Source organism: Littorina saxatilis, linkage group LG5, assembly GCF_037325665.1.
Source record: "Littorina saxatilis isolate snail1 linkage group LG5, US_GU_Lsax_2.0, whole genome shotgun sequence".
In the NCBI taxonomy this organism is placed as follows: domain Eukaryota; kingdom Metazoa; phylum Mollusca; class Gastropoda; order Littorinimorpha; family Littorinidae; genus Littorina; species Littorina saxatilis.
The window spans coordinates 12183083-12255171 of NC_090249.1; the positions used below are offsets into that span (position 1 = coordinate 12183083).

At 44.3% G+C, this 72089-nt stretch overlaps 2 protein-coding genes across 2 annotated transcripts; both read right to left on the reverse strand.

Annotated features, from left to right (window-relative positions):
- Positions 1-2443: 2443 nt before the first annotated feature.
- On the reverse strand, positions 2444-12407 carry LOC138966314 (uncharacterized). The gene is made up of 3 exons (XM_070338499.1): positions 11995-12407; positions 7744-9894; positions 2444-5613 (listed from the first exon to the last, which is right to left on the reverse strand). Exons 2-3 carry the CDS (start codon positions 9256-9258, stop codon positions 5368-5370), a joined length of 1761 nt encoding a protein of 586 aa, XP_070194600.1. The 5' UTR covers positions 9259-9894; positions 11995-12407; the 3' UTR covers positions 2444-5367.
- Positions 12408-18112: 5705 nt separating this feature from the next.
- Positions 18113-59871, reverse strand: LOC138966315 (nuclear pore complex protein Nup153-like). Its single transcript, XM_070338500.1, has 23 exons — positions 59686-59871; positions 58057-58194; positions 54897-55149; positions 53213-53452; positions 52303-52466; positions 51953-52054; positions 51470-51580; positions 51080-51136; positions 50759-50821; positions 49185-49373; positions 48634-48789; positions 47910-48218; positions 47212-47377; positions 46129-46356; positions 45585-45764; positions 41541-41699; positions 27696-27851; positions 24855-26351; positions 21896-22039; positions 20417-20689; positions 19604-19698; positions 19143-19312; positions 18113-18594 (listed from the first exon to the last, which is right to left on the reverse strand). Exons 1-23 carry the CDS (start codon positions 59758-59760, stop codon positions 18537-18539), a joined length of 4983 nt encoding a protein of 1660 aa, XP_070194601.1. The 5' UTR covers positions 59761-59871; the 3' UTR covers positions 18113-18536.
- Positions 59872-72089: the final 12218 nt, after the last annotated feature.

Sequence of the window (72089 nt, forward strand, 5' to 3'; positions counted from 1 at the left end):
CAACATTATTTTGAAAGAGAGCAGTTAAGCGGTTTATGGTTTTAACTTTTATTTTTGTTATGTCATTGTCCATTGTATTGTTTTTTTCTTTGTGTGTTTGTTTGTCCATTGTATTTTTAGTAACTTATTATAGTGTACAGCAAATTTGTTTCATGCTTAATCATAAAGAGTACCTTGAACAAGATTGCTAAATGATTAACAGTTTGTGATATCAAGATAACGATTATTAAACAATAATGTGAACTTCGTTTCTCTTATTTAGATTTAATATCAAATGTGTTTGAAAACGTTCTCTTTTTCAATATTCAATTTGTTGAAAGTATTTTGCTTGCTCCCAGTCATATATATATATGAGTTGACAAATGCCTGGCCGTAAAAGCATTGATCACACTAAAATGCTTTTAACATGAATGGTAGTATGTTCGCACCATTTCTGATGTCACATATCTATTCCTCTCAAAAATACCTTTAAAATGAGATGCTACTTGACCATGTTTTGTGCCAGACTTGCGTCAGGGTTGGCCGCCATCTTGGATACTGAAAAGTCAGAAATGTGACATCCCCTCTGGGTGTCTTCTAAAATGTTATCTGAAGCCATAAATAAAATAAATTTGCTTCTAACAGGCAAGGTTGATCAAGTTCATTTTTTTTAAAGCTACAGTTTTGAGCTCTTACTCTAATATGCACCGCCAGTGCTATGACCTTGTATTGTAAATGACACACAGAATGCATACAATATTGTACAACTGTATAAATCACAAAAGGCCTCAGCCATTTCGTAAAGCACAAAAGTAATTGTAATTTGATACAATAAAATTATGTTTAGAATACGGATATACATGTAGTTTATCAATAATGAGATCAATGGTTACAGGAATGAGTCACCCATACACAGTTTAACAAACACTGTGCTTTTAGGATCACAATAAGGTAATGGTGTATATATATATACAAACACATTTGTCAACACACAACATGAAAGAATATTGCTTTGTTTCTATGGATAACTATTACAGTATTAGGTTAAAAAAAACACACACAATAGAATGCAAGTAGTTTGGTTGGTTTTGACTGTCAAAATCTTAAAGCAAATGAAAACCATGAAAAAATGTACAATGCATTAACTTAACTCAGCACAAGTATACAACTAGAAACACTTTTTCTTTTCTTGGAGTACATGTACATGTCGAATCAGCAGTATTATAGATTTCATTTATGTTTGCACACCCAAACACACACACACACATGCTGACACACATGCACACATACCACAAGGCAACACACCACAACACATTTACATTATAATAATAATAATAATAATAATAATAATAATAATAATACGAATATTTATAACGCGCACATATCTCACCAACAGGCGACTCAAGGCGCACATACACTCGTTCACTCACACGGAAACTTAAAATCACTAGCACACACACACCATCAACCATTAAAATATGTACAGTTATTCAGGGTGGGATGGGCATGGGGTGGGCAGTGTAGAATGCATGGATTATTTGGAAAAAACGAATGTCTTGAGTGCAGATTTGAATGATTCGAGGGACTGTTGTTGACGGAGGGGGAGAGGTAGTGTGTTCCATTGGCTAGGTGCTTGGAAAGAAAATGAGCGTTGACCTGCTGTTTTGAGTTTGGTGTGGGGGATGTTGAGCTTGAGGGAGTCGGCAAATGATCTGAGTGTTCGTTAGCTGACGTTCTACTTATAATGCCACGTCTAATTGCAATATATATAAATGTGTACATATATATATATAATGTTCATCCTCTAATTGCAATATATACATGTGTACATATATATACTAGAATGAATACCCGCTTCGCCGGGTAGCCGGCTTCGCCGGGAAGAAGTACTTAGAGCCGTACGCCGGCTTCGCCGGGTCCGAACAATGGACCCGCCAAGCTTAGGTCCCTCCCAGATTCGTGGAATGGGAACAGCACGAAAATGATTCAGTGGCCATAATGCCATTCCTGACCATATCGAGTCCCATCCTTGTCGACGAATGTAACCGTGTTAATCACCTTTGGAGGCGAACTCCACTCAAACAGGATTGAGCAATTTATAGCTTATCTGTAAGCCCTTTTGAACTGTTATGGCTTCTCAAAGGAAGGCCAGTACATACAAATACACAAAAGCCGCCAGACCACATCACAAACAGAACTGAACAATCCCCAGGTGTTGCTCACATAGAGAGACACACACACACACACACACACACACACACAAACACAGAGAAGCCGTATCTATAGAGAGATAGATGACAGTGTATTTTTCGCGTGGCTATAAATTGATTCGACCTTTGCACTTTTACAGTGAGGATAATTTACGGGTCCAATTTACGTTCTGGACACTGCGGTGACCTTCTAAAAATAGTAACAGAACGCCGGGAATATCCGAAGACGCCCCACTCATACTATAGTGCACCATACGAAGGAAGGGAGGTAAACGCTGAAAACCTGGAGAAGATGAGAAGATAAGGAAGAGTTACTTATAATGGTGAAATGAACACAAAAACCAAAATCGGTTCAGCGCTGCGCGCTGAGAGCACGTGTTGAAATATCTCATCGATGATATTGTGTCCGGGGTGTAGCTGAATACGGTGTCCAAATTTGAAAAAGATCCACCGAGAACTTTGGCTTTGGTGTGTCGGTATGGGGGCCCGGGTAGCTGAGGTGGAACCAAAATAGCTGAGGTGGAACCAAAATCGGTTCAGCGCTGCGCGCTGAGAGCACGTGTTGAAATATCGACCAGGTTGTGTCCTGTCCCGGGTCTACCTGAATATGCCCACCAAATTTGAAGCAGATCCATCGAGAACTTTGGCCGTGCATCGCGAACTCACACACAGACACACACACAGACACACACACAGACACACAGACACAAGTCGTATATGTGTATCGATTGGACATTGGATTTTTCTTCTTTGAGCCATGTGACGTCAGACGCCTACAAAACTTCATATTTTGGCGTTTCAGGTTGACCGAAACTTCAAAGGAACTACAAAACACACGTCATGTGATTGATTGCATGTGTGTGTGCTGTTCAATGTCAAAATAACAACAAAGTCAGTACTGTACATGACGTGTGTTTTGTAGTTCCTTTGAAGTTTCGGTCAACCTGAAACGCCCAAATATGAAGCTTATGTGTTTGATTGCATGTGTGTGTGTGTGCTCGTTCAATCGTCAAAACAACAACAAAGTCATAGTACCTGAAAGGAATTCGATCGATACATAAATGTTATTTGCGTTTTTGACCAAAATATGACATTTTACACAGATCTCGACAGTGACCATTGTTCACCTCGACCGCTAGCGCGGTCTCGGAGAACAATGACTGTCTCAATCTGTGTAAAATGTCATATTTTGGTCAAAAACGCAAATAACGTATAATATATATATATATATAATAATCATCCTCTAATTGCAATTATAAATTAAATTTGATTTAATATCGTTTTCCCTATGCTATCCCTTTGAAAGAATGCGAAGTCTCTCCCCGTAGTAATCTCTTCTGGCCTTTTATAAAAGACAGTGTAAAATGAAGTTCCTACACGCATTAGGACAGGCTTTAGAACAGAATAGAATGGGTTAGAATAAGGACATAGACAGAGGGCGCTAGGTTAGGGATTAGAATAGGGAGAGAGTAAAGGCAAGGTAGACTAGATCAAGATTTAGAATAGGGACAAGAAGAGGAGACTTCGCATTCTTTCAAAGGGATAGCATAGGGAAAAAACGCAGAGTAAAAGAACTTAGAGAATCTTACCACTTTCTCATAAAGTCAGGACAGAATAGGAATAGTTAGCTTCAAAGGATAACCACGCATGCTACTGGCTTGTTTACCTCAAACACCAGTAAAGGTTCAAAATATACATAGGCGAGAATTCGTAGATAGTCAGAAATAAACAACCGGACTGTTAGAACGTCAGGTGACGTTTGATTGAACGGTCCTAAAATAGCTAGCTAGGTGGGGAAATTAAACATTAGGTGACCTGCGCAAACTCAGGTAAGCTCCTTTTGGTGTCCCGCCTGTTTTGCGTATGGTACTTTTAAAAAGGGGGAAACTGGATTTAGGTTAGGGACAAAACACTTTGGTGACGAACAGAGGGATTCATCCGTCCGGTTCTCATCGAGGTTAATATAGCAAATTCTGAGGTCTTAGACCATCCTTAAATTTATCCCAATAGGGAAGAACCGTTTCTTCCATCTAGAGATCCAATAAAGTAAATAGGTTGGAGAAAATTTCCTAGTTAGTCAGTCAGTGGACAAAAGATCCTGTAGTGGATACAAATGTAGCTAGCTCGATATGCGGAGTCTCGCCTTATAATAGGATTAGCAAGATAACTTGCGCATTTTTTATGTTTGCCGTATAAAGGCGACCCGGGATTTTGTATGTGAATTTATAATATTGCGTAAATTACGCTTGTTGTATTGATCCATTTGTACACTTTTCTAGATAATAAATAAGTCTAATAAACTATTTTATGGAAAAGTGATCCCATGAAATTGGTTCTATTATTCGTCTGAATGGTTTTCATTGTCATGTAGGTCGTCATTTCTTCTCGCAATCATAGCCTTTTTAGAAAGATAAGCTAACCCGGTAATTTTAGGTGAGAGAGGATAAATTATGCGATAGACAGATTAGAGGTGCATGCACTAGGAGAACGAACACAACGCGAGGTAAAAACTAGACATAAAAGTGAGTAAATAACAATTGCATGCACGAGCCAATAGATCTGCAGAGCTAAACAAAAGACGTTGTTTGTGATCTACAACTCTCACGGTTTTCCGCCGGGTCAACAAATATACAATCTACATAATAGGAAAACTGCTACATATATAATGTTCATCTCAGATTCACTCAAAGTCACATGTAAGCAATAATGGTTTCAAGAAAATGACACTTCATGCCAGGGTTTCATTTACTAGTGGCATTGGCGCATTAAATCTGAAAATGTCCCATCACAATTCCCTTCAGTGCGTCAAAGGGCGCATTGAGATTATGTACCACTGCGCCACCAAACATACACACACACATACAAAGATAACACGATATAGCGGCTAATTCTCAGATGGCACCATATTGCATCTTTTGTCAAAAACGCGTACAGGCCTCGTTTGCGCTTCTTGCCTTTGACTATGTCCCATCAGCATTTGGTTGAGGGGGACAAGTGTCCCATAGCCTTTTTCTCCCAGGCTAAACCCTGTCATGCAATAGAATTTTTAACCAATAATTTTCAGTGGCCACACACACACACACACAAACACACCCACACACATTAACACAACAGACAGTATCAACACTTGCCACACGCATTCTCCAAACAAACATCCACCAGTTCAACAACAGCAACGCTAAACCAGCTCTTTCTCCAGCTCCTTCTCAGCCTTTCGCAGGACGTACTTTCCAATGGCAGCAAACATGGTGATGGAGTCTTCCAGGCTCTCCTCACTGGCGAACTCCACGGGGTCAGGATGTGTCCAGTGCATGGCTAGCGTGTCTGTCCGCCAGTCAAAGGGAGAGTTGGCCAAGGTGGGGCTCCTCGGTTTCTTAAAGTCAGGATTCCACACCGGATGGCAGAGGCCCATCGCACAGATGACCTGGTGAAACAAAACAACGACAAGTTAGACTCTGCTCAAACCAACTGTTCGTTTAAAGATAAGGGGGGAAAAACCTGGTACACACAATACAGTGGAACCCCCCTTTTAAGACTCCCTCCCTTTTAAGAGCCTGTTTTCTCAGATTTTCTGTTCATAACCTGTGTAATGTACTCCCATTTTAAGACTCCCTCCTATTTAAGACCTGATTTTCTCAGGTTTTAGGTCTTAAAAGGGGGGTTCCACTGTATATATATATGTAAAATAACTGAGAAATAAAGAAATGTATCATGAATTGAATCACTTTTTCTTAGAGTGCTAGTGCTAAGGCAAAAATTTTTTTTACAAATCTGTTTACGGTATCCCGACCGACCCTATTTTTTCGCGGGACCCTAGACTTTTTTTTGGCATTTGGGGAAGAAAGAAAAAAATAAATAAATAAATTTAAAAAAATAAAAAATAAAAAAATTAAAAGTTTTTGTTTTTTGGCAAAATAACTTAAAAATATGTTTTTTTTGGGGGAAAAAAAATCACGACCTACCAACCCTATTTTTTTTGCCTATGTTACAGTAAACAGGAATCTGACTTGTTTTCTACTGAACACATTTTTGACAGCGCACATGGTTGGATTTCAAGGTAGAAGAGGTTGTAGGGAACCTATACATGTACAGGGATGTTGCTAGGATTTATTTTCTTGGACAAAATGCCCATGAAAGAGTTGGCTATTTTTGCAAGTTGAAGACCATTCTTAGCATCATGCACCTTTCCCCAACCATGAAAAAGTCTGTCAGTTCGGACAAAATGACAGCCACGTGTTCGTCAATTTGAAAGAATTTCCAGCATCTCTGATGTCAAACAACACTTCTGCATAATATCCATGACATTTTTTTTTTTTGTGCAACAAAGGAAGGTGAAAGAGATACAGTCTTTCCCCTCAAAACAGTTGGGCTCACCATCTCGGATCTGGCTAGACTTTTACTTGGGATATGAACATACCTTTCAGGGTTCGACACTAGCGGGGGCGGGGGGCGGAACGCCCCAGAGTTTTGTGTTCCGCCCCAAACATTGCCGAAGCTTGGGGCCCACTCCGCCCCAGGATAAATTCCAACAATGACAAACCGAAAATTCTAATGCCAGCAGAGCCAATCACTAAAAATCGCCAGTCAAAGTCGTCACTGAAATTTGCGTTACGATCAATGCCGCAGTCAAGAAAAAACACATTCAAATCGTCGAAGGACAATGTCGTAAGGGAAATAACTCCCAGATTGCGCTCTTTAGCGTGAGAGATAAGTATCGCCTTCAAATGCCAAACGCAAAATGTGGCGACACATCCCTGGTGTAAAAAGACATGGAAATGAAGATGAAGAACAGGGTGGAGAGAAACGAAAAAAGGAGACCGATGCAGCCAAAAGCGCGAAGCGCTGTCGTAATTTCAATGTCAAATGGTTGAAAGAATTTCCCTGGCTTCAGTACGATGAAGAAAAACAGACAATGCATTGCCGCACGTGAATACTGAGAGTGGACCCCAGATTTTTTTTTTCCGCCCCAGCAATTTCCATCTCTGGGGCCAGTGTGGCCCCAGGCCAAATAAGTTAGTGTCGACCCCTGCCTTTCCTTGGGCACATGTATACAATCTACCAAAAATCAACAACCTAACTGCTTCCTGCTCAGAGTGAGAACTTGTTGATGAAATAATTTGAAAGATTGCCAGTAGTGTCTGTTAAAAAATAATTCATAACAAAAACTACTCTAAATGAGCGCTTCTGGGGTGATAACGCGAAACAACTCCTGTGATCTTGCCGCGAGGTGGCGCCAGTTACCAGCCGAAAGAAAGAAGGGGCATAACCTCACCAGAACCGACCATTGTCTGTTTACCGTATAAAATGCATGACTTACACACCAACTGTTACCAAACCGATATGCTATTTGGGACCAATGCAAGGTTTTTTTCCTTTCTCATGTGATCTTGCCGCGAGATGGTGCCAGTTACCAGCCGAAAGAAAGAGGGGGCATAACCTCACCAGAACCGCCCATTACTCACGGTCTAGAAAGCACCTAGGCTTTTGATTTTCGGTATACCCCCCACACACGTATTCACAGACAAACACCATTCGTTCGGTCAAAGAAACATACCTGCAAGTGCCTGTCGACATGGAGCAGGTCGGGGTGCTTTTCATACACCTTGTAGGGCATGTGAATAGCGTTGTAGGACCAGTGGTTGTCCAGGTAATGATGGTACGACTCCAGGAAGTATCGCAGGAACTGCGACCCTTGCGCCGCCAGCAACACTCCCATGTTGAACACATCAGGGAACGCACCGGTTGGTACAAAATCTGCACATGCCACGGTGTCATAGCGACGCATCTCTGTGGGAATGGGGTTGACCCAAATCACGTCCCAGTCCATGTAAATGCCTCCGTAACGGATGAGCAGGTCCCCTCTCCAGTAGTCGCTGGCGTGGGAAGCGAACTTGACGATGGGTTCAGCGAAGATGGCTCCTGGGAAATCGCGCAGCACAAAGGTGACCCTTTTGTGGCGTTTCATCTTGTCCCAGTAGACGCCGTGAGGCTGAACGTCACCGTGGATGTACACCATGTCCGCATTGAGAACGTAGAGAGCGGAGAGCAGACTGAGGTAGGAGAAGTACTTGAAGTTGTTGCTGCCCAGCCACACATAATGCACAATGTTGGGAATCACGGTGTGGTTGGCCTGCTGCGGTTTCAGAATCTCCATGCTCCCGCGAGCCAGCCAGCGTGCCAGCTTGCCGAAGTCTGAATACAGCTCCCAGGTGTCGGATGGGAAGATCTGTTGAAACACAAACACGCACGGGAACTCTGGAGACTTCTCGTAGCTGACGTGCCTCAGGCAGAAGAAACGGGCAGCTTCCTGCTCTTTCAAAAACTGTGAAAAATCCAAAGCGGGCTTCACCGAATCCATGAACCCCTTCTCCATCATGACAACGTCTAAGGAGCTGGCTGTGGATGCTATGGAGAACTTTTTCTTTCTGTAGTTGAGCAGCGACTCTCCGAGAACCACATTCTCTCTGATGAACATTCCTCCGTCTTTGTTGAGGAGCTGTGTGACAAAGCTGAACTTGTCGTTCACCATGTCGCTGCAGGCACTGGAAGAACCGACAGGTTCCAGGACCAAGTTGGGAAGGTCTCGCCTCAGGTCCATGAAGAACTGGTAATAACCGTCCGAGTCCATCTCAGGCAGGTCCGTGTAGTGGAAGTGGATGGCTGTTGGCTTCAGCATCTTATAGGCACTTAGGACACTTAGGTAGTTCTGGAACTGGAAGTGTTGCTTGTTGCACCAGATGAAGTGAACAATTGGAGCCACAGGAGCTGAAAGGAGTTCAACAGCTTTGCTGGCGGCTTCATCGCCGAACTGCGTCTTTGAGAAGAAGTGATTGGGGAGGCGTGGAGGGTTGCCGTGTCGGAAAGAATCTGGGCGATCTGGGTTGAAGAGCATGGTGGTGTGTCGACAGCCACGCGTGTAGAACATGAAGTTGAAAGGGATAAGCGCGCACAGTATGATCAAGCAAGAATATTTTATCTGGCGCTGGTTTGCTCGGCACTTGTTCAAGCACCATCGTTTTAGTTGAGCGAGCATGGCGGGAATAATTCTACCCATAGGGATAGAGTCCATTTCCCGGTGACCTTAAAAATGTGGACAAAATCTGCTTTGCGCAGAAATTGTAATGGAGCTGTAGAAACTGTTTGTTATTTTCAACACAAAGTGTAGGCTAGGGTGACGAGGTTTCGAATGTCTTGACATGTCTACCCATCAAGTGAGATACTGAGTCTTTCAGTTTGTGACTGCACTTTTAAGTTTAACACACAACTTTAACACTGCACTGGTATGATACTCAATTTATAACTGGAGTATACCTAAGCTAAAAATATTGACTACATTGTTTTTAGAAGAAACAAATCTTTGAAAGATGACATATATCACAATATTCTGTCCTCACTGTTTATAAATAAAATTGGTGTCGATCTGAGCATCAAAACTGTTGTTCTGTTCCAAGAACTCAAAAATTATACAACAGTAATGCGTAAAAGCAGTGCACGGCCCTTACAAAGTTACAAACAGTTCACAACATGGTCTATGTTCAAGGAAAAGCACACAAAAAATATGCTTGGTTTTCTATTTAGTTAGGAAGTAGTTCCGATGTCAAAAAACATCAATTCAAAATTGGTGTTGGCGGCCTTCGAGTCTATCTTCATTTCTCCTTCCAGATGTGTTATCCTTGACTGAAGGATGAACCCAGTTGCAACCATTCTGAAAAGAAAAGAAAAAAATGCCAAATAACATCATTTTGTACAAAATATTGTCAAAACAAGAATTTTTCAGACATTTAATTTATTGATTTAATATTGTAATAACTTGATTATCTGTGGCTGTGGGTGCTTATTCTTTGTGTCACGTACTAAACCATAAGATTAAATTTCTGTTAATACATGTACTATGGTAAATATGTTTGTTGATCTACGCACACATAAACACGCACACACACGCGTGCGCACAAACACATACAAACACACAACACACACACTTATGCATACATGCACTTACAGTTACACATGTACTGTACACATGTACATGCGCTTATGCCTGCACTCTAACACACTGCACTGTCTAAACTAGCACCAAATCAGTTATTCCCAGGCAATACATATGCAGCATTGGTCTTGGACTCAGAGGACAAATGAATAGGCCAGTTGGACCACAGGCGGAAGGTATCATTCACTGGACCAACACTATCATAGTAAGACTTACTATGATACATTGATAGTGTTGGTCCAGTGAACGATACCTTCCGCCTGTAGTTGGACCTGGATTGCAAATATGTATTGTCCAAATGTCCTGGCAACAAAAACAATTGTCATCATTTTCACGAGTTTTCATTCACAAACACCTGGGAAATAAATCTCATGTTCCCCATGCAATAACTCGAGGTGGTGAATGGGTTTGAGCTTTCAGGTAAAACGTGGATTGTCAAAGTAAAAGCCAATCAGGCTGATTGTTTGATGTGTGGAACCATCGCGGCTTTGGATTTGTGTTTCCGAGGACAACGATTGTAAGCATTCACTCTCAAAGACCCAATCAATGTTGATAATTACCGCGGCGACTCATGGTCAATTTGCAACTTATCTCTGTAATCGCAAAATCCACAACGAAAAGTCATAAACACTTTTAAAAAGAAAAGAAATATGCTCAACATTTACTGAACTCACAGGTATGATCGCAGCTCTGTACATTTTCAGACTGGAAGAAAAGCGTCAACAAGCTACGTTTGACGTCACATACAAGTTTGACGTGTTATCTCGTGCTACTGTGACGATGCTTTGTGGCCCGGAGTTGGATTCTAAAAATTCGTCTCCCTGTGGGTTATTGTGCATTTTGTTGCACAACCAAAATGATGACAAAAACGATGTTTGGTGGCTTGTTGTCAGACCATCATTTTGTTGTTGGTCCGCGGGGAGCATATATATCGCCTTTTGTCTCATATTTATCAACCGCGGCCTTCGGCCTAGGTCGATAAAGATGAAACAAAAGACGATATGGTCCCCTTGGACCAACAAAAAAGCTGGTCTGTCAACAAGCCACCAAACATCTTATAATATTGTTCTGTCAGAAGACTATACATGTCTAACCTATCAGACGGCCGACCGGCCAGAGGTCAGAACAATTTGTCGGATAAAAAAAAGAATGTGTCAGTGAACAAAGGCAGATCGAGGCCTGCAAATAACACTCTATTAGTACAGGCATAATAAGCATTACTAGGTCCTGTTGCTCAGTGCATGCTGCTATGAGTATGATGTCAAAGCAAAGTGTCTATCACGCCCACATAAGCATACAACTCCATCAGTTACACAATTCCAAACTCACCTATAGATCTTTAAAAAATATACCCATTGAACTTGAAGACTCCTCCCAACTTGCACCCCCTTCCCCGCCACCACCACCACTCCCCCCCCCCCCACCCCCCCACCCCTAACGCCTTGCAGACCTAGTTTTGGGTGTGTTTTTTTCTCAGATTGTCACTGTCAGTTCATTACCTCTATAAATTGATCTCCATTTTTTGACTACCCTACTTTTCAAGCTCTGATTTTTTCAAATGTTTAGAGGTCTTACTCTTAAAAAAAAGGGGGGGGGGGCACTGTAATTAACACTGACCCATGTCAATTAACGCCCAATACGTAAATCCACAATTAGTACAAAGCATCAGAACCTCTCTGAGATAGAATATTAATTATCATGCAAAATCTCTCTCACTCCAGAGTTCTCTTAAATTAATCCTGCAAACACTGATCGAGCTTCCTGAAGACGAACCAAAATTATCCAAAGAGCATGAACACAAGATCGCTGACAACTCACCAGGAACAGCCTTATCATATCTACAGTAATATGCAGAAACGGCCAGGATAGCTCGAACCAAGTTCTCGGCCAGTCCAGACTCTTGAGGATCAGGAAAGTTTGGAATACTCAGCGTGCTTCTACTTGACGCCGGAAGTTTACGTCGAGTTGCTATTGCCTCGGCAGAGTTGCCTCCCTTCAACTGTATGGCAAATGGATTATACCAGCTGGGGCTGGGTATTCAGTCGTTTCAGAAGCGCGTTGTGTGTGTATCAGTGTGTGTGTGTGTGTTAAAGCGTGCGCGCCTGATGATAATTATTATTTCAGTTCATGCCGCGTTAGGAGTTGGAACAATCCATGTTCTCTCTCTCTCTTTCACACGCTAACACACCTCAAGTGATGTTTAATCATGACACTTAGCTGAAACTAATAAAAACAAGAAATGTGTGATAATTTTTACACCTGCTGATGAACATTTAACATTAAACAAAATTAATGCAGAATACTCAGTTTTTGTCTGTGTGTGATGAAACCTGTTTCAGACTGACATTGATCTGTGCTGAGTGACGGTTTAATTACATCACACCATGCATTTCACACCTTCCCACAGCATGGAGTGTTTTTGTGTGTGATTAGTGCGAGTGCATGTCTGATTGCTTTTTGGCTTACCTGTGGCCAGAAGATATTTTTCCATTTGTTTTTGTGTGCATATTTGTTTTTACATTTTACTAGTTCACTTAATAGACAAACAAGTCCACTATCTGTGAATGTTTTGTATTGTGTTTTGGAATTAACATTTCCTTTTGGCATGCGATCTGTTTTAGATTTTTTTTTCTCCCCGCACACAGCATCAACCATTTGACCACAACTCCAAACATTCTTCTTTCAACTCAAATAAACTCCAATCATATCGACATTTGGCGATTTATTCATGACAAACGCATCAGAACCACACATCATTTACAAATGGCGAGAAAGGGAATAAAACCAGCCACAGATCCCCACACATCCAGAAAAAAAATACATGTTCCCTTCAAATCGGTCGCTTATTATCAATCAATTCTAGCTGTTACATTGTTTTTAGACATGTTCAATTTTAAAACCAAAAGCAGACAAAATATAGGAAATGAAGCTAAATCATTGTTCTCCATTTTAGAGACAAATTGCAATGCATGAGTTGAGCAGTTGGTATTTGTTCTCCACTGTACTCTTGACTGCTGAATGCACTTTCCAGTCCTCTGTCTAAAACACATTACACACAGTACCGTAAAACTGTGAGTAATACACCGAAAAGTAACATAATTAGGTGTCTGACAACACACCTCTTGCTAATTTGGTTGTTGCAACTTTACTTTTGAAACTGTCTTGAATCTTTCTTTCTTTCTTTATTTGGTGTTAAACGTCGTTTTCAACCGTTCAAGGTTATATCGCGACGGGGAAAGGGGGGAGATGGGATAGAGCCACTTGTTAATTGTTTCTTGTTCACAAAAGCACTAATCAAAAAATTGCTCCAGAGGCTTGCAACGTAGTACAATATGACCTTACTGGGAGAATGCAAGTTTCCAGTACAAAGGACTTAACATTTCTTACATACTGCTTGACTAAAATCTTTACAAACATTGACTATATTCTATACAAGAAACACTTAACAAGGGTAAAAGGAGAAACAGAATCCGTTAGTCGCCTCTTACGACATGCTGGGGAGCATCGGGTAAATTCTTCCCCCTAACCCGCAGGGGGTACTGTCTTGAATCAATTATTATTCTTTTAATCTCTTTATTCAAAGTTCCAACTTGACTCGGTCGCAAAACAATTTCTATGTCGGTAACATCCCTTTAAAAATTAAGCACACCTGTTTCTGCTCACAATAAACTAAAGCTCAATAAAAATCAGCATGTTCTACTTGAAAAAGCTAACCAGAGAAACTGCCGAGAGGCTTGTGTGAATGAAATTCTGCTCGGGTTGGGTGTACAATGACAGACTACCATATCACAGAAGTTTTCTTAGTCAATGCACACCATACAAAACAAATTATGGTTTTTTGCTCCAAAAACTAAACTGACATACATTTAACTCACATATTCACCAAAAACGCATGCACCACCATAAGTCTTTTGTTATAGTTTTACACTGTACGTTTTATTTAGACTTCACAGAAATATTGAATCCTCACAAATACACATCAGAACATCTGCAAACATTTTAAGTCTTTTTAGCTTTAAAGTAAAATCACTGTTGACATTTACACAGGTGAATTTCAGCAAGAAATTCTATTTAAATACAAATTTATACTTGCTCAATAAACAATGACACAGGGACCAAAATGCGAGACCTAAAAATTCTTATAAATCATCGACAATACGCAGGCTCGCTCCTGCCTTCATTTCATACAATCGTCGCCCCCATGCCTTAATAAAATCGATGTAAACTTTTCTCCTGTTCACCAATGAGCACAATGGCATCTACATGTTCTGTGCTGAAAAACACAGGCAGATTTCAACTGAACATAGAAACACTATTTGCTACTATTTTGTAATTAGCCGAGCAAAATTCAACATGGCAAATGATTTATACAAGACAAGAATGAGACTGAACAGGGGGGAGGGGGAGGGAAGATGAAGGTCACAGAGGGGGAGGGAAGAACAGATGAAAATAGCAGCACCAGACAAGCTTCCATTTCAACAGCGATAGAAGCACAGGGAACAACACGGCCAACACTCGCTTCCTTTTTTTTCTCTTTCTCGCCATTATTTGCACAACAGACACACTTACACCACCACACCACATAAGAAAAGAAAAATGAGAGAAAAAGAACACAACTTCTTAGGAATGCAAATGCTGACATATACTGTAAAAGTTAACTTTTAAAACTTGATCTCTGATTTTGTGAGACTGGAAAGGTGGAGAATGGGGGAGAGAGGGGGTTGGGTGTTGAGAGGCAGGTCAAATCTGATGCATATCGCACAAAAATCCTATGCACAAAACATGGATCAATCGAAAGACATTGTTCTTTTTTTTTCAACGAAGTGTTCTCATTTTCCCCTTTAACCAAATCATTGTTGACTGCAGTCACAGACATAGAACGTTTGACAGCGTATAACCATGAATGCACCAGAATAAGAAATACAACATAACAAAGAGCCTTTCATGAGCTTGACCTCACACTTTCAACAAGCCTGCGAAATTTTCCGTCCATTCTCACGCACACAATGGCTTAGGTAATTAATTAAATAACAGAACTTTACATTCGTTCTTTTTTTTTTTAACAAGATTTACTTGCGCTCGTCTCCTGGAGACACTAATTAACAGTACAAAAACAATGCAGGATTGCATGGAGATCAAACTCATGAAAGCTTTCAACAAGCTGAAGCATGCTGTACGTTCTTTATACAAACCAGTGTACACAAAATATACTTTCTTCTCCCATGAACAGGGCACTGAGAGCAATGATTGTAACCATGACACACAAAGCAAGTACCACCTTATTTACAAATTCTGACTTCTCATTGTGAATTGGAGCAGTATATACAAACACCTTTGACTATCTAACGAGTTAACCGTAAAAACAAAATCTGTGTTCTTTTGATATCAGCATATGTACACACATGTTCTGTTGTTCTACGTCTGAAACACCTTGATCACTTTAACTGTTATACTACACTACTGCACATTATGTTTGTGACAAATTCTGTCCTTTTTGACATGAATCTACGGCATGGAGCTAGTCAAAGTAACATAAGAAGAGAAATTCTGCAAAAACTTACTTCAACCTAATCTATCCGAGGCTTGCCAGTTTACATTTGAAGTAAGTGATCTCTTTGGCTGTTACTTGTTACAAATGGGCTTGAGCATATACTAAATATCTGTTGGTTGGCCAACAATTTTCTTTAACATCGATCTGGGGTAGACAGTCAACATATTGTTGTTACTCAATATTCATAACTTGGACAGACTCTTATGCCTCGTTGTGCAAGAACCACAGCTAGGCTACATTCCTGGCCAATGTTTTGAGCACTGCAAATAAATCAACTAAGACAGAGCTCTTATGGGTCTCCTTGATTTAAAGGCCCACTCTGCCTCATGAAACAAGTTTGCCTCACCGTCTGAAATCTGGTCAGGCTTTAACACGGGATAGGACCATCCCTCCGCTTGGTCATATACCAAAAATGAACAGCATGGGTGTTCTCTGTGCGCAGTTTTTTTTTTTTTAAGAATTCATTTCATTCAGCCAAAAAAATCTAACTAAATCTAATATTCAAGCAGTCAGGGTGTTGTTTTTCGGTATGTGACCGAGTGGAAGGATGGTCTTATCCCGTGTTTAAGCCCGACCTGATCTGAGACGGTGAGGCGGAGTTGGCCTTTAATGAAAGTGGATGGGGCGGGGATGTAGCTCAGTCGGTAGCGCGCTGGATTTGTATCCAGTTGGCCGCTGTCAGCGTGAGTTCGTCCCCACGTTCGGCGAGAGATTTATTTCTCAGTCAACTTTGTGTGCAGACTCTCCTCGGTGTCCGAACACCCCCGTGTGTACACGCAAGCACAAGACCAAGTGCGCACGAAAAAGATCCTGTAATCCATGTCAGAGTTCGGTGGGTTATAGAAACACGAAAATACCCAGCATGCTTCCTCCGAAAACGGCGTATGGCTGCCTAAATGGCGGGGTAAAAAAACGGTCATACGTAAAATTCCACTCGTGCAAAAAACACGAGTGTACGTGGGAGTTTCAGCCCACGAACGCAGAAGAAGAAGAAAGTGGACATTTCCATTCACAGACAATCCTTTGACATGCTTTCAATTTATTCACACCAGAATTTATTTCTTCTAATAATACTGATCAGTTCGGTATCGTCTTCTACTCGCCTTTGTATGAGTACGGTGTATGATCAAAAATGCTCCAAGTCAGAAGAGGCAGAGAGACAAGGGTTGACAACAACTACGATTCTAGAATGCAATCCCTAAGGTGATTTTCTCAATGTTTTCTGTTGCAGCTAATTTCCAAGTAGAAGCATTCCCATCTCCAAATCTGGCATGTGCAAAATGTGTTACAAGACACTGAGTCAAGGGCAGGTAACGAGCATGGGATTGGGGGGAGGGGTCTCAGGGTACGGAGGTGTAAAGTGTCAGATTACCAAAATACACCATGTGCATTCCATTCCAGTTTGCTAGACAAGGGCCCATGAGCTTACAAAACACAATTCATTCACTAACTGCCTCCAAACTTTCCATTTCAGTCAAAACTGAAAGTCTCTTCGAAGAAAAAAAATGTGATAAGGCCAAAAAGAAAAATATGTCTGCTTCCGGTAACATCGCCGAACAAAATACGGTCGGTCGGTCGTTTTTTTTCTTATGTTTTCAGAGGGATTCCCGGCGTCATTGGCCGCCATGATTTTTTTTCGCGTGACGACGGAAACGGGAGGTAAGTCTCTTTGATTGTGAAGTCTCATCGACCGATTACCTCCCCCTTTTTTTGTTTTTTTGTTGCGAAAAGCGAAAAAAACTTTAGGGTCGGCGCTTAAAAATAGGGTCGGTCGGGTTACCGGAAACAGACATATTTTTCTTTTGGGCCTAAATACATGCCTTGTTTCTGCCATGGCAAATGGTATTAGTGTTTCCAGTGAATCTCTGAGAATACATCTTTCGCTACTGTTACACAGACATAGAGCCAAATCCCATTTCTTTAATAACACAAGACAAACCAAAAACTGAATTATTCAAGCTTTTGAGAACTACTTGTACAAAATAAAAAATGTTTTCTTATTACCCAGACCCGAACCTCCCTCAAAGATATTTACATACTTAAGTTCTATTCTGCCTGATCGAGTCCTATCAAGACAAATACAAATCAATCGATTCATCTTCAATGTCTCTCTGTTCTCAGACAAACCAGCGGTGAGCAAAATACATGGCAAGCAGAATCCTTTATTTGCAGACTCCATCATTGTGATTTGAACAAACTGCATGATGACAAGACCATATCTCAGGGTGAACAGAACACAGCAATCCTGTAAAAACAATGTCTGTGCAGTCCTCACTCTGTTCCAGAACTCACGTTTCCAATATGGAAGCATGATATTGATAGTCTGTTTACCTTAGGACTGGATAAACGTCAGCTATCCAGCCAGCATAGACCCCCCCCCCCCCCCCCCACCAATGTCTTTTGCTCTAAAAGCAGGCCTGCCCATCATTCGCCGGATTTTTACACACAAATGAACCACATCAGGTCTAATCGTTCGCCTTTCCTGATATGATTTGTGACGGCCGCTGGTACAGCCAGCTCAGTTCAGTTTGACTTTTCACGCTGTAAACTGCACTCACTTGCAACAACGGCACGTTGTCCTGTTTAACTCTCTCAACCACTCATGCCTATCACTTTGAATCAAGACCTCTGTTAGTGTAAGCATCACTGTAACCTCTGATGGTATGCTGTCAGTGAAGTGTTAAATTTTGACAGTGTCACCATACACCCGTGTATAGAGTACTCATACAGCGCCACTGAAGTCAAGCGTAGAATCCAGCTGAACAGTGAGTGATGTCACTCTTGTCCTGACCACGTTGCAGCTCCATCATCATTTGCGCACAGCTCGTCGCACGGCTCGCTTGATTTTCCTCGCTTCTGAGCTAGTTCTGTAAACACACAGACATCATGTTTTGATCATTTCTGTGGAGCATTCACTAACATGACCCCAAACGTCCCCTAAATACAGCCCTCGAACACTGCCAAACATGTGCAAACACTAGCTCAACAAAGCGTATGGAAGCTTCTGTACCCTCAACTGGTCAAACTCATCATGCCATATCTCTGAACTATTGTAATCAGGCTGGAGAGCAGCCGAGGATTAAAAAAATCTCTGAAAACTGGACAAGGTCTTGAGGCCACCTATGTCCCCACCCAGTGGCAACACCACGGTGGGAGGCACAGGGCAAAATAATTGTCATTTTGCAATGTTAATTGGCAATTTGATGGCTCCTCCTGGAAGCTAGAAAGACAAAAAGTGGATGTGGAGGTGTATACGAAAAGACTGCTCCTCAAATATTTTCTTTGAGGCAAAAAAAAAAAGTGCACAAAATGTTTTTACGCTGGTAAAGACAGCTGCTTTCCTTGAAAAATTGTGGAGAGTTCTACAGTCCGTGAGAGATGATAGGAGGCAAAAGTATAAAAACAAGTCTCTCACCCAATGTTAAAGTTGGTCTGTGCGGGTGCAGCCCCAAAGCCCATGGCATTGGGAGCAGGGTTGGGGCCGGGTGCAGAGAAGGAGGAGGTGCTGTCGGCAGAGGGCGCTGTCTGACCGAATGCGAACACGCCTCCACTGGGAGCTGGCTGTGCTGGGGCTGGTTCACCTGACTGCACACACAGAAATTCATTACAACACCTGAACGTCACACAGCATTTTACGCAAGCTAAAACAACAAGACAAAACTGTTGAAACGGCTTATTACAGGGGTCCCTGTCATGCGAGGCCACTTCCCAATGAAGGACACCTTCTGTTGTCTCTTTGCCACTTCGATGAGAGAACACTTGCCAATATAAGAACAATGTTGTCCCTCTCTCAATGGTTGACTTTTTTGCTTTGTTATTAGACTACAAGATACTCAGGTGAAATTCAGGACAATGAACAAAATGGATTATACTTACAGGTACACCAAAGGCGAAGACAGGTGCGGCAGTGTTGGCGCCACCAAAGTTAAAAGATGGCTGGGTGGCTCCTGCAAAGTTGAATCCACCTGCACCTACAATATAACGACAGCATTTTACCATACAGTATTCACAGTAAAAAAAAAAAAAAAGTCTTATTTCTGGACTAGGGCAACGTTATTTTTTTTTTAAACACTAGTATCTGCACGTGTCAGCCTCACACCCTATCCTTGAATATGTGCGTACTTGGTGTCTTTCTGTTTGGAAGAAGGAAGAATGTGTTTGTGTATTTGCACAAGACGTTTTTGGGAGGGCTGACATTTTGAATTGAATATTTTGAAAACAGCTTCAAGTCATAGAGAGCCAGAGAGTGTATGTATTGCATGTGAGCATGCACCTGTGTGACATTTGAGAGATAGTCGTAATAACCATTCAACTGCAAAAAACAACTCCCATTCAGACCAGACAAGATTATTTACTTTCCATACGTGCATGGAAAATGTGGCTTGACTGCTCTTAACTCAATGTCTCCCAGGTACGGATATATCCGTACCCACTCATATGGCTCTATCTGACCAGGTACAGATATAAAATTATCCGCTTAGACTGTTAGCTTCAGTCGCTTCCTGTAACGTTGATCTAACGCCTGCATTCTAGCGTGTTACACAGTTACTGCACAGTTACTACAATTCTGAGAGACCTGCTGCAGCACAGCTGGTCTCGACTAAAAAAAAAAACATGGTCAACATTTGTGGGGTAGAAAGTGTTAAAATAGAAACCCTAGCAACCAAAACATGAATTTCAAACACCAACCTTGAGAAGAAGCCAAAGGAGCCGAGGCACCGGAACCAAAGGGCGAAGCAGCAGCAGCGTTGCTCTGTGACCCTGCGCCTACACTGAAAGAGAACTGCCCCGTGTTGGTGCTTCCTGTTCCCGCACCAAAAAGGGACGGAGCAGGGGCCCCAGTACTACTGGCGGCATTGGTCTGAGGGTTGGAGAAACTGAAGCCGCCCGGAGTTCCAGCACTGCCAAAGCCGGAGGCCTGGCCGCCAAAGGCTGTGATGTTGGGAGCTTTCTCTGCTGGCCCTGAGAAGAGAGAGGGTCAAAGGTGTAAGGTTAGACTCACTCGGATCCGCAATTTTTCAGGGAAAGCAGCTGTCTTCCCCAGAGTAAATATATTGGGCGTAAATTGTTTTTTTCCCTGAAAGCAGCAAACACTCATGTCTGATCAGTATCAAGATAACTCATCTTAATCAGCAAGACAACCAGTTAAATTAGAAAGAGAATCCTGACAATAGACAAGTCGTTAAACACCTATCTTCCAGATTCAGGCACTCAAAATCAAAGGCACTTGATCTCACTAACAAGCTAATGACAGCAGAACCTCTTTAAAAACTGCACAAATTAAATTCAAGCTCTAGCAGTATCATGAAACCATACTACTTTACGAGCTTTCATGAAACCATACTACTTTTTCAAGTTTCTGCACTGACCTTGCCAAAATTTAAGTGTGTAGGAATAATTAAAGAGAGGGTAAGGTGTTAAATTAACTTGTAATTTTTGATGTTCTACCAAAATAAAAAAACAGTTAACAGGAAGAACATTAAAACCACAATGATCAGGAAGTCAGTCACACTTCTAGGCAATGTTTCTTTAGGCCAAAAAAAATATAGTCTGTTTACGGTATCCCGACCAACGCTATTTTTTCGCGCGACCCTAGACTTTTTTTTGGCATTTGGGGGAGAAAAAAAATCAAATAAAATTCGGTTTTTTGGCAAAATAACTTAAAAAATATGTTTTTTTGGAGAGGAAAAAAAAATCTGACCTACCAACCCTATTGTTTTTGTCTATGTTACCGTAAACAGACTTTTTTGGGAGGGGGCCTTAACCAGCTTGTTGGAACTGAATGACCACATCCTGTAGATCTTGGCTTCTTTCTTGCTACTTCCCAGTATAACTGGCTTGTAAACTTTGTGCAGTAATCAAAGTCACAAAAGTCACTAAGTCAATACACTCAGTACAAGAAGTGAGGAATCTACAGAATACTAGTACAGTGGAACCCCCCTTTTAAGACCTCCACAAATCTGAAAAAAAATCAGGTCTTCAAAAGGAGCATCTTAAAATAGGGTTAAATTTACAGATTTTATGAACAGAAAGTCAGAGAAAACACTTAACAAGGTCTCAAAAGGGAGGGAGTCTTATATTGGGGGAGGGGGGGTCTTAAGACAGGGGTTCCAGTGCTTCCACTGTATTAATTGTAATCACACAGCAACAAAGTGTGGTCCAACTCACCATCTGAGGGTTGGCCAAACTTGAACATGCCACTGCCACCAGCTGCAGGAGCCGTGTTACTGAACTTGAATGGTTCGCCTTCCCCTAAAGAGGGCGCCCCGGTCATGCTGAACAAGCTTTTCTTGGCTTCTCCTGGGCCCAAATCTGCCGACACGAATGAACACTGTGCAATTTTCCTTTTACAAACAGACCACATCTCTCAAATTTCATACAGAGCACCTTCGGTGTCACTTACTTGAGCATGTATGCGGACACAATATTAATACATAGCTATCTGCATCAAGGCCAAGTTTTGGTTTACTTTTTCCCTCTAGAAGAATTATATAAAATTTAAATGGCTACGACTAACAACAAAAATCAAATAATTAAGTTCTGCTGAAAGTGTTTCCTTCCAAGTCTAAAACAAGTCGCGTAGGGCGAAATTACATTTAGTTAAGCTGTGGAACTCACAGAATAAAACTGAACGCACTGCATTTTTTCACAATGACCGTAGTCCGCCGCTCGTGCAAAAGGCAGTGAAATTAACGAGCCCGTTTAGCACGGTAGTGGTTGTGATGTGCTGCATAGCATGCTTTTCTGTACCTCTCTTCGTTTTAACTTTCTGAGCATGTTTTTAATCCAAACATATATGTTTTTGGAATGAGGAACCAACAAGGTATAACAGTATTGGCGTTAACCGGTAATTACCGGTATTTTACCTGTTGAAAGGAGAAAATACCCGACAATAATTGGCTGCCGGTATAACCTACAAAACAACAAAACCAGTACAGAGTACTCTGAGTTGTACTCTTACTGGTTCCAATGACCAGCCTACCTTTTCTTTCTGGATAGTTTTCATCATAAAAGTTTGTGTACCAGTTTGACAAAATATTAGCGCTATCACTGGGGATAAGATGAAATTGTTTTTAAATCGATTTCGAAAATTTTATTTTAATCATAATTTTTATATTTTTTATTTTCAGAGCTTGCTTTTAATCCGAATATAACACATTTATATGTTTTTAAAATCAGAAAATAATGAAGAATAAGATGAACGTAATTTTGGATCATTTAAAAAAAAGAAGTTTTAATTACAATTTTCAGATTTTTGGCTCACGTAAGTGTAGCCTATGCGATGATAAACTTTGTCTGTCTGTGCGTGCGTGCGTGCGTGTGTGTGTGTGTGTGTGTGTGTGTGTGTGTGTGTGTGATAGAAACTTTAACATTTCCGAGTCTATGGATTACGTCAGTCTCGGTCAAAAGTGTTTGACGTGTGTGATAGAAACTATTTGAAGACGTCACATTATGACGTAAGAGGGTTAGACGTCACGCAAAGGAATTACTGAAAGTCTCGGTCATTGTTATTGTGAGCGGGCCGAGACTACTTGGCAGATCCAGGGTCTCGCTTTCTTGCACAGTTTCACCTATGCTTACTGTGTGTGTGTGTGTGTGTGTGTGTGTGTGTGTGTGTGTGTGTGTGTGTGTGTGTGTGTGTGACGGAGTGATTGAGTTTGTGTTACTGTTTGTCGATTTCTTACGTGAGCCAATGACCAAAGTCATTAATTAATTTTTAAGCTGAAATGCAATACCAAAGTCCGGCCTTCGTCGAAGATTGCTTGGCCAAAATTTCAATTAATTTTATTAAAAAATTAGGGTGCGACAGTGCCGCCTCAACTTTTACAAAAAGTCCGATATGACGTCATCAAAGACATTTATCCAAAAAATGGGAAAAAAACGTCTGGAGATATCTTTCTTTCTTTATTTGGTGTTTAACGTCGTTTTCAACCGTTCAAGGTTATTTCGCGACGGGGAAAAGGGGGGGGGGGGGGGGGGGGGGGGGGGGGGGGGGGGGGGATGGGATAGAGCCACTTGTTAATTGTTTCTTGTTCACAAAAGCACTAATCAAACAAGAAGAGCAAACGCTCGATCGAGTCACTTTCGCAGTTCTGAATATTATATGAGGCATCAGATGGACAGGAAGAAATTGCTATTCACAACACAATGAGTCACGTTCACATAAAATTTGAGCCCGGTCACTTTTATAGTTTCCGAGAAAAGCCCAACGTTAAGTTGTGTGTTGCCGAACAGAAAAGGCTAGTTATCTCCCTTGTTTTTCTGATAACGTTCGTAAAAGGCTACAGATGTAAATACTTTGATGTAAAGAATAATCCTACAAAGTTTCAATCACATCCGATGAACTTTGTCAAAGATATAAAATGTCTAATTTTTCCTTTGACGCTGACCTGTGACCTTGAAAAAGGTCAAAGGTCAACGAAACCATCGTTAAAGTGTAGAGGTCATTGGAGGTCACGACTAAACAAAATATGAGCCCGATCGCTTTGATAGTTTCCGAGAAAAGTCCAACGTTAAGGTGGTGTCTACGGACGGCCGGCTGGCCGGCCGGACAGACTAACACTGACCGATTACATAGAGTCACTTTTTCTCAAGTGACTCAAAAATTGCTCCAGGGGCTTGCAACGTAGTACAATATATGACCTTACTGGGAGAATGCAAGTTTCCAGTACAAAGGACTTAACATTTCTTACATACTGCTTGACTAAAATCTTTACAAACAATGACCATATTCTATACAAGAAACACTTAACAAGGGTAAAAGGAGAAACAGAATCCGTCAGTCGCCTCTTACGACATGCTGGGGAGCATCGGGTAAATTCTTCCCCCTAACCCGCAGGGGGTGGAGATATCATACCCAGGAACTCTCATGTAAAATTTCATAAAGATCGGTCCAGTAGTTTACTCTGAATCGCTCTACATACACACACATGCACAGACACACCACGACTCTCGTCTCGATTCCCCCTCTATGTTAAAACATTTCGTCAAAACTTGACTAAATGTAATAAAAAAGATCACCCCCCCTCCCATCAACTAAAAAAACAAATTTTAAAAAGAGCAAACCTAATTGAAAACACAGTTATACAAAACAAATTTGAGGTTCAACAAAGACACAAACTCCTACCATTGTCAAGTCGACGTTTCCCCGAAGACTTGCCAGAATCCGCACCACCGAAGGCGAAGGGCAACTTGGCCGGTGCAGGTGCGTTCCCCACACCATCCTTGTTGGCAGCTGGAGTGGCAAAGGAAAAACCAGCGGTGGAGGTCGAAGTCTGCTGACCAAAGGCGAACATTCCTGGGGCGGCCACTTCTCCGTTCACTACCGGCTTGGCTGCAGAGGGGGCGGAACCAAACCCTCCTGCGCCAAGCTGAGCACCAGAGCCGAATGGACTGGCTGTTGTGGCGTTACCACCGAACGCAAACCCCGCTGAACCGGAGGAAGCAGGAGCAGCAACAGAGGAGCTGGGACCGTTTTTACTGCTCGAGTCTGGCGCTAAAGAGGAGAAGAGTCCTGGCTTGGCAGAAGTATCGTTGTTGGTCTTGGCAGCAGCTGCAAAGCTGAAACCGCCAGAAAGTGACGGTGCTTTAGCAGAACTGTCTCGACTTTCTGCCTTGGAATCGTCACTGCCAGAAAAGGTCACTTTAGATGTCAGGCCAGAGCCGAACACAGACGGGGCAGCACTGTCCCTGCTGGCGGTCGCCCCAAATGAAAATCCGCCAGTCACAGAGTTTGCTTCCCCTGTCGCCAATGAAGGGGCCGCACCCATGGAGAAGTTGTTACTAGGTTTGCCCACACCAAACACAGGAGTGAACAAACTATGGGCATTCCCCTCATTGCCTGTCTCTTGGGGTGAAGTCAATTTATCAACGCTCTTGGCACTTGAGTCTTTGCCCTGGGTTTGAGCCCCCCCTGCCTCTGATGGAGTCTTGAAGCTGAACCCCCCAGGCAGCGCAGAGGCCGAGGTGGAGCTTGCACTGTCCTGTGCCGGGGAAGTCTTGCTGGGCGCACCAAACACAAAACCACTACCACCACCACTGGGGGCCGAAGGTGCACCAAACTGAAAGCCAGAACCAGTGGCCGTTGAAGATGTCAGTTTGGAGTCTGCACCGGCCCCCAACTTCACTGCTGACCCGGCAGAGGTCAAGGGACCGTTAGTGTCTGTGGAGTCTTTGGCTCCGAACTGAAAGCCGGCGGTGGAAGAGGCACTGTTGGAGTTTGAGGTGTCCTTGCTTCCAAACTGGAAGCCTGCTGTGCCGGAAGTGTCCTTGGCACCAGTAGAACTTGTCTCAAACTTAGATTTTTCCGTTGAGGAATCTGTGGTTCCTGCGGCCCCCGTTCCAAACTTGAAGCCAGCAGTCCCCGATGAATCCTTGGATGTTGCACCGAACGCCTTAGCAGCAGAAGAACTGGATGCTCCAAACATGAAGCCCCCAGCCGCTGGGAGGGAGGAGGAAGAGGGGGGTGCTCCAAATTTGAAGCCTGTTGAGGACTCTGTGCCGGAGGTGCCGGCGGAGAGGAAGGGGGAGGCGCCTGAAGAGGATGTGGGGATGGAAGAGAGAATCAACCCCCCACTGGGTCCCACTACCCCTGGAGCTGGTGCTGCTGGTGCTGGTACTGACCCTGCACACACAAGTGGAAAGTAAGTATACACACTCTATTTCTTCTTTGTTAATGCAGGCTTCATTCCTGTTTAGGACTTATATATTCTTGTTAAATCTACACAGTGTTGAAAAGTTACGGCAGTTTTTGTACCCAGCACCTTGTCATGTCTTTTTTCTTTACCCTACAGCGAAGGAAGTGTAAAAGTGCTGGCTATGAAAACTGGTGTAATGCATCTACACAGTGCAATTTAAAGTTTAAGACAAGCCTAAAGCAGAACTTAACCCTGTACACAGGGTATGCAAGAACTGCCTTGACACACAAGGTTTTTATAAAGACAATATCTGTAACTGTCCCTTCCATAGCATACCAGAAAACTGGTTTCCCGTAACCTTTACTCACTAGTCTTTTGTTCTAGGCTCTCCCCTCTGATTATTCACTCAAGGTATAACGTCTTCTTCACAGGTAAAATGTGTAACTATGAATTTTATCACTCAAACCAAGACTGCATTAAGGGGCAACAATATACTGCCTAGAAATAGTAAACTTTGCCCTCCCTCCATCTCCTTTCCATTAACTTTGCCCTCTAATTATTTCACATTTTCACACGAGGAGAGTATCGAGAGTAAAATCTCATTTCCTTAACACATGCTTCTACATTCAACTTTTTTCTTTCTTTTTTTAACAAGAAGAGCAAACGCTCGATCGAGTCACTTTCGCAGTTCTGAATATTATATGAGGCATCAGATGGACAGGAAGAAATTGCTATTCACAACACAATACAGATGTATAAAGTTTGAATCAAATCCGATGAATAGTTTCAGAGATATGATATTTCAATTTTTTTCCTTCAAAGGAAAAGGTCAAAGGTCACCAAAGCAGACGTCAAAGTGTAGAGGTCACTGGGAGTCACGTTCACATAAAATTTGAGCCCGGTCACTTTTATAGTTTCCGAGAAAAGCCCAACGTTAAGTTGTGTGTTGCCGAACAGAAAAGGCTAGTTATCTCCCTTGTTTTTCTGATAACGTTCGTAAAAGGCTACAGATGTAAATACTTTGATGTAAAGAATAATCCTACAAAGTTTCAATCACATCCGATGAACTTTGTCAAAGATATAAAATGTCTAATTTTTCCTTTGACGCTGACCTGTGACCTTGAAAAAGGTCAAAGGTCAACGAAACCATCGTTAAAGTGTAGAGGTCATTGGAGGTCACGACTAAACAAAATATGAGCCCGATCGCTTTGATAGTTTCCGAGAAAAGTCCAACGTTAAGGTGGTGTCTACGGCCGGCCGGACGGCCGGCCGGACAGACTAACACTGACCGATTACATAGTCACTTTTTCTCAAGTGACTCAAAAACTGACCTGTGGCCTGCGTGCCAGGTCTTGGCGTTTCACAGGCAAGACACTTGGTGTCACCACCAGTGTTCTGCACCATACACACGTCACATTCCCACGACCCCTGTGGCGGCCGGAACTTGGCCATCAAGTCACTCGCTGGGGCCGACGGCTTGGCTGGAGCTGCAAAGAGGACGAGAAAATTACTGACAGGTCAAAAATTACTGTGATCTTCTTTCAGTAGAAGTGTTTTTATGCATCAGCTACAATATAAAATGTCTTAAGTAAATTTTCATTTGATTAATATACTTACCCCAATCACATATAGCATTTGACACAGTCTGAGATGCTAGGTACTGAAAACGCTTACCCGTCTAACAAATTAAAGGGAAGCAACCCCATCACCAAAAAGGCAAACGTAGCCATGGTAACGGGCCGGTACCCCGGGAGTTACCTCCCATCTAGTGGATACTACGTCACTTCCTATACCAACACGTGGTCATATTCATACGGCTTTAAAGAAATTAAAATACCATAAGCGGGGCAGGCGTGCGGGCCTACACTATGTGATTGGGGTAAGTATATTAATAATCAAATGAAAATTTACTTAAGAAATTTTATATTAAATTACATATTCTTACTCCCAATCACATATAGCAGATAACATCAACAAGGCGGTGGGAAAGAAAAATCTAACTCACTCTAAACACCTTGCCAAAAGCTGGCCCACTGCCAAAAAGTCAAGAAGGGCCGATGGGAAAGAGAAAACTAACTCACTCTAACCCCCTTGCCAGGGACTGGCCCACTGCCAACAAGACAGAAAGAGACCAGCGAACTCCTGACTGACAGCCAGAGTGACTCTTAGGCAAAACTTGCTAAAGAAAACTTCAGAGAGCAAGTAAGCTGTGCCCAACTCTTCTCCGGGCCATAAAGAAAAAACGGCCTAGGAAGAGAGACGATCCCAAGTTAAAAGAACCGGAGACGAATGGAGGGGAAAGACAGACTGACACCCCCCCCCCCCCCCCTTCTGTTGTAAGGAAATGCCAAGCTCGACAAAACCTGAGAGCTACCGGTCCGGTCCAGAGAAGACTGACCGAACTCCACACAAAAGAAGGAAAGAGAGACCCCTGAGTACGAAGTACCAGAGTCAAATCCAACCAAAAAAAACTCACAAGAAGCATAAATGTTCCTAACGTTCCAAGAACGTGAAGAAACACTCACCCACCCAAAACACACTGTACTGCTTCTCTGCGTTAGAGTTCAATCTAACCAAGGAAAGAAACGTAGTACTCCTGGGTAGTGACAAAGAAAGAACTTCAAGAAAAACCTGACTGCGATCTTTGACATCATCCCCCATAAGTATGCCAGATAAGGGTGCCGTAACCAGCAGTCTGGCTACTGTCAAAGAGATGGTACCCAGTTATCCTCTACCCTTTCACGTAAGCAGAAAGAGAAAGTACGAGGAAGAAGCTACTTACAAAAGTGCGTAAGCAACCGAAGGTGCAAAAGTCACAGAGGCGAAGCCTGGTGTGACTGGTGACCATGGACACATAAATCAAAACAGGCAACCACCATCGAAATAGTCGCCTGTGATAGAAAAGGGTGACTGAAAAGAAACCCGATCTAACAGAAAATCTTTCTGACTCACCTCATGCTCAGAATGAGAGTGAAGAAAGGAAGATTAAAATTCCACAGAAGAATGCACCGGCAAAGCTATAGTCACCCAGCGAAAAGCTGAAGACAAAAGCATAAGCCAAAGACGATCCACCCTTCAAAAATCTGCATGTAACCTCCGAGGCCAACTTAAGAGAATCTTAAGTTTGGACGAAACATCAGAACCAGTCTATTCGTGAGAGAAGGACAAAGTCGGACTCGACGAAAGACAAACCAAAACCTCACAGTCCCCCAACCATTGGCTGCATATAAATGCGAAAGCGCCCGAAAGGGGACCTCCCGCCATCACTAAAGTAAAGGGCGGAAGGTGGGGTGAGATCGGGAGTACTTCGGTGGAGATGGGGCTTACCATAGCTAAGCCCCTCCCCCTTCCCGAAGCAGAACATATCTCGAACCGCAAAAAGCAAGCTGAGCTTGCCCTTAGGCTGACAGTCTGGGTTGAGCAGAGGACTGGGCCTGCTTCTAAAGAGTAGGAGTGCTCTATTTCAACCCTTGTAGAGAGAAGTCGGAGAACTGACGTTCCTAGTTCGACTCGATCCCCTAATGACCAGCGATTAGCGCCAATTGGTCAAAAAATGAGATCCCTCTACCACCGGAAAAGCTCTCAAGGAGTTTCTTGTACCTGATCTGTGATCTGCTAGTTCGAGACAAAATCCTCCAACACCAAACCACAAGAGCATAGTGAAGAGAGGAAAGGAGCATCTGCTCTTCGTTCACCCCAAAGGCTGAACAAAGAGTGAAGACGTCATCAGAAAACTGAAGTCACTGAAAGTGAACACATCAAATTAAACGGACCTAGGCCGTAACATTTTGATGATTGTCTCCAAAGAGATGCAAGTTCCGAAAAACGAACGTCCTATCTCCTCTGAAGAAACAAGGATGTGTTCTGGAACCAACACAACCGAGTCTCTCAAAATCTGATATACCAGCAGAGGAAGCAATTCCCGCGTCACCGGAAAAGGTGACCGCAGGAGAGCAAAGGACTACTGAACGCAGAAACCTATGAAGCCGAAGCCAGCCAAGGCCGAGCCTGCTCCTTAACTTGCCTTGAGGAACAAGAAGAGGAACAGGAACATAAGGAATACCACTTCAGGCATGAGAAAAACTTCGCCAAACCTGCAAACGGTGGTATGCCACAGAAGGAGACTTCGAACCGGAAGCAGGAATCCTCCCTCTTCGCGGAACGGAAGTCCAACATCGCCGAAGCGGCAACCAACGAGGAAGCCGAAACAGCTAATGCACCTTCCGGAAATAAAGGGAAAAAACTTCCGCCACAGTTTCAAGAGCAAGCTGAACTTTGACAGCAATCCCAAATATGTTTGTTCGCTAGCCACAGACTGAACATCAGAGTGGTCAAGCGAAAGACAAGGCCGAAGGCCAAACACCAGTGGCGAAACGATGCCGGGATAACCGGAAACCCGCGTATCAGGACATCATCTTGACTTATACTCTGACAGGAGTGAGAGTAAGAAAACGCCGAGAGAACATCCGAAGCCAACGGAAATAAATGGACGGAAGCCACCCCACCCGAAGGGTGAAATGACAACTGTCCCGGCCGAGGAGAACCTGAACGCCCGAAGGCCGGCCGCTGAACCTCCATCACCGTCACCCATACGTTAAGACAAGGAAGAGGACCAGTGTATCCGGACGAAGCCAGAAATGCAACCAACGAAGCCGCACAATGCGGAAAAGAGGGCTGCTGGTAAGACCTGAGGGAGACTCTTAGAACCGGAAATAGGAAACATCCTTATTCCCGGAACGAAAGTCGGCATCGCTAAGGAAGCAACCGAAACGGAAGCCGGCGAAGCTGATGCGCCCTCAGGAAAGTAACGGGATGTAACCTCCGCCGCAGCTTCAAATACAGACTTGAGCATTGACGGAAATCCCGACCGCATGTCTTCCTTGACAACCAACTGAACGTCAGAATTGTCAACCAACACACACTGACCGAAGTCACAGTTCCTGGTAGCTGAAAGATGTACGGAATAACCGGAAACCGGAAACCCGTGAACCCTCAAATCGTCCTCACTCACTCCTTGACTGACATGAGAAACAAGAAGGGCAAAGCCCATACGACTCACATGCTTGACCTTGGCCTTTACATGACCTTGACCTTCAGGGTCAAGGTCAAATAACTAAACCTAGCAATGACATCATACACTAAGAACATGAAAATTTATATTAATTTTCTTATTTATTTATACTTACCAACACAATGTTATTTTGCATATAGCCCCTTAACTACCGAAAGAAAACGAAAGTGAAACTAGAGTTATACCCCAGAGTGACCGCCCTTTGCAGGTGGCGCCAGCAGTGCTTGGCGCCAAGCGCTGTCAGCTGGAATGCGGCACAGGCAACGCGGGCGCGCCACTTATCACTTCACCTATAAAACCGAATAGGCATGTGAAGAGGGGAGGAGGGAGGGAGCAATAAGAATAACATTGTGTTGGTAAGTATAAATAAATAAGAAAATTAATATAAATTTTCATGATTAATTTAGATTTACCAAGCACAATGTTATTTTGCATAGAATACCACCGAGGAGGTTGGGATCCCATGCCTTATCACTCCCAAACGAAGGTTGGCAGAGCAGGGGGAAGGCAGAGGTGCACGCACAGTGAACACCTAAGGACCTGGCCCCTGTCTGAATGAACCAAGGATTTGAAAATATCCACATATCTATGGTAAGAGACAACACTCACCTAGAGAGAGACCAGAGATTGTGAGAGAACAGCTTTCTTGATGCCGTAGGTCTCGTCTCCCCGTCTAGCCGAGAACGTGCGGAGGTAGAAGTCTGTGAAGGTAGACACAGACCTCCAGTAGGCTGCGTGCATGACTTGAGTCAACGGCACCCCCCGAACGAAACTGAGTGAGGAACTGATGGCCCGGATCTCATGTGCACGAACCGGAGTCGTTCGTGTCAGGTTAGCGTTTTTGTAAATTTGTTTGATCAGAAAAACTAACCAGCGAGCAATCGTCTGCTTGGAGATATCTCGTTCCATGTTAGGCAGAAGGGAGATAAACAAGGCTCGTTTAGTGGCCCTATGAGAAGCAGTACGGTCAAGATAGGCCTTTATGGCCCGAACGGGACATAAAAACCTATCCGGATCATCAGGGTCAAGGTCCCGAGTGAGAGAGGGAATGACGATGGGGGCTGAAAACACATCAGCCAGTTGGTTTTTTGCTCTGAACTCAGGCAAAAAGGAAAGAGTCATGGACGAAAGGTCAGGGGCAAACTCGACATCGTGTGGGAGACCACTAATGGCGTGGATACCACTGACTCTGCGAGCAGTTGCGAGCGAAACAAGAAAAACGGTCTTGAGAGTGAGGTCCCGAAGGGAGGCAGAGCTCAGAGGTTCGAACGGAGGAGACCTCAAGGCGTTAAGCACGAGGAAAACGTCCCATTTGGGAAAGGTGACTGTTTTGCGCACAGAACGATTCTTAATTCCGTCGATCAGATTGGTGATGAGGGAAGAATGAATGAGATGGAGAGGCCTAACCCCCGTGGCAGCCGCGATGGTACTGGTGACCGACGATTTGTACCCTAAGAGGGTACAAGCTTTGAAACCTTTCTGTAGATGAAGGGAGGAAAGGAAATTAGCCAGCTGGGTTGGAGAAGGCTGTAATGGGTCAAATTTCTTTCCGGCAGCGAAGGAAACCCAAGTGGACCAGCGTAGGGAGTAAAGGTTGTTAGTAGAGGGACGCCGAGCGTCAAGAGACAAGGAAACAGCGTGTGACGAAAGTCCTAATGTTCGCAGTTTTGACCGCACAAAAGCCAGGCGGTCAGGCGGAGGGAGTCGGGCGCGGGGTGTGGTATGCCCGATCGAGGTTGCAGGAGACTGAGCGAGTCGAGATTGAGGTCGAACGGGGGAACGTGGGAGAGCGCGACCAGTTCGGGGAACCAAGCTGCCGTGGGCCAAAAGGGCGCGACCAAAAGCAGTGTGGGCCTCTCCTGAGCGTACTTGGCTAGGACTCGGGTTACCAGAGCCGTCGGGGGATAGGCGTAGGCTTGGAGACCCGACCATGGCAGAGCGAATGCGTCCTTTCCGAAGGCCATGGGGTCGTGAAACGGACTCACGTACAGAGGGAGTCGCTTGCTGTACCGAGTGGCAAAGAGATCCACTAACGGAGTGAACCAGTGGGACCACAGAGGAAGAAGGGCCTTGTGGGAAATGGTCCACTCGGTCGGCAAGATCTGATCTCGGCGACTGAGGAGATCCGCGAGGGAGTTCAGTTTCCCCGGGATGAACTGTACTGAGAGGAGGATGTTCTGCTGGAAACACCAAAGCAAGATCTGCTCGGCCTTCAACGAGAGGGACGTTGAGTGTGTGCCCCCCTGGTTTTTCAGGTAAGCTAGGCAGACTGTGTTGTCCCCGTGAAGGAGAACAGACTTTCCCCGAAGGGTAGGAGCAAACTGAAGGAGAGAGAGGCGAACTGCCTCCATCTCGAGGAGATTGATGTGGAGTAGAGACTCCTGAGGGCTCCAGAGGCCGGAGGTCTCGAGAAGATCGAGGTGAGCGCCCCAGCCGGTCTTGGAGGCGTCCGTGAAAAGAAACACCTGAGGGGCTGGGGGCTGGATGGGTACCGGGGTCCTCAGCCACACCGGGTCTAACCACTGAGAGACAGCGGCCAGAAACCACGGGCCCAGAGTGATCACTTGCGAGTAGACAGGTGGTTTCGAGGACCGGAGAGCGACTTCTCGTTGGAGGGGACGCTTGAACACCCTCCCCAGGGGAAGGAGGGGGGAAAGAGATTCCATCGTACCCAGGAGTTGGCAAAGGTGACGAAGGGTCACGGTGCGGCGAGCACTGAGTCGCGCAATCCGTGACGTTAGGGCGTCGAGACGGGCTGAGGTGGGAGCCACCGTGTAGGCCACCGTGTCGAAAGACATGCCCAAATAGACAAAAGATTGGGACGGGTGGAGGTCGGACTTGGAGTGGTTGATCAGAAAGCCCAACTCTGAAGTCCAGTCCATGACCAGGCGCGAGTGAGTCCGACAGAGGGACTGGGTTGCCGCCAGGGTCAGCCAATCGTCCAGGTAGAGCTTCAGGCGAACTCCCTCCGCCCGGACCAAGGTAGCCAGTTCTCTGGTGACCTTGGTGAAAATGAGGGGGGCCAGAGACAGACCGAAGGGGAGGGCCCGAAACTGGTAGACCACCCCTGACCAGACGAACCGGAGGAGGTGTTGAACGTTCTCGTGGACCAGGATGTGAAAATAAGCGTCCGATAGATCGAGAGACGTGGCCCAGTCCCCCGGCCGGATGGCAAGTCTGATAGAGGGGGGAGTCTCCATCTTGAAAGGAGACTTTTGAATGTGCTCGTTTAGAGCAGAGAGGTCGAGAATCGGCCTGAACTCGCCGTTCTTTTTCGGGACCGTGAAGAGACGGGCGTAAAATCCCGGGCCGGGGTTGGACACCGGGAAGATGGCGCCTTTTGTCAACAGGTCCCGGACCTCTGCCTCCAGAGCACGAGCCCGAGAGGGATCGCTTGGTTCTGGGAACGCAATCGGGACGCCCGTGAGAGGAGGGGGGGAAACCAGAGGGAAGGAGTACCCCGTCCGTACCACTCTCAACACATACTGGTTTCGAACGTGTTTTTCCCAAGCCGGGAGAGCACGTCGAAGAGAGCCCACGGAGGACAGGAGAGGGGCGGGGTGTTGGGAGGGCGGGCGGGGCGAGTCAAAAGGGACCCGAAGAAGGCTGCCGCTTCTGGGGGCCCTTCTGCCCTGGTTTCCGGGCCTTCTGCCGCTTCTGCCCGACGGGCTGAGGGCGGCGAAAATTCTGAGATTCCGGTTGCCGAGTGGGCCGCACCGGTTGAAAAGAAGAAGTTTGAGTGGCAGGGGGGCGGAAATCCTTGGGTGGGTTGCCCTTGTGACGCTTGGGAGGAGGGGCAGAACACGTCCGCGACCCTACCAAGAAATCTGACTGACGCCGCTTGTGCGACTGTTCAACCACGGCCTTGACAGTACCGGGATTAAACAGTGCAGACGGCGTGGTCAGGGTGTTCCGCAAAGAACGCCGTTCCTCAGGTGAGAGATAGGACGACTTAAGGTGTGCGTCCCGGAACAGCGCGAGCAGCTGTGCTCTGAGACGGAGGAGAAGTTCCGTCTGAGAGGTCATAGCGGCCCTAAGGGCAGAAAAGGCGTGTCCGGCCTGGTTACCGTCCACCTGGGCTAGGGGCGTGAAACCAGACCGGAGGCCACCGTACCCGTCGAGTTGATGGCAGCGTCTGACCAATGCCATGCATTGGAGAGACATTGAAGAGAGTCGCTGACAACCCCCTCCAAATGCGAAAAAGCCAACGGGGTCAAAGCGAAGGAGGACACTGCAGGGGCAGAGCCCCGAAAAGGTTCGTTATCGGCACCCACCGCCTTACTGGTGTGTTGAAAAGGGAGGGTGCTAGCGTCGAACGCGAACTGACCCCCGCTTTTACAAGTCATCCTAGGGAAAGAAAAAGGCTCCCTAGGATTGGGGAAAGAGGGAGCAGTGTCCTGGGCCTCTGGGGGGACAGTGCTGCCAGTCTTGTCCGAATCATTAGACCGGAAAGACTGGAGCACGAGGTCCCACGCCAACCGAAGGTTAGGGTGACAGGTCAGTCGTAGGCGCGAACGCCTGTCACTCAGGGGACCCCCCTGCATGGAGTCGAAGGCCGCCCGAGCGTTAGCCTTAGAGGACTGGCCTTCGGAAAACGCCCCGTCTCCCAACTTGTCCGCCAACAGGTTGAGGAATGTGGTTGTCACCGTGGACCTGTCGGCAGACGGGTCCTCAGGGGAAATTTCCTCTGACTCAAAAAGAGCCAGCGGAGGAGAAGGAGGACACCCATGGCGTGGAGCCGGGGGAGCCGAGGGGTTCTCAGAGTGTGTGGTTGACGGTATAGAACCGGAACCTCCTCCCCGGACTGCAGAGGAGAGAGAGTCAAGCTGACCCTGGACGGAGCGCCTCAGAGAAAAGAGTTCCTCCTTGAATGAGGACATCATTGAAAGAAGACTGTTTGAAGATGTGTCAGCAACCTTAGGAGGCTGAAGATCGGGATACAGATCGTCCTCGGACGAGATGTCGTCGAACTCCCGAAAGGCGGAAGGCAGGCCTAAATCAAAGTCCTGGGGGTGGTCAAAACCAGAGCCCGCCAGAACCGAGGAGGTCACTGCCTGTGAGGTATGTCCCCCATGAGGGGGGGCCACATCAGAACCGTCCCGGGCCGCGGGCCCGTTAGGAGGAGCGGCACGGGAGCTGTCCCAAAACGTGGCCCCGTTCAGGGCAGCGGCCCGGGCCCCGGCCCCGTCGGGGCACGGGGCCCGGGCCGGGGCCCACACCGGGCCCGGGGCCCGGGCCCCGCCAGAGCACGGGGCCCGGGCCCCGACCAGGCCAGCGGCCCGGGCACCGCCCAGGCCCGCGGCCCGGGCCCCGTCCAGGCTAGCGGCCCGGGCCCCGTCCAGGCCCGCGGCCCGGGCCCCGTCCAGGCCAGCGGCCCGGGCCCCGGCCCCGTCGGAGCACCGGGCCCGGGCCCCGTCAAAGCACAGGGCCCGGGCCCCGTCCAGGCCAGCGGCCCGGGCCCCGTCCAGGCCAGCGGCCCGGGCCCCGTCCAGGCCAGCGGCCCGGGCCCCGGCCCCGTCGGAGCACCGGGCCCAGGCCCCGTCAAAGCACGGGGCCCGGGCCCCGTCCAGGCCAGCGGCCCGGGCCCCGGCCCCGGCCCCGTGAGAACATGGGGCCCGGGCCCCGGACTCGCCCAGGCCTATTGACCGGGCCTTGTCCAGGCTCGTGGTCCGGTCGGCGTCCCCGTGATTGGGAGAGGAACGGTCAACCGACATGACCAGGCCATCTAAGTCCGATATCACGCAAGGGGCTGCGAGTGACTGGACAGATGAAATCCCCAGGAAGCCAGCGTCCCGTAAAACTTGACAGGCCAGAGAGAGCTGCGGAGGACGCTGCAGGTAGCTGGGAGGCAGTGGAGACCGCTGAGACCGCCTCCAAAGCCTCCGTGACTTGACCCCGCAGTTGGTCCGGACCTTGACCCTGAAGACCAGGGGGAGGGGGGTAGTCAGTCAAAACCGGACCACCCGCCTGCCCCCCGGAACCAACTAGTAGACCAGAGGGGGTCTCACTCCGTAAAGGCGGGTGAGAGAGGGAAGGTTGAACCTCGGAGCCCCCACTCAAAGGGGAAGGGGGCTCCGGGGTCGAGCGGCCAGAAATCGGCGCACTCAACAACCTTTGTTGGAGGAGATCCAACTTTCTTTGTTTGGAACGACGTTTACGCAGAGCGTTAGGAGTAGGGGACGGGCTGGGGGCCCAACGTCCCGTGCTATCCCGGCTCTGATCAGAACCAGACATAATTATAATGTGAATGAACTAGGAAAGAAGATAAAGCTAGCAAGCAGACGATAGCTGAATCAAAAATAGAAAAAAAATGTTCACTTCCCTGAACAAGAAGACACCGGTCGCGTGTGAAGATCACAAGAAAACCAACGGTATTCACACCAGAAGCGTAGGGAAAAACACCGTGCACAGACACAAGGAGGCTTAATCTTCTTTATGTATTTTCTTCCAAGAAGAATAAGCCATAGAATCACTAACGAAAAACACAACCGGTAGAGATCCAGGAAACTAGACCGTAAGCACTGCCGATGTGTACACGTCGGCGAAAAGAGGTGAAGTGATAAGTGGCGCGCCCGCGTTGCCTGTGCCGCATTCCAGCTGACAGCGCTTGGCGCCAAGCACTGCTGGCGCCACCTGCAAAGGGCGGTCACTCTGGGGTATAACTCTAGTTTCACTTTCGTTTTCTTTCGGTAGTTAAGGGGCTATATGCAAAATAACATTGTGCTTGGTAAATCTAAATTAATCTGCTTTACACATTTTTCCTACCAAAATACATGTGACCTTGACCCAAGGTCAAGGTCATCCAAGGTCATGCAACACAAAGCTGTTAATTCAAGACATAGGAAGTACAATGGTGCTTATTGGCTCTTTCTACCATGAGATATGGTCACTTTTAGTGGTTCACTACCTTATTTTGGTCACATTTCATAAGGGTCAAAGTGACCTTGACCTTGATCATATGTGACCAAATGTGTCTCATGATGAAAGCATAACATGTGCCCCACATAATTTTTAAGTTTGAAACAGTTATCTTCCATAGTTCAGGGTCAAGGTCACATCAAAATATGTATACAATCCAACTTTGAAGAGCTCCTGTGACCTTGACCTTGAAGCAAGGTAAACCAAACTGGTATCAAAAGATGGGGCTTACTTTGCCCTATATATCATATATAGGTGAGGTATTCAATCTCAAAAACTTCAGAGAAAATGGGAAAAATGTGAAAAATAGCTGTTTTTTAGCCAACATTTATGGCCCCTGCGACCTTGACCTTGAAGCAAGGTCAAGATGCTATGTATGTTTTTTGGGGCCTTGTCATCATACACCATCTTGCCAAATTTGGTACTGATAGACTGAATAGTGTCCAAGAAATATCCAACGTTAAAGTTTTCCGGCCGGCCGGCCGGACGGACGACTCGGGTGAGTACATAGACTCACTTTTGCTTCGCATGTGAGTCAAAAAGGTTAAGTCAAGTGACCATCCGAAGCCACCGGAACTGTATGGGCAGAAAAGACCACACCCGACGGGTGAAGCAATGATTGCCCTGGCTGAGGCACAGAGTGCACGAAAGCCGTACGCTGTGGCTCCCTCTTTGACAAACGTCCGGAATAACCCAGAAGAGGGACAGCGTACCCGTCCAAGAACGGAAATACAACTGCCGAAGCCGCACAAAGCGGAAACGAGAGCTGCATAGACTGAGGCCGTAAGCCATAAAGCCCGGAGGCCAGTCTTAGGTCAACCCCAGCACAGACGTCGGAGCGTACATGTGGTGGAGGACCTATGCTTCCGGTGAGAGGCACAGAGTGCACGAAAGCCGGACGCTGTTGTTCCCTCTCTGGCATCCGTCCGGAATACCAGGAAGAAGGACAGAGTATCCGACCGAAGCCGGAAAAACAACCGCCGATGCCGCACAATGCGGAAACGAGGGCTGTGTAGACTGAGGCCAGAAGCCATGAAGCCCGGAGGCCAGTCTTAGGTCAACCCCAGCACAGACGTCGGAGCGCACATGTGGTGGAGGACCAATGCTTCCGGTGAGATGCACAGAGTGCACGAAAGCCGGACGCTGCTATTCCCTCTGTGGCATCCGTCCAGAATTACCAGGAAGAGGGACAACGTATCCGGCCGAAGCCGGAAACACAACCGCCGAAGCCGCACAACGCGGAAACGAAGGCTGTGTAGACTGAGGCCGGAAGCCATGAAGCCCGGAGGCCAGTCTTAGGTCAATCCCAGCACAGACGGCAGCGCGTACATGTGGTGGAGGACCTATGCTTCCGGTGTGACCCGGAAACACAGCAGCCGAAAAAGACTGCCGCTTCTGTTCTGCTCCAACCGATGCCACGGCCGGGAACGGAGGAGTATGAACAGGGAATGCTCCCGGTGTGACCCGGAAACACAGCAGCCGAAAACGACTGCCGCTTCTGTTCTGCTCCAACCGATGCCACGGCCGGGAACGGAGGAGTATGAACAGGGGAATGCAAGTAGTGACCTTGCCCCAAAGAACTGTCTCCCAAAAAGGGAGTGTCCGGTAGCATGACGAGTGCTGGTGGACCAGTTCGACTTACCGGTAAAGCCCCCCGCGGAAGCAGAAACCGACAAGACCGGAAAACAACTTCCTGGACCGGAATCCAAAGGTGCGGTCACGGACATTCCCCACGGACGGCGGAAGAGCGAAGCTGCTGGCCGGCGTGGAGATCTGCAACCCCTCCTTAACCATGCTCCAAATCTCTGGAACTAAGGAATACATCATTGAAGACATCAGAGCGCACTGCTCCGATACCAACCAAAAAAGGGGAGGCAAAAACAAAGTGTCCGGCTGCGCCAAGCAAAAGAGCTAGGCGCAGAAACAGGCAACATAAACAAAGTAATGCGAGCATCTTCCGAAACACCAACAAAAAAAAAGTGAATTGGAAGAAAAGGAAGCGACTTAGACTAAAACTTGTTCTAAACGTCGGCTTCTCCCCGCCTCTTAACCGAGTCAGTCATACTGACTGAAAGACAAAAAGGCGTCCAACGCAAAACATTTACTGAACACGCAAGTCCAAAAGGACAAAGAACTCAGTACAAAACAACAGTTATCGTCAGAAACGACGACATAACCAAGCTCGCCAACCACAAAAGCCGGCAAGCAAAGGCTTAACACCACTTAAAAGTAAGTCAGACAAACTGACCAACAACAAAAATGGCGACAACACAAAAAACACTGAAACAAACACGTCCGAAAGGACAGAAATTCAGCAAAGAAAAAACAGTTCTCGTCAACAAACGACGAAAATAAACCAAGCTCGCCAACCACAAAAGCTGGCAAGCAACGGCTTAAAAACATTTTGATCTACGTCAGCCAAGTTGGCAACAACAAAAATGGCGACAAGACAAAAAACAGCTACTGAAAACACAGGTCCAAAATTGGACAGAATTCAGCAACCACAAGCAAAAAATTCCAGTCAAACGAAAGACAAAGGAACGAGCTCACCAACTACAGGAGCCAGCAAGCGGGAAGACAGGTAAAGTGGCCGGCAGGTGTCAACAAACACCCGAGGAAGCCACAGGAGCGCAAAAATCAGACGTCCTACTCTCAAGGACTGAAAAAGCCGTATGAATATGACCACGTGTTGGTATAGGAAGTGACGTAGTATCCACTAGATGGGAAGTAACTCCCGGGGTACCGGCCCGTTACCATGGCTACGTTTGCCTATTTGGTGATGGGGTTGCTTCCCTTTAATTTGTTAGACGGGTAAGCGTTTTCAGTACCTAGCATCTCAGACTGTGTCAAATGCTATATGTGATTGGGAGTAAGAATATGTAATTTAATGTCACAGTTAGTATGCTATTAAGTGTCTCAATTACACTGATGAAACAGAACAAAACAAAAATCCGGTTTGATAAAGTTATGGGTTAAAGTCTAGCAAAATGTTTCTTAGAAATAACTACATTTTGATCCGGTGTAAGCTGCAAGACAAAAGGCGCCAACATCATGCTACTATGGAGTACAGCTCCAAATCCACCCTTTAAATCTACTCTAGTCCAAGCAACCAAAACAGGTTTAGGTTAACACTGATGAGAACACAGAGAACGCATTCAACTACTCAAGATGAAAAAGTGCGGCTCACCACTCCCAGGTTTGGGCGTCTCACAGGCGACACACTTTGCCGCGTCAGGTTTGTTCTGCAGCATGCAGGCGTCACAGTCCCAGGTGCCGGCCGGTGCTGTAAACTTGGCAAACAGACTGTCACCGCTTGTAGACCCTGACCCTGATGCTGTGAATGGCGCTGAAAAAGACAAAGACAGACATGTGAACACAGACCGTCACCCATACCGGACTTGATCGGTGGCAACATTTGATCAAATATACCCCTGCAGGTGAATGCCCCAACTTTCTCCTTTCTGTTATTAAGTTTATTCTAATTCACAAGCCAGAGTGGGACTTAAGTCAATGTATAAAATGAGGACATCTTTAATTAAGGGGTAAGGGTGTACAGTGACATGCCCATCACCAATTGTGTAGGTCCTTGTCATAAAGTTCGCCGCCTTGAACAGTACATTCTCTTTACACCACCCATATTGAAGTCAAATGCTTTCACAGGCACGGCTTCTGCTGATTACATGACCTAGTGCAAATCACTGTGTTCTCTGATTATACACAGTCCTTTGGAAATGGATATGTCAACATGAACAGTATGCTGCATCCATAGAGGGGACATTTTCGGATCTACCGAATACACCACATTTGTTCCAATGCGTCATATCTGACACACTAAAACCATCACATTTATGAAAACTGTCTGATTGTACCAGGGTGTTGGAAGTGTATGACTGTACCAGGGTGTTGGAAGTTATTAGCCACAAGTCAGGCCACAACCTCAAGATCCTGGTCGATGCTATAGCACTATAAAAATGATCCATGAAGGCACATGAACTGCCACAAAGACTGTTGCTAGTGCAAGCAGAGAAATGTTTACAGGCAAACTTGGGCTACTTCAATTGAAATTTCAGATCTTCTGAATACACCACATTTGTTCCAATGTGTCATTTCTGACACACTAAAACCGTCACGTATGACAACTTTGTGATTGTACCAGAGTGTTGGAAGTTTTTAGCCACATGTCAGGCCACAACCTCAAGATCCTGGTCGATGCTATAGCCAGGGCCTAGCATTGGAAAAAGTGAGTTCAGCTTACAAAGGCGGGGGTCTGGGGGCCGCAGGAGGCCCCCAGTGGGGCCCCTGGTGGGGGTTCGGGGGGCGAAAACCCCCGAATTTGAAGATTTTTTACCTAAAATGACCCCCCCCAAAGAAGATTGAGCAACTAAATTATGCCTTCACCAACAAGCAAAACACAGACAGAAAACAAGAAAACTGACAATCTTGTGTTATTTGGCCTAAAAGTGCTTACCTTCTTCAAACAAACACAATGTCCCTCAATGTCAGCAATGTCACTCTTTGTCTTAAAGTTGTTGAAAACTATACACAGTCTCAGGCATAAATCATGTCCCTCCTTTGCTTAAGTTAAAAATGTTGAAAACTATACACAGAGAACAAACTGAAGTTGTTAAAAAGTATGCTTTGCCAGAAATAGCAACCTTTCGGAGCCATAGTCCGTATCGGCACATTACTTCTTCTGACTTGCCTTCGGAACGAAATCTAGCCATTCCCACTTCCAGGAATACCTGGATTCTTTGTCACTGAATGGCTGACCACGTTCAACAATGTCGCTTCGAGACATTATTTCACGTGTAGAGCCACAAAACACCGGCACAAAGCATGCTCGCGCGATGCCAGAGGAAGTGCGTGCTCAAGCAAACTGTCAAACCGATTGAGAATTGAACCGAACGGCGCACAAAACAAAAGCTGGGACTGTTTGGGTTTACCGTTTGGGAATACAGCAGTCCCTGCAATGTACGGCCCCCGGCGTGAGCGGACACCTGACATGTACGGACACATTTGCTTGGCACGGAGTGTTTTCCTTCTATATTTGCCCCCCCTTAAACGGACACCTGCAAAACGTGGACGCGGACACTCATTTTCGGTCCCAACAGCAGGTCATACCTCCAATGTACGGACAGACCATCGCAGTCAAATTTTCACCACAACAAAATCGATAACAGAGCAGTCCGGTTCTTGGTACAAAGATCACAGCCGGAATGGCGTGATGACAGTCACTGATAACTTGAGTGCACGTGTACCCATCACTGAGGAGGCGGGGTAGTTTTGGTCAGGAGTGGAGTACATGCGAAGATGCCAACATGAAACTGCACTGAGCTTTTTATTCTTGTCTGTTGGACGTAAACAACAGAAACCACAGTCGATGAAGGTCCTGAGCGAAAGTGAGTGAAAAACCGGCCACAGTTCTCAGCATCGTGTGTCTATGTGTAGGCCTAACCTCTTTCATTGACAAGATACTCTTGTTTCCCCTCAGCCTTGACCAATGAGTCGGTTGCCTAATCTATGAACCCTTCAGTTGTCTTGCTTTGTCAAAAGTTACGACACTGTCAACTGGTTTTGCTCTGAGTGAACAGTGCAGCTGGCCTCTCTGGCCACAGCCCCCAACAGTACATGACTGGAGGGAGGGAGAGAGAGAGGAAGGGGGTGGGTGGGGGGGGGGGGGGTGGAGGGTTAGCTGGCTAAACTCTGTGGGGTGTCCGGTGTCACTGCATGTCAGCAGGAAGAGCATTGGAGAGAAATAGAGAGGTGTACTCTTCCACACAATTTCCAAGCATCAGTTGTCACGGCTTGGGGTAGGCATTAGTGAGGGAGAATGGGAGCTGTGTTATGTACAGTGTATTTCCGACTGAAGAGTGAAAAGTCACTGCCATGCCACATGATCGGCATGCAGTCAATAAAGCCAGACAAGAAAAAAATAAATTACATGATTATGACATGCAGCTCTATCTGCTGCTATTTATTCAAACTGGTTTTCAAGCTTATTCTTGCAAAGCATCTGCACACGCTCCTCTGTGCTGTGTTTGTGTGGCTGCTTTCGTATGTCAGTGCATGGTGAGTGTGTTCACTGTCTTGAGGATTTATTTTATCTCTTCTTTTCAACACTTTTCATACAAATCCTTTTTACAGAACGTTTAAAGAAGTATTAGGAGTTTATTGTTATTGTTTAGTAGCCACAAGAAGTGATTATCATAGACTCAATCCTGTTGTTTGTGTGTCTCTGTGTGAGTGTATGGGGGAGGGGGTGGTGTGGTCACCCCTCCCGTGACCGGACACCTGCAATGTACGGACAGTTTTGCTATGGCCCAAGGGTGTCCGTTCATGAGAGGGACTGCTGTAACAGGTTTTTGCATTTCGGCGTACACCAAATCGAGTTCCGCGTACTGGAGATGTTATGTCGGCGTAAAGTACGCCGAACGGCTTACAATGCTAGGCCCTGTATAGCACTATAAAAATGATCCATGAAGGCACATAAACTGGCACAAAGACTGTTGCTAGTGCAAGCAGAGAAATGTTTACAGGTAACTTGTGCTACTTCAATTGAAGAGAAATATTGGATCCACGGAATACACCACATTTGTTCCAATGTGTCATTTCTGACAAACTAAATCCATCACATGTATGAAAAATGTCTGATTGTACCAGGGTGTTGGAAGTTATTAGCCACATGTCAGGCCACAACCTCAAGATCCTGGTCGATGCTATAGCACTATAAAAATGATCCATGTAGGCACATAAACTGCCACAAAGACTGTTGCTAGTGCAAGCATAACACCAAGCAATGTTGACAGGCAAACTTTTGTAACTTGTATAACTCTGATCAAACAAACTAAAAGTGCTTTGTAAAAATTGTTTCTAGTCCTCGTATTCCCTTCACTTGCACCTATTAATATTTCTGTAATATTCTATGCTATCAGCATCAAACCAAACATTTTCTGTCCTAAGCTGTGCATCATCCACTAAAAATCAAACAAAGCCTTGTTGATCAAACTTCAAAATTCTACAAGCATTTCAAAACTCTCTGAAACAAAAACTCCTCATGGCTGATTTTCCCAAACTTGCCCAAAACTGAACAAGGCCTGGGACCCGGTTGAGTGAAGGAGGGAACTCCCTGTCAAACTTCAAGTTTCTATCAGAGATCAGTTTTGTACAAAACCAAATTCAGTAATGAAGGAGAAAAAAAATATGGTTATCACAACAAAACAGGGCCTCTTACCACTTTGTTTGGTCCCAGGTTTAGGAGTCTCACAGGCGACACACTTTGCCGCGTCAGGTTTGTTCTGCAGCATGCAGGCGTCACAGTCCCAGGTGCCGGCCGGTGCTGTAAACTTGGCAAACAGACTGTCACCGCCTGTAGACCCTGACCCCGATAATGTGGAGGCGGCTGTTGTGGTGGCTGAAAATGAAATGGCTCAGTGATTTTTGCTTGATTGAGAAGTGTCTGGTGAAAAGAGAATTCCAACAAACAGCTGCCTACATTCTTTTAAACCCTATTTTCATGTGTGTTTAGCAGTGTCTTCTACCCCTACCTTGCATACACTTCCTGAGACTTTTCACTTTGACTGAGAACTTCGTCTGATCCCCTTTCAGCAACTGAGAACGCTAAAAACTACATACAGAACTCCCAAGTACATGAGACAAAGCATATTTCTTTCTTCATAACCCATTCTCTCCCACATACTTTTAATGTCTAACCAACACACTTTTCATGTCTAACTCCTTACAGCGTAAAGATCACAACACCAGACTCTTTAACTCACATTTTCCACCCAAGATATCCATCACGCTCCCTTGCTTGAGCTGCGAGGCAGGTTGAAAGCCAGACCCAGACGGAGAATATTTCGCAGGACTTTTGTTCCCACCTCCAAGAATATCCATGACACTGCCAAACTTGAGCTCAGGAGTCGCCATGACGGGGCGGTCTGACGAAGATGAAGGTGACATGATGCCACCATAACTGCTGGTCACAGGGCTAGCCTGGGCGTTTCCTGTGAAAAGAAAAAGTCTTTGAACATATAGAACATACTGGAGTAGTGGTCGAGTATCTCAGCAAGTTGTCATTAGCTGAGTCTTGCTCCCACTAATGCTACTGATTATAGGACTGGATTATACATGTTCCGTTCAGTTTCAATAATTCAAAGAATACTTACAAACTATCTCTTCTATCTTTAAGTAACAAACTTCTAATCACAACACAACACACAAGCAGAATCAAACCCACACCAGCTCTGCCTAACCTATGATAATGAGAATGCAAGAACAAAGGTCTTCAAAACATGACAGGATATTACCTCCCCGCCTACACTGCCAACACAACAGCACATGACAGGATATTACCTCCCCTCCTACACTGCCAACACAACAGCTAACAACTTTTAGAGATGGAAACTACACCAGTAAGGATTATTTCCTTGCACCAATACCCTTCTGGAATCAAAACATTCTTCCAGAAAACACAGACAATGGTTTTATACTATTATCTGAGAGAAAAATTAGGGAAAAACGATTCAAATTCAAAAGGTACACTGAAGTAACAGCTATGATCTTTCCTGGAATGAAGTATGAAAAGGTGTTATATTATTATTATTTAACTAAACGAAAGATTCTCTGCAAAATCCTGGGGTTGTATGCACCAGAAAGTGCCCAACAAGCTGGGAACCAAGTGTTAGGTCGGATTGTTGAAATTGAGATTTGTTCAAGATTCCAACAAATCAGTGATTGAGTACTACCGTTGGACCATATTCTTTTGCACACAACCCCTGGAGGAAACATGGTGAGGGTAGATATGCCTGATGTGATTGAAAAAACACTGACATAGCTTCATTATCAGTACAGCATCTCACCTGTGAAGCTGGACTTGGGTTTGGGTGCAGTGGATCCCCAGGCGGCAGGAGTGAAGCCACTCTGTGAGCTCATTGGTGACGACCCAATAGTGGACGTCATGGCCGACTTGTAGCTACTGGCCTGTATGCTATCCGACACCTTCAGCGGGCTGCTGAACTGGAAATCCTGTCATACCCAAGACAATTTTATTCATGAATTAATTCAAATTTGACATATCTGGATGTGTGTTTAATTGCTCAAATATGTGTGAAGGTATGTGGGTGTGCAGTAGTATATCAAGCACAAAGGGACATCACCAGCCCAGACACACTTCTTCCCAGCTAAACCTGACAAGATATCTTAGCAATAATTGGGAAAACGTGAACAAATCTTCTGAGAACAGACAATAAAATTGTCGATGAGGATTTACTTCTCATAGTTAAGAATAAAGAGCAGCTTTATGGAGCCATTACGCCGACTACTTAGCAGCAAAAGAATTCCTGAGTATGTGTTCCTCAACAACAAAAATTCCCAAATCCAAAGCACCATCCTACCCTAATCCACAATAGTTCATCTCTGAAGACAGTTTCACACACACACACACACACAATGGATGGTAGTCTTTCATTACTGAAGATCTTTTCACACAAACTGGATGGTAGTCTTTCATTACTGAAAATGATTACACACACAGTCCAACCAGCAGACCAAAACTTACCTCTGTAGAAGCAGGAGAGAAACCAGACCTTCCAGGCGCAGACTTCTGGATGGGGGAGGAGAAGGTGAAATGCGCATTAACTGAAGGGGGGCTCTGAATGGACATGGATGTGCTGGTTTTTGTGGCGACCGAGTGGCCGGATGACCTAAAAGGGGTGGAGGCGTAGGTAGCAGAGAAGGTAGAGGAAGAGTAGGAGGAGGAGTAGGAGGAGGAGTAGGAGGGAGGGGGAGCGGTGGGGAGCCCCAGACTGAAGCCTGCAGCGCTGATGGGCAATGTGAAGTCGGTGCGAAGGTTGGGGATCTCAACCACCTGCAAAATACAAACAGAACTGGTCATTCAAACTTGACATGCAGCACTTTCAACAGATATAGCTGCATCAAAAAACAGCTCTTTGCACAAACCATTTATTTGAAATAGGGTGTTGGGTGAAGAGATGCTAGCCTACTTATTCGTCACATCTTTGTATATATGTGCTGAAAGCTCTCTACCTTTTGAACAGCTTTCAACAATTCATCCAGTACAAAATAATGTGATGTTTCTACCAGGAATGAACAACAGCACAAACAAATATTTTTTATCCCACCTCCATATAACATGATTCAAACTCAAAATACTGCAGCTGATAGACTTTCTGACTCATTCTGTTAACAAATGATGACTCAGGAGCAGAAAACTAAACATACTGTTTCTTTGTCTCTTTTTCTAAAAACACTTTTCCACAAACCTCATCCTCCTCTCGTGCAGCTTTGGGACGCGTGTCATAACTCTTGGGATGTTTCATCTTGCCGCTAGACCTGGAGCTTGACGGCCCCTCGCTAACAGCTGAGCTGCTCGTCGTCGTGGTCCTTGCCTGAGCTGGCTTCTCTTCTACTCTCACAACCTGTGAAGGGAACGCTTGTTGTTATTTGATAACAGGAAGACTAGAAATGGAACAAAGGACAGCAGGTGAGAGGAACTAGACCAAGATAACAAAAAATGAACCCACCAGAAAACAGCAACAAAATAAGTTATGTTTATTTGTTCTTGTTGTTGTCTTCTGGCGAGTACATTTTTATCATCATGTAACAGGAATATCGTTTAATTAACAAGAGAGACAGGCAGTGTTACTGTCTTTATAAAAACAAGGAAAATTGCCATGCCGTTGGAATCACCCACCAAACTAAGTGCACATATTTACCATCAAGCAACGTTGACCAGCCTGTAATTAAAAAAATAACCTGTCAAACAATGCACCATGTCTTTTGTGGACTATGCACGCCAAGAAACAAGACTCACTCGAACATCTTCATCGCCTTCATCCATGTGGGCGACATCCTGCCTCCTGTCGTCCTGCTTGCTACACGTAGCGCTCGCGGCAGGCGGGTTGGGGCGACGAGCAGGAAGGGAGATAATCTGTCGGTTCTTGGCAATGCTGGCAGCCACAGGGGTGTTGAGCTGGTGTGTGGGGGGACCTCGCACAGGCAGCTGTACGCAAGACACATTGCGAAACTGATAAGTGATTAGCTCTCCACTACTTCAGTTTCTTCTTCTTCTGCGTTCGTGGGCTGAAACTCCCACGTACACTCGTGTTTTTGCACGAGTGGAATTTTACGTGTATGACCGTTTTTACCCCGCCATTAAGGCAGCCATACGCCGCTTTCGGAGTGCTGGGTATTTTCGTGTTTCTCTAACCCACCGAACACTGACATGGGTTACAGGATCTTTTCCGTGCGCACTTGGTCTTGTACTTGCGTGTACACACGAAGGGGGATAAGCCACTAGCAGGTCTGCACATAAGTTGACCTGGGAGATCGGAAAAATCTCCACACTTAACCCACCAGGCGGCCGCGGCCTGGATTCGAACCCTCGACTTTCCGATTAAGAGGCCGACGTCTTACCACCACGCCACAGCGCCCGTCTCTACTTCAGTTTGAAATCAGACATTAACAAGAAAATCTGATCCACCTTCAAAACGTTAAACCCTGTCATTTAATATTGACAAACACATCATACGCACTCAACATCATACGCTTCAAGACTAATCAGATAACAAGAAGAGCAAATGCTCGATCGAGTCACTTTCGCAGTTCTGAATATTATATGAGGCATCAGATGGACAGGAAGAAATTGCTATTCACAACACAATACAGATGTAAATAATTTGATGTAAAGAATAATCCTATAAAGTTTGAATCAAATCCGATGAATAGTTTCAGAGATATGATATTTCAATTTTTTTCCTTCAAGACATACCTGTGACCTTGAAAAAGGTCAAAGGTCACCAAAGCAGACGTCAAAGTGTAGAGGTCACTGGGAGTCACGTTCACATAAAATTTGAGCCCGGTCACTTTTATAGTTTCCGAGAAAAGCCCAACGTTAAGTTGTGTGTTGCCGAACAGAAAAGGCTAGTTATCTCCCTTGTTTTTCTGATAACGTTCGTAAAAGGCTACAGATGTAAATACTTTGATGTAAAGAATAATCCTACAAAGTTTCAATCACATCCGATGAACTTTGTCAAAGATATAAAATGTCTAATTTTTCCTTTGACGCTGACCTGTGACCTTGAAAAAGGTCAAAGGTCAACGAAACCATCGTTAAAGTGTAGAGGTCATTGGAGGTCACGACTAAACAAAATATGAGCCCGATCGCTTTGATAGTTTCCGAGAAAAGTCCAACGTTAAGGTGGTGTCTACGGACGGCCGGACGGACGGCCGGCCGTCCGGCCGGCCGTCCGGCCGGACGGCCGGCCGGACAGACTAACACTGACCGATTACATAGAGTCACTTTTTCTCAAGTGACTCAAAAAATAGCCAATTATTTGTGGGCATATCACTTCATGGAACAGTCAAAGACACTAGACAAACTCCTACCTCCAGTGAGCGAGAGGGCAAACTGGTTTGCAATGGTCTGGAGGCTTTCCTGTAACTGGAAGGCTGGCAAAAGAGAAGAAAAAACCCAGTTATCTTCTGAACTACTCATCCACATCAAAAATATTTCATATACGTAAAGTCAGTGTCAAATTTCAAGTACCAAAGGAAATTATTTTTTTACCTGAATTTTGATAAACTTTTGAAAAGATTTTTTTTCTCAAAAGTTATTCTTATTCTCAGCTACTAGAGTTTGTGAAATGTGAGGTGCTATGTGTAAAGCTCCCTGTAAATTATGTGAACATGACAGTGATGACCACTTACCGTGAAAGACAACAAGGACTCTGATTCAGTGTCGTTCGCTCGAGATCTCTTTGCATCCTGAAATTGCAAGAATTAACAGTTCAGAAACAACACACTTAATTTCAAACATATCACAAGAAAATATGTGCAAGCTCACTCCAGTTGTAAACTTTAGCGTAAGCTTAGCCCACTTAATTACTCACAAATACCTAACATTTTTAAAAATTCAAAAAAAATCACTTGCTGACATACCTGAAGATGCCACAATCAGTTGTAATGTATGAATACCTCTAACAAATATGTTATGTATAAATATAATGAACGCTAATGAACCTAGTCAATTAAAACAGGGCAACAGCAAATGTGCAAGTACTATCCCAACTGTATGCAAGACGAATTCAAAGTACTCACCGACAGCCTTTCTAGCGTCTTCAAGATTTGCGTGGCAGAAGAACTGAGAACAGCATTGCCCGAGTTGTTCAATGGTTTAGCCTTCACTGACTTCCGTAACGGGAGTGAATTCTGTAAAGAGAGGTGATGCAAAGAGATCTCATTAAAATACATAAAAAGAAAACTGACAGTAAAATTTACGTAGCAAACGCAATCTCCAGAAGAACACCAGGACAACCACATAAGTGACAATTTCTTTCTTTATTTGGTGTTTAACGTCGTTTTCAGCCGTTCAAATAAGTGACAATAACAACCGACATAATCTAATGATGCACAGGAAAGAGAGAGGAGAATGCTCAAAATCAGAAGCTACCCGAGAAGCCCAAGTGACCCTAATTTTTCCAATTACATGTCAACCTCCTGGAAGGTTTACAAATGCAAAAGGGACGATCAATCCCTAGATGCAGAAGTGCAAATGAGACAAAAAAATCAAACACATCATACCTGATATGGCAGTGAGCTGTTGAAACTTTGCCTGCTGTAAGCAGAAGCACCACCGTATGTGGTTCTCCCTGAGTAGAAGGAGGACTCGTGCGATGACTCATTCTGCAAGAAATAAAAATAATGGCAGTGAAATGGTTTGAAGTTCAAAAGTGAGTCAGTTCAAAGCAACAAATCTGTCAATAAGTTTGAGGTACAAGACACAAAAGTACAAAATCAAGGATAAACAGAGTATTACATGGCTTACTGTGTGAGACCAGGGTAAGTGCATGTGTTTACTCACGCTTGCGTACAGGCAATAATCATGTTAATGCTAGACACTGAACGTTGTCAGAAACGGAATGTGAACGTACCAGACTAGGAGAACTGAAGACAGAGATTTTAAAAGCTGGTTTGTCTTTCACTGCAGGCTGTAAAAGGCTCCCTTTTCTCTCGGGACTCCACAACCTTTGCTGTGTTGCTGAAAGCGAGGTCCCTCTTCTCAACACCTCAGGACTCCACAACCGTTGTCGCTTTGCTGTAAGCAAAAGCAAAGAAGGATTTTCAAATATATGCACCTCTTGTACTAATCACTGAAATAAGACTTTTTTTTTTTTTAAATAACTCAGGATTTTCAGTAGTCTTGTAGAGGAAAAGCCCCTTCACCTGGGGCAAGCGTTTCAAAACAAGGCAAAGCATGTTCCACGCTTCTGATCAGCTTTATCCTGCAATCAGGACGAGGTAAAGGGGCTCTTACTCTACCAAATCGCTGAAAATCCTGACAGTTATTTCCGAAAACGTCTATTGTGAATCTCAAACTGTCTAAGAAACTGAACACAAAACCAGAACACTTTTCAAACTCAGCGACTGCCATTTCATGCTTTCTTTCTTTCCTGACGTTCATTACATTCAGTCAATCCACAAGCGCAAACTGACGATCACTGCACCAGCATGCCAGAAACCAAAAATTATGATAATCTTGTATAAAGCCAATTTTACACACTTACAATCACTTCAATCAGAATGTAAAAAGTCCACATGCCTGAAAGGGGCGAGTATTTTACTCGCCATGGCGAGTAGAAACATGTAACTGGCGAGTAGAAATCTTCATCTACTCGCCAAATGCTAGTAAAGCTGCTGAAAGAAATTGTTGGTTTGGCTAGTAAAGTTTGCTCTCTGGCTAGTACATTTTCAGAATCACTAGCCAAAGGCGAGTACACCATTTGTTGGGCTTTCAGGGCTGGTCCACAAGAAAAACAATGACATTCAGTTGCATCAACTCACTTGGATTATCCTCAGAGTTCAAAGAAGGAGAGGCAGAAGGGGGAAAACTGGGCCCAGCAGACGCTCTGCCCTGCCCATCATCTCGCTGTGAAGAGGACGACACGCCTGACTGAGGTACGACCAGCCTCCTGTGACCAGTGGGAGTGGAGGAGGAGGCAGAGGGGGTGATGGGGGCTGGTCCGCCCAGACCTCTTGGTGACGGCGCGATTTCTGGCATGCTGCCAGCCTGTCTGGCACCAGCTGCAAGGTAAGACCTCATAATTGTAGTTCTATGTCAGGGGTGTGCAAATCCACTAACCCGTGACCCGGGGGGAGTTAAAAATTGGCCGGGTTAGCTGAGGTCTTTGAGTAGCATTCCCGTGGGTTAGCTAAAAATTTCACAAACAAAACTCAAGATAGAGCTTCAAATGCCAACTCCTTACTAAAATGAATGGCCAAAATACATTTCCCCTTGTTTTTCATAATGAAAACAAAGCCCAAACCGAAGCCCAAACAGTAAGTACTGTTTCTAAGGCGCTTTTTCTGAAGTATTGATCGTGTTCGAAAATGTCATCTGCTTCAACGATGTGAGTTACATCCCTTAGTTTAGTTTTACATTTTAACCAATGAGAAAGCGCTCCCTAATTTGTTTCGGGCCACTGAAAAACAACCATAGTGTTCAATCCAATGTTTCTGTGTGTGAAACTTCAAAGACAAAATAAGAAAAGTTGGAGTGGGTTACCTATTTTTTTCCCGGGTGAGCTGGAAATGAGATTCTACTAACCCGTGGGTGAGTTGTTACACCCCCCGGTATAGGGGTGTGTATAGGTTTCGGTCGATGTGTTTGTTTGTTTGTTTGTGTGTTTGTGTTCGCATATAGATCTCAAGAATGAACGGACCGATCGTCACCAAACTTGGTGAACAGGTTCTATACATTCCTGAGACGGTCCTTACAAAAATTGGGACCAGTCAAACACACGGTTAGGGAGTTATTGGTGGATTAAAATTATACAAGGACTTATAGAGGGACATCTTAATGGTCAACGGGAAATAACCATTCTCACTCAGTCACTGCCACCAACTGAGAAGGTTATTTCCCTTTGACGGGGGTGTTTTTCCTACCTCGGAGGAATTTCTTGTTTATTTTTAAATTTGCACACCCCTGTATGTACCTACATCAAATCTAGAAAACTCTCATATTTACTCTTTTTTGTTTGCAAACAAAAGCCAAAGAAGACTTATCCAAATATTAGGTTATGACCTTTCAAGAATAACAAATCAAGCAAACAATTTGCAACACTACCAGGTAACTTGTAAATAACCATTATCTTTCTCCAATTACAGCCATATATCAAAGCACATGTTTGATGTATACAACAGCTGGAGACACCAATCACATAGCAAGGGCGGATCGGGGGGGGGGGGGGGGGGGGGGGGGGGGGGGGGGTTACACGGGTTACGTAACCCCCCCCCACCACCCCCCAAAAAAGAGGTAATTTATTGGCTCAGGATGCACCAGATAGCTCTATTTTGCTTCTTTGGATAAAAAAAATTTCCGGGGGGGCATGCTCCCGGACCCCCCTAGAGGCTTAGGCGCCTTTGGCGCCGTCAACTTGTATCTTCGCAGTCATTTTGTAACCCCCCCCCCCCCTCCAAAGTGAATTGATCCGCCCTTGCACTGCACTTCGATTTAACACACACTTACCCATGTGTTTCTGTCCAAAGTAGTTCGGGGTAAACTGCGACTTGTCAAAAGTGTTGGCGTTGTTGCCCCAGGTAGAAGACCTCGTGCCCTGACCTTGACCCTGCCATCCAGACGCCCCCTGTTGCCAAGCGACAGAGGCATTGCCAGGGGCGTGGGAGGAATCAGGGTGGGGCAGCTGAGGGTAAAGACGTTCTGATGGCCTCAGGCCCTGACTGTTGTGACCTAACAGCTGGGATGGTGACTGGGGTGGACTCTGAAAACATAGTTATTGAAAACATGTGAATTAAAGGTACATTTCTTCTCACGTAAGCATTCATGTCTACCACCATAGATCTGTTCAGGCTTTTACATGGAATAGGTGTATCCTTCAACCTAGACACATGTATATCAAAAATCAACAGTAATAGGCAAAATAAATTTGTCACACGCATTCTGCCTTTTTTTGTCATGACATAAATCCAAACCCAGTACTCAAAAAGAGTCCTGGACCCATGTGTACACTGATGGGTCTGCCGAAAAATGCAGTTTGGAATGGAGGGGCAGGAATCTACATCCAGTAACCAGAGAAGACAGGATCCGCTTCACTATCGGCCCGTACTTCACACACAGAGCTGAGACAGAAGCCCTGAAAACAGCAGCAGCCCACATCAAGGTCAGCCCGCACACCTCCCACAACGTTGTCTTCCTGACCAACGCCCTGTCCGTCCAGCAGGCTTAAGTAGCCACTGTGCAGTGGATTCCTTACCACTGCAACGTACTTGGCAACAAGACTGTAGACTCCTTGGCAAAGGAAGGCATAACTAAAGAGCAGGAGGATAGGTCTACCAGCTACCCTGAAGTCTAGACCATAATCAAGGCCAAGCAACAAAACAAGGAGACAACACCCACACTAAAACAGGACAGATGCCTACTCCCTACTGACCCGACGGGAGCAGGACTCAATTTTCAGGCTCAGGACAGAACACAACCGCCTAAAACAGCACAGATACTCTAAACTCTGTAACGGCCATACGGAGCAGTGCCCCCACAAAACTGGCAGCCAGACAACAGCACATCCACTGCAGTCCTGCCCGCTCTACGAGGCGATCATAATGAGAAGCTTGACAGATCCAACCTTGATGGTCCAATAACTCTACAGCAGTAGATCTGGATCTGAGGCGCACTGCCACCTTTATCGAGGAGACGGGCATTACCATTTAACGAATGAAAAGAAGATAATCCAAGGCCCCAAACTTTGTTTCTTGGCAACAAAAGTGCACGACACCTACCTTTTTGGAGATGTACAGGGATTGGCTTGGGTGTCGGTCATCGGTCTTTTGCCATGTAAAATTCGGAAAAGACCAACACACATGGGTCTCAATGCGTCAACTGACCGATAGACATGCAACAGAGTCAGTCAGTACGTCTTATTTTTGTCTGCTGTCTTGTTGTTTTTTGATCAGCAGGGCCTAGCATTGGAAAAAGTGACTTCAGCTTACAAAGGCGGGGGTCTGGCCCCTGGTGGGGAAAAAAAGAAGAAATATAAATATAAATAGTGGTGAAATAGAAAAAAAACTCTGAAAATAAAAAAATTTTAAGATTTTTTTTTTTAGATTTTTCCCCCCCCCCCCCCCCCCCCCCCCCCCCCCCCCCCAAAGAAGATTGAGCAACTGAATTATGCCTTCACCAACAAGCAAAACACAGACAGAAAACAAGAAAACTGGGAATACCTGGATTCTTTGTCACTGAATGGCTGACCACGTTCAACAATGTCGCTTCGAGACATTATTTCAAGTCTAGAGCCACAAAACACCGGCACAAAGCATGCTCGCGCGATGCCAGAGGAAGTGCGTGCTCAAGCAAACTGTCAAACCGATTGAGAATTGAACCAAACAGCGCACAAAACGAAAGCTGGGACTGTTTGGGTTTACCGTTTGGGAATAACAGGTTTTTGCATTTCGGCGTACACCAAATCGAATTCCGCGTACTGGAGATGTTATTTTGGCGTAAAGTAAACCGAACGGCTTACAATGCTAGGCCCTGGATCAGGTGTCTGAATGTTTGAATGTTTTGCCTGTGTTAGTATGCTTGCAGCTTGTACTGATGTAGTGTTTCGTTGTTCACTTGATTGCTTCTTCTTCTTCTTCTTCAGCGTTCGACGATGGTTGTGTCTAGATTCTTTGGCCCGTGATGTTGACGAAGTGGGCTGTCATTTCCAGGTCCTGAGTGCTGCCCCATAGACTTGTGTGCTGAATGCTACTGCACATGCTTTTTCGCTTTGCTTTGTATGTATGTTTTTTTCATTGTAATTTGTAAAGCGCTTAGAGAACGTAAAGTGCTCTATAAATCTCCCATATTATTATTATTGTTTCTTTTTTTCCCCCTTCCTTACTTAATTGAAATAAATATGGTTATTGTGTCCTCAGACCTTTTATTCCTCTTCATGTAAGACCATTGGATAATAAACAAGAAAATGAAGAAATGAATTGAATTTTCATCTCATTTGTACATTGTAAACAACTTTCAGAAGTTTCCCCTCACTGCCGTAAGGCCCCAAAAAAAAATAGGTGTGGTTACGGTAACATAGCCAAAAAAAATAGGGTAGGTAGGTAGGCAATCACTTTTTTTTTTTTTTTAAACTTTTTTTTCTAATGAGTACAAGTTAAACCTACTTGACAGGGAAATAAGTGTGCGACTCGGGCGCTTTCGCTTTCATTGCGTTTTTTTGCACTCGTTTTTTTTTTTTTTGTTTTTTTTTTTGACAAATGTAATAAAAAGTTATAGGATCGGCCCCTAAAAATAGGGTAGGTCGGGTTACCGTAACCACACCTATTTTTTTTTAGGCCTAATGCACATTTGCGGCAGTCCCATGGTGAAAGGACAGGTTTTTTTCTTGACTGATTGGTTTGCAAAATGACTGATTGATTCATGGCTGAGTCAGTCAATGGACCTCTAGTGGACAAAACCCAAGCCAATCCCTGGACGTAGAACACTGCAAACACATGGTTTCTTACGGGCTGATTACTGGCAAATTATGCAGTATACTAAAAAGTTATTTCAATACAACAGAGAAGAAAATCAAAATCCAACTTGCAAAATCTATAACCAGCATCCATCGTAACTTAAGTGCAATTTTAGTCGAACATGTACGATAACAATCGATTATCAAGGCATGACTTACCAAGAACTGTTCTTCCCCGTCATCGCCTGAAGACGTTCCAGGTCTGCCTGAGGTTGAGGGATCGCCATTATCGTCATTAGGCAGCCATGAAGGTCTCAGGACATCCTTGATTGAGTCGGTGATCCGACGAAACAAAGACTGAAAATGAACCCAAATAATGCATTACTTACAAAATTTATTTTTAACTTTAAACTTCTGTGAAACTAAAGATTTATTATCCCAGAGCATGCTAAAACCCCACTACCCTTTCGACAAGAGTGTGATCATATCAGACGAGTAGTTGAATGGATAGAAGTCCCAGCACCTAGAGAAATAACTACAAGTACAAGTGACAATGCTGACATTGCACTTTGCAGTCCATACAATAAGATGTTACCAATTATGACGTTTTGGTTGATAACGACCACCTCAAACTAAGGATCTCAAAATCAATCTATGATGTACACCTGTCTATAATTTTATAACTGTATTGTATATATGGACTACAGTTGACTGGTCACTCATGTGGTTGTTTTGAGACAAGTTCTACTGTATCTCAGTAAATCAAAAGATAATGTGTACACTGCATCTGCAGTTTTAGTTTTAGCTGACACCGGTCTGGTGCGATTGCATGATATTATATCTTTACTCAGCAGAAATTCCAGAATGCCTAAAAAGTAAAATGGTCTGTACAGACCTAGGAACCCCTTTTTTGCACTTGGACTTGTATTCTCAAACAAACTTTGTGTATTTTCAGAAAAATTAGCGTACTCCACACAGCATTTGAACATGGATGATTCAAACATGCTTCGCACGCATCCGTTAAGTTTACCACTAAGTTTACCAATACATTTAATCTAAAAACAAATGCTTCTTTTAATGTTTACTGAAAAAAAACATGTCAAAATACTGGATCGGCTATGGGGTTCGCTTGTGTAGACAAGTTATCTAGGAACTTTTCTCGCATTTTTTCACACTGACTGTACTGATCGTATTCTACTTCTAGACAATCAAGCATACAAATTACGGCGAAATCGTGTGGGTTCTCATGTCTGTCTGTAATTATAAATCCATGTTTTACTCTAGTTCACAACTGAAACTTTAAACTTGGTCCTGAAAACACCACTGCTCCTTTAATCTTATGTTAGTACTAAGTGAGAAGCTAACAATAGTCGATCAAAACACCGGTCTTTCAAGGAGTCCTTTTAAATGTCCAGAGGTACATGAACATCGTACAAATTACGATCACACACGTTGTGTCCACTTCCTCTAGGACGATCGTTCTCTGGTCAAGACAAAATAATAAACAATACAAATACAATGCTCAACTAATTCTAAAGAGTTCACAACAAAGAGAAGCTGGCAGCAGAGGAAAAGATTGTTTGCTGAAGGAGAAGTCACCGGATGAGACAGAGTGATGACAACCACTGTACAGCCAATGACATAAGAGCGCAATTCTTTGTGACAGTTTGCTACCGCACGTTTTGGCACCATAGCAGTCTGAACAACACATTAAACCAAGACACGGATGAGCTACATACGCCTTGTTTCAAAAATATAAAATTGGCGTAAAATCAATGATCAGAATTTTACGCGGTCATTTCATGTCGCACAGTCTCGCACTCACGTGTACAACACTTTTCGCCTTACCTTTCTCCGCTCATACGGCTTTGAGGTAGAGTTCCCGCGCTTACTTTTTATTTTACCTCCACCTTCGGATGCCATTGTACAACCTTGCTCATAAAACAAAGGTTGTTACTAAGAGGCACTAGCTATATTTTCCTTTGAACCATCAATTTTCATTTCACTCTTCCCGATGATTTCTGAGATAAAGATGGCGGCAAGAGTACTTAGGTTCGATTGGTAGAGATGTGGGTCACATGGTATGTTTCCTATGTCAAAGGTCATTTCCGCAAAGGTAACTCACTCCTTGGAACTACACAAACATCGTCTCCAAAACCATCTCATGTTCGCCACATCTCCACTCACTAGCAATGACAAATGACAGATGGTTTAGTTGAAATTATGCTCTATGTATTAATCAACTTCTTCTAGACCATACCAGTAGCAAAATATCACGAGAGCAGCAACACTGGGTGAACATTTAGAAATTATCGTCTCAAAAAACTACCACCAAAAGTGAAAGTAAGCTAGAGTAAAATGGTTACGGGAACCTGGTTCAGTATAAAGTTGCGGACCGTTCAACATTCAGCCCTTTTAGATCAAATATCAAAGACCGGCGACGTAAATATGGCCGACATTTTTTTTAATGTTTCAAGTTGCCAGCTTGTACCGACAACATGTGACCGGCTCAGTTTTAAAAGGCACCGTTCTCAGTTCCAGTGTAAACGGCGATGGCTCGGACTGATTCGACTCTGTCAGTCACTATCTCAGATCCGACCAGTCTTTTACATGTGATAGGACCGTCCTTCCACTTGCTTTTTGTGCAGACTAGGTTTGTGTGTGTGTGTGTGTGTACGGTGTGTGTGTGTATGTGTGTGTGCCCGGCCACGGCCGTGTGGGTGTGTGTGTGTGTGTGAGTGGTGGGTGCCGGTGTGTGTGTGTGTGTGTGTGTTTCCGGCTGTAAATTAATTTCTTACTCATTAGTGGCAACTCAGTTGTCAAGTTTCCGTGACTGATGATATTTTTTCAGTCTTGCTTTTGTTTTTGCCGGTATGCGTCCAAGTAGTGGAGGGATTTTCTTATCCCAGGTCAGTGCAGTTTAAAATCGTTGTCAGTTACTTAGTCAGTCAGTCAGTCAGGCAGTTACACAAATGAATTCAATCGCTGCCCCTATTTTAATCAAATATCCCACCCACCCACCCCTAACCCCGACCACCCCCTCCACCCCACCCCCCGCCCTCACCCCGACCCCGCCGCTAAAACTACCACCCACCCACCCACCCACCCTGCCATGTCACAATCCTCCTGAGGACAGTTCCTATCCTAACCGTGACCCATCTCTCTCTTTAGTAAGTAACTATTGATCAAGACACATGTTGGAGGGCAGACGGTGATCTCGCGCAATTTACTAATGGGAATATATCCTGCTGGAAGAGGGAATTGAAGCCAGGATGCCAGCAGACTATGACAGAAATTGAAAGAACTACTTCGTTTTCAGGTCTACATGGCGCTCCGTCATGTCAGGCACACCGTGACCCCCATTATTCCCACAAAAGTCATCCACTAAGACTGTTACCGCAAAGCCGTCGTGGCTTCCACGGTTCCCAGTTGCTGCCCCTGTCACAGGATTATCAGTCCGCCCCGTACACTGGCTGGTGTTGGCCGGTCAGTAGCAGGGGATTAATACTTTGCGATTAAAACAGTGACCGGCTACCATTGGCCATTGTTCGCAGTACCTTGATGCCCGTGTTAGCTATTCAAAGGCCAAATTCTCTCTCGCAGAAAACAATAGGATCCGTGCTGCCAGAGCGTATTGGTTATGGTAAGCAAATGAGGGTCCAGCCAAATTTAGCATGACCAGATATTCTTTTTACATTTAGTCAAGTTTTGACTAAATGTTTTAACATAGAGGGGGAATCGAGACGAGGGTCGTGGTGTGTGTGTGTGTGTGTGTGTGTGTGTGTGTGTGTGTGTGTGTGTGTGTGTGTGTGTGTGTGTGTGTGTGTGTGTGTGTGTGTCTGTGCGTGTGTGTGTGTAGAGCAATTCAGACTAAACTACTGGACCGATCTTTATGAAATTTTACATGAGAGTTCCTGGGTATGAAATCCCCAGACGTTTTTTCATTTTTTTTTTATAAATGTCTTTTATGACGTCATATCCGGCTTTTTGTAAAAGTTGAGGCGGCACTGTCACACCTTCATTTTTTAATCAAATTGATTGAAATTTTGGCCAAGCAATCTTCGACGAAGGCCGGACTTCGGTATTGCATTTCAGCTTGGTGGCTTAAAAATTAATTAATGACTTTAGTCATTAAAAATCTGAAAATTGTAATTAAAATGGTTTTTTTATAAAACGATCCAAATTTACGTTCATCTTATTTTTCATCATTTTCTAATTCCAAAAACATATAAATATGTTATATTTGGATTAAAAACAAGCTCTGAAAATTAAAAATATAAAAATTATGATCAAAATTAAATTTCCGAAATCGATTTAAAAACAATTTCATCTTATTCCTTGTCGGTTCCTGATTCCAAAAACATATAGATATGATATGTTTGGATTAAAAACACGCTCAGAAAGTTAAAACGAAGAGAGGTACAGAAAAGCATGCTATGCAGCACAGCGAAACCACTACCGCGCTGAACAGGCTCGTCAGTTTCACTCCGTTTTGCACAAGCGGCGGACTACGGTCATTGTGAAAAAATACAGTGCGTTCAGTTTCATTCTGTGAGTTCCACAGCTTGACTAAATGTAGTAATTTCGCCTTACGCGACTTGTTTTTTTTTTACAGAAATGTGCGTGTGTGCGCGCACGGCGTTTGGGGCTTCTAAGTGACAATTGTCAAAAGTTGTCACTAAAATAAACTGAGCAAAAAAAGTATTGCACCCATTTTCGTACCCCAAATAAAACATTCATTACTGTGTCATTTCATTCCAACTTATATGCCATTAAAGGCCTTTTACTTGGCTTACTGGCACACTTTTCGAATGAATGAAGAATTTGTGATTTTTCGATGTACTTTGGTGAATTCAGTCGCAAGGATACCTGCCGGCATTTACGCTCGCGCGCGCGTGTACACACACACACACACACACACACACACACGCTGACATACACATACACATACACACACATAAACGCACACACAGACAGATACACACACACATACACACACACCGTGCACACACAAACACACAAACTCAGTCACACGCGCCTGCTGAAGGGCCCATTAAAACCCAAAAACCAAACCAAACCAGTCACACGCACGCACGCACGCACGCACGCACGCACACACACACACACACACACACACTCATACACACGGGCAAACAGGCACAGACACAACGATGGACACACACACAGGCACACAGAAAAACACACACACACACACACTCTCTCTCTCTCCGCTCTCTCTCTCTCTCTCTCTCTCTCTCTCTCTCTCTCTCTCTATCTCTCTCTACCCTATTTCACGCGTTTGTGCCCAAGCTTAAAAGTATCACCGCCGCAGTAGTTCAGCTATTGTGGTCGTGCTCTTGAACTTCGGGTTATGCTTAAAACTGCTGATTCTTTCAAGCCTGCCTGCCTGCTACACAGCATTCAGTTCCAGGGACACAGAAGTATTTCATGCCAACCTACACCTCAATCTTTACACTGCTGGCCATCGTTGTGTGAAATCATCATCGAGTGAACATTTTCTGAGAATGAAGAATTTGGATTTGTGATTTTTCGATGCTCTTCGGTGAATTCTGTCGAGGAAAGAACGGTTTTAGTGAGTCAAGGTGGGACCTACAAAAGGTCCAACTCTGCAAGGCTTGGATTTGGTGTCTGTTCATGGAGTCAGTGTATACATGGTCCCGTCAATATGGTAAGGTAGATCTACATCGTCTCCTTTGATGAGATAGGCTAATGTAGAAAATTGAAATAGATAAATGTCAGGGTTTTTTCGCCATCAGTGATTTAGTGTCAGAGGCTAGACGGATTTTTGTTCCTGGAATTTTGAAGGTTTTAGGTTTAAGCCATTAAGGCCACAAGTCTCGTATTTCCTTATACATTTCCTGTATATATATACTTTAGGTTCCAGCCATTTTGTAAATGCAGCTACAAAATGCTAAACAATATATTCACGCAGCAGTCATAACTATTGTTTTGTGATTGAGATGATATTCTACGTACACACAGACACATCATGTGCGCACGCGCGCGCACACACACACACACACACACACACGCACGTACGCACGCACGCACGCACGCACGCACGCACGCACGCACACACACAGTAACACATATGGAGAGAGAGGGAGAGAGAGACAGACAGACGGACAGAGAGAGTGTCACTGTGACGTGTGAGAGGGACAGAAACAAGAGATAGAGAGATAGAGGGAGAGAGAGAAACTGAGAGAGACAGACATACAGACAGAGGGGAGAGCTCGAGAGGGTGAAAGAGGGAGGGGGAGAGGGCCGGGGAGAGAGAGCTTTTTCTGAGATAGTAAAAGAGAGAGAGAGAGAGAGAGAGAGAGAGAGAGAGAGAGAGAGAGAGAGAGACTGAGAGAGAGAGAGAGAGAGAGAGAGAGAGAGAGAGAGAGAGAGAGAGAGAGAGAGAGACTCGAGAGAGAGAGACTCGAGAGAGAGAGACTATACAAACAGACAGAGACTAATACAGACAGACAGAGAGCTGTGCTTTAAAGCAGACACTACGTTTTACGCATAATCACTACCTAGCACTAGCAGTCGTTTATTCACTCTACTTAAGTTCTCTGGTAAATATTTGATATCAGAGAGCAATAACTTGTCACGGAGGTTCCTTTTTTACACTCGTTGGGATAAACGCTTATCTGCTATTACCCGAGAAGTTTCACTGAAGTATGTAAATTGATATTTTTATGGTTGTGTTAAAACCTTTTCTAGTTAAAGCTGCTACCCTTTTCATGTGAGCCATCGTGCACGTCAACACAAATCTTTTCAGACTTTGACATACATGTGATAAGAGCACACTGTGTCAATTTGAAATAAGTAATTCAGGAGAGAAAAAAAACTTCCACTCTGCATAGAAGACAGCCACTGAGGCTGTTGATTTTTAGTATCCGTCGCAGTGGAAGGATGCTTCTATCCAATGTAAAATCCTGTGGCGTTTCACATGGTTGCTTACACGGGTTGATTGGTTATTACCCAATATTGACGGACTGTGTGATGATATCTTCTGCTATGGTCTGTTGAGACAGTGATATCAAAATCAAGACCGGAGGTCGAGATTTTGACATCACTGTCAAAACAGACCAATAGCAGAAGATATCATCACACAGTCAGTCAATGTTAGATATATTGCTAATTCTCTGGACATTTTTTATTTACTGTAAAGAAATTACAAACGTATTTGTCTCAGTTTTGGCTGTTCCATATCCCTCCCTCTGATTATTATTTCTTTTTGTTCACTCTTTTCTTGTACTTTTCAGTATTTTAAAATGTCTTTCCTTTCAAAAAGTCTTTAGTCACTTGCTCAACTAAATTCTGGGATAATTACATTTTCATATATATTTGTTTGTTTTTAAATGTAGGTGTTTTTGTTTTTGAAGTGGGGAAGCAATAAAGAGGTCGTCGCGACGGAAATGTCGTCGATATCACTTTTGCACTGAGCTCAGTTTTGCCCAATTGACCAATGGAAATCCACGTAACATATGAAATAGCCAATATCATTGTTTATCGTCTCTTCAGCAGTAAATGCTATTCGCGACCAATGCAAATTTTTTCCCCTTTTCTGTTTACATGGAAAGCTCCATGCTTAATACTACATGTATTTACAATTCGGTCTATCACTCACTGTAAAAAGAAGGTTCTAAATGTAAACTTCATTGCTTTTGCATTTTGTACTTCAAATCTTGTTAAAAATCTTGATCTCTTTTAAAAAGTTAAAAATCTTGTCCAGGGGGAACATCCCGGAATAAAACCTTCAGAGTTTCTGCACTGTAGTGTTCGTTACGAATCTCTTGAACGTCCACACACTTGGTAAGGCCAAGGACGTGTTCAATGGTCCAAGGTTCATCGCACCCAGAACTGTATGGTTGGTCTTCACCCTTCAATAGATATAATACGAATGTGTGATGTAAGTGTGACCAACTGATGTGGAGGCAACAAAGAACTGCATGTCTCCTCTCTCCTGTTTAGGAGGCATTGCTTACACGGGAAGGAAGGAACCTTTACAGGGAGCACCAAGTCAACACAATGTTTCAAGTTTCAAGTTTCAAGTTTTATTTATTCCAATAAAACCCCGTGAGGGTACATGGAAAATTAAAAAAAAACACAATAAAAACACATTTCATTCAACACCAAATAAAAGGAACTAAAACAAAAAGAAATCAGACTATGTACAGAAAAGGGAGTTGAGGGGTGAGGGAGAGCAAAAACAATACAAGAAACAATTCAACAATAATAATAATAAATAATAATAATAATAATAATAATTGTCAGTAAGTACTGGTGTCACATGACTGATGTGAACCAGTTGATTGGCTAATGGCGATGCGCTTAAATCTGTTAGCGCACTCTTGGAGTGCGCTAACTTTTCCACAGAGCGTATTCTTACGCCCTTTGCCAAAGCGAGACTGTACTCTCATCCTCAGAATTAATTAATGACATGTAGCTTATATTCTCCACAATACCAAATGACCATAAATTCCCTGCTTCTCAATTAAAGCAGAAGTGGGTTTTTTTCTGACAGATTGCATGTGCCTGTGCCAGTGCCAGTGATCTAAAACTAGAAGCCGCTGTGTTTCATCTCATTTTCGCCGACTTGCATAGATTCTTCTCATAATATGCCGTGTTAGTGGCATGTAGCTTATCATCCACATTTCCAAATGATGAGTTAGTATACAATTCCCAGCGGCTAACAGAAAACACAAGTGTTATTCCGATAACGTACACAGCATTTGGAAGACTGATTCGATCGACTCTAGCAGACTACACTGAAATACGACTGCATCAGTTCAGTAAATGAATGGTTTCCGAATTATTATTTCAAGGCAAGAACAATCGTAATCGAAAACGTGTAGGGTTCAGAACGTTCTTACCATATAATTATAAGACTTATTACCAGCCTGCCTTATTCGTGCAGACTCAGTGACAGTGCAGACTGCAGTGGTTCGATTGTTCTAGCCTAGCAGTAGCAGACGACATAAACCCCGCTCAGCAAATTAACATGTTGGGCAAATGTGAACGAAAAAACGATGGGGATATAATACGTGTAGGGTTCAGAGCATTCTTACCGTTCATATTTAGTATCAGACTCCCCGATGAGTGAAGATACAACACGAGATATATGCCACATTTATATTGAAAATGTGCGAACACTCGAGTCCTTCGTGGGGTAGTCAATTCAAGGGGAGTCACTCCGCACAGTCAATCCATCGACGCTCGACTGAAGGTTTCGAATCGCAAATAATGAAGAGCAGAGTCCTTTCTCAGAGTTCAAATGAGGTCTCTCTGAAAGATCATCACTGTTCAGCTTTAACACTACACTGGAATTTACCAACAGAATTAAAATGCGTGTGACGAAAGCACGACACACTTGAGACACCGGCCCACACAAAAGTAGATCTTACTGTACACGACCTGACCACACAGTTATACCTATTCAAATGCGCGTAGCAAAGTGTGCGTTTGGAATCTTCTTTTTTCTATGGCGGTACTGACAATATCGTTATTGAAACAATCCCAGTGCACTAAGGGATTTATAGAGCAAATCTCGAAAATAATTATTGAACTCAGCGCTATGCGCTTCGTTCAATAATGAATTTTCTCGATTTGCTCTATAAATCCCTTAGTGCACTGGGATGTCTCAATAACTTAAATAATAATAATAATAATAATAATAATAATAATAATGATAATAATAATACAAAAAATAATAAAACATTACAAGTGCAAAGTGATTACATACATTTCTTTACTATGGGAAATGGGGGAAGGGAGAGGGGGGGGGGTGATGGGTGGGTTAACATAAGGACAAAAATACTATTACAAACAACACAAAACAGATAACGGAATATAAAGCTAAAAGAGAATTAAATTTTACTGAGTTGTTCTCTGAGACGTTTGCTCAAAGTTGTAGAAAGACGTTTTGATAGAACAAACTGGTGTTTTGAATACACATAGAAAGTGAACATATACTATAAATAGCGTTTGCCTCCAGGGGTAAGCAATTCAATCAATAAGTAAATAAGTATGGGTCAATTTGAATGTGAAAAGCGACAATGCGAATAAGACATTTTATAAACTGAGCAAACAAATTCTTGCACCCATTTTCGTACCCCAACTAAAACATTCAATCCCATGTTATGTTATTCAAATTGTATATTGTCATTAAAGGCCCTTCACTTGGCTACCTGTCACACTTTTCGGATCAAGGATTTCTGTTATAAGTATCACGTGACCGCCGCCGAAGTAAGGGTACCCCCAAAATCGACCTGACAAAAACAACAGGTACCAATAAAAAAAATCGACACAAATTCAGAATAGGCGCAGCTTGGCAACTTTTACATACGAAAAGAAAGAAAATTCATTTATCTATGCAGAACAGGTTGTTTTGTTTTGCTATCTTGCGTATCTTTTGTGTTATGTCATTTCTACTGATGCAGGTATAGAGTGCATGAGCAGTAGAAAACGAGTGGATTTTGCGTACATTTTGAGGGGTACCATGACAAAAAGCGCTGTATTCCAGCAAGGCCTGAATGGATTGATTTGAAACTTTCAGGATCTGAAGTCTACATACTAGACTTACCCTGCGTGAAATTGTGGGTCACCACAGGTTTGTACTCAGATGTTATGCACTCTTCCGGAAAATGTTTTTAAACCCGTTACAGGTTTGTGAATTTACATCCCAAAAACTCATGACTTTGCATGCATAGATACAAAAGGTTTTTACAAGAACTGCCAAAGTTTCATTTGAATGTGACCTCTGGCGGACATGTGCTAGCCATGTAAACACATAAGAAAAAATGGAACGTTCAGGCTGTTTGCTATTGACAGCTGTTATTGCTGAATGACTCTCAAAACATGCTGCGGTCACGGATGACTGGACATGGTTGTCGCACTGCAATCCTCCCCCCCAAAAATTGATCGTGTTTACAGGGCTAGGAAACGTAAAGTAGTGATTGTATTTAAATGATTGTTGGCAGTATTTGTAACATGTATGTGTCTGTATGCATGCAAAGTCATGCTTTTTGGGGATGTAAACCTTTACACCTATGACACGTTTTAAAACATTTTCAAGAAGATTGCTTATCATCTCAACAAATATCTGTAACGATATGAAATTTTACTGTGCGTACGTCTCGTATATATAGACTTGCGATCCTGAAAGTTTCAAATCAATCCATTCAGGCGTTTCTGAAATATAGCGCTTTTTGTCATGGTACCCTCAAAATGGACACCAAAACCTCTCGTTTTCAACTGCTCATGCGCTTTATTTCTTTCTTTATTTGGTGTTTAACGTCGTTTTCAACCGTTCAAGGTTATATCGCGACGGGTGCTCCTGCGCTCCACACGTGCGTCTGTAGAAATGACATAACACAAGAGATACACAAGATAGCAAAACAAAACAACCTGTTGTGAATAGATAATTGATTTGGCTTTATTTTCCTTTGAAACGGTGCCAAGCTAAGCCTATTCTGATTTTTGTCGATTTTTTAATTGGTACCTTACGTTTTTGTCAGGTCGATTTTTAGGGATAACCTTACATCGGCGGCGGTCACGTGATACCTTTACCAGAAATCGTTGATCCGAAAAGTGTGCCAGATAGCTTAGTGAAGGGGCTTTAATGGCATAAACTGTTTCAATGAAATGACACGGGAATTAACGTTTTAGTTGGGGTGCGAAAATGGGTGCAATAATTTGTTTGCTCAGTTTATATTATATTTATCACTAACTTATTATAACCTGTCAACGCACATAAGCGCGTATGCAGATGCGTGCATGTGCTCATGCATACCTGTGTGTGTGCGTGTGTATGTGTGTGTGTGTGTTGGTTTATGCAGGTGTGTGTGCTAGCACATGCGAACACACACCCATTTACTGAAAATAGCCATAATTATGAGAGTCAAGCAACAAACGTGCATGTTCATGCTATGTTTAACCTCTACGTACCGGTTTTGAAGTCCTTATGATCCCCCACCCACCTTTTTTTTATAATCAACTAAGTATCAAACACTGCATCATCTTCATCCATCCACTTGAACTTTCTAGACTAATCAGTCTATCCCAATCACTGAATCAGTCCATCTCATTCATTTTTGGAATTCCGGCACGCAAAACTTATTGCGTCATGTGTAATTACGTCACAGACATACATTACGTCAAAGAATATTTATAAATTTACAAATTTGTAAACATCGTGCGAGCTAATAATAGAACACCCCGACGAAGGCCACGAGGTCGAACATTACTAGTGCTGTGTACTTGTGGTGAAAACGAGAAGGCTATGATATGTTTTTATTTTTTGGTTTGTATAATTATATATATTATAAGAAAATATTTAAAAACAATCTCCTCCCAAGTTTTGACGATGAATATGGAAAGTTTATGGAGTCCAAACGGGGTGATGGATGGAGCTGAAAAAGAACGTAACGCGGAATTCAGTCATGGTTCCGTGAATATGGTTACTAATGGTATCGAACAACCGTTCTGACCAAACAAAATGATTTACACATTTCTTACTACAAAAGTTTAAAAAAATCACTTCCCATGAACGAACATTTGTGCACACTAGGCCTACATTGGGGTGTGCACGTTAAAGATTCCACGATTGACAAAAAGAACTTCTCGCCACGCTCGCGTGGCGATGGGCAGTTTGTGTGATTGCATGCGCCTTTCTTTGATTGGCTCGTAGCGGACCGCTGGAACTGACCGATGCGGCGGACAGTGCCCCTCACAGAGCTTAGCTTAGCGTCACTACACAAGATTCCAGCAAGCTGAAAGGTCAAGTTTTTGTATTTGGTGAACATTTTTATTTCTGTGTCGGTTTTTTTACGATGTTACAAGCATTGGGTTTTGGTCATTCCATTTGCAGACGTTGCGGGAATGCATTGAGTCGGGATGCGATCCTCGCATGCGTCCCGATTTCAAACTTGATAGCCAAATGTATGTTAACATTGTCGGCAGGGGAGGCTTACGCCTCCAGCAATTGGTGGGGAAAGATGGCGCCGGATCCAACTACTTACAAAAGATTTTTCGCACTAGACCTGATGTAGTGATCTTGCAACTTGGGGGAAATGATTTCAGGTTTTCAGAAACTATGGATGCTGAGGAGTTTGCCTTGACAATGCTGGCATTTGCTTGCCTCCTTCATGGGGTTTACAAAGTTAAACTGAAAAGTTGTGGTTTGCGGCATTCTGCCTCGCTTCATGCCAACCGCCGATTACAGAGGATCGCGGGGCTTCTGCCATGCGTTGCTCAGAATCACAATAGCCCGCTCAGAGAAAAGTCGCTCTGGATTGGTCTATGCAACGGGCTCACAACGAGGCAAATCGCTTCACGATGGCGACGAACAAAGCACGATTGCTGCGAGATATGAAAAAAGTTGTACTTCTTAAACTAGTAGACGATTCGGTCAGTGAAATCGTCAGAGAGAACGTAGTTATGATGGAAAATTTAGCTGGGGTAGTCCCTGAACCTTGAAAAGCGGTGAATTCCTCGGGTTACGTAGAAAACTATGCCGAGAAGATCCGACGCAACACGCTACACGGCATCGCAGTGTAAACACCGCCGCCATCTTGGATTACGCGGCGCGCGGTGGGCGAGCATATACCAAAGCCGCTCGCCGAGTGTTTCGCGAGCGCTTTCCTGCACTGCCCTAAAAAGCGTGACCAGACTTGGACGCCGTTTTACGGTATATGCGCCGCAGGCCGTTTTGAGCGTTGCGCGGGATTTTGCCGAGTGGCCACACATCGACGACTTTTTTCACAACGCGGTATCAGTGGAGCGGAAGCGTCAAGGTCACCTGACAGGAAGGTCAACACGCTAGCGGTAATTTGCAAAGATGGCTGCGTACATACAAAACAGTGACAGTGAGGAAAGTGAAGATGAGATGATGGTGTTGGCAGCATTAGCTGTGCATCTCGACCAGGAGCGTCAAATTCATCGCACTTGTGTCGAAGAGAATCGGTAAGCAGCCACCATGTTGTACTTAGAGTCTACCCACAATCCAACTCGATTTGACGGTTGACGTCATCGCTCTGGTTTTCTCTGATTGGTCAAATTTCCGTCGTTCTATTTCTGTGTCAGAGAAATTAGAACACGCTCTATTCTGTCTGCAGATAACGCTTCGCGATCATAGCCCGCCGCGGCGTGCCCCGCGGGACCGTTTTGAGCATAAGTCAAATGTGGACAGGGTCAGCCTGGAGTGTCTGGACAAGCCTTAAGAAACGGCTTTCTGTCAT

Excerpts from the sequence above, each read along its gene's own strand:
- LOC138966314 (XM_070338499.1), bottom strand. The coding sequence starts at position 9,258 with ATGGACTCTATCCCTATGGGTAGAATTATTCCCGCCATGCTCGCTCAA. Across the intron at positions 5,614-7,743 it reads ATGTCGACAGGCACTTGCAG|GTCATCTGTGCGATGGGCCT; the intron begins GTATGTTTCTTT and ends TTGTTTCACCAG.
- LOC138966315 (XM_070338500.1), bottom strand. The coding sequence starts at position 59,760 with ATGGCATCCGAAGGTGGAGGTAAAATAAAAAGTAAGCGCGGGAACTCT. Across the intron at positions 55,150-58,056 it reads ACGGGGAAGAACAGTTCTTG|AGTCCACCCCAGTCACCATC; the intron begins GTAAGTCATGCC and ends CTATGTTTTCAG. Across the intron at positions 48,790-49,184 it reads AAGGCGATGAAGATGTTCGA|GTTGTGAGAGTAGAAGAGAA; the intron begins GTGAGTCTTGTT and ends TTCCCTTCACAG.